A 61016-nucleotide genomic window follows, 5' to 3' on the forward strand; every position below is an offset into this window, starting at 1 on the left:
CATCATTTATGTACTACCTGGGTGCATTCTTGTATATTTTTGCCCCAATGGTTTACTGATTTGTTATATTATTTCTTATAGACGGCGAGCGTGATCGTTTTCACCTAGAAGGGTTAATGGAGAGTCCCTCGGTGGATGATGATGGGGACTGCTTCTCAGCTTTACTGTTAAATGCAACTTCTGTTAACATTGAGGTCTATTACAACAAAGCAGTGAACTATACCTTGATGGTTACTTTTGTATCCTTCAATCATGAATGGTTTACAGCTTTATGACACTTATTTTCTGTTATGTGTGAGCTCCTTAATGTGAATATACCAGATCTCTTTTGTGCAAGTTCTTCTATTGATTCGTCAAATGGAGCATAGCAGCACTCAGTCTGTAAGAATTTACTTCGTATTATTATTTTATGTCGTAGATTTGACAAATGGAAATAATATAAAACTTTTCAATTTATGGCTTAGTGTACCAAACATTATTTGTCATAAGTTTTCATAATTTTGTGAATATATTTGTAGAAAATGAATTTGATTAAGATATGCCTTTACAGGGTGCTGCTAAGGTTTCAATATTAATGATTGGCCAGCAGGCGATAATGGATGCATATCTCTGCCTTTTACACCTTACTGCAGGAATACTAGTTGGTAAGTTGAACAGATAATCTTTTTGTGGGGTCACATAATTGGGGAAGAATATGTGTGTTTAAAACACAGTGCTTGGTTTTCAAATTAATTGTGTTATATATTATCATCTTAAAATAGAGTGGACTTGTGTGATTAATGTTTCCATAATAATAGTCAGAAAGCATGGCTAATGCAGCACTAATGATTTGTGCAGCTTCATCCCATTAATTTGTAAACTGTATACCATTCATCACTCCCCCTCCCCCTGCCAAAAAAAAAAAAAAACGACAAAGAAAGAAGCCAGATTCTTAGCTGAATAATTGATGTTGCTTCTTGACATGCAGAATCCTTGTTTAATGCTTTTGCAACTGCCGCATTTTTCAAGTTTGTTGTCTTTTCAATATTTGAGATGAGATATCTTCTCGCCATCTGGAAGGCTAGTAGACCTTTGAGTAATGGGGAAGGTTGGGAGACAATGAGGCGTGAACTTTCCGTGTTATACAGTCGTTTCTGTAAGTACTCATAAGAATGAAATTTTGTTGGTGTTATACAGTCGTTTCTGTAAGTACTCATAAGAATGAAATTTTGTTGGTGCAATCTGATTTTGCGTGATCTTATCAACTAGGGTATTCCTTGGAGTCATTGATTTCATAATATTTGTTATCAAGTTGTCTACTGTCCCGAGATGAACTACTTTTGTATCTGTTTATCAATCTAGAGTCAATCTATTTATTATCTTTTTTCCCCTTTTATTCTGCGAGAGGAAACTATGTTGTGTGCTTGAATTTATTATGGGGTTTGATTGACTTCATTTGAATAGCTCTTCAAAATGCTTCTAATAACTTCGAATTTCATAGCATTTAATGTATTTCTTTTGGGGCAACACGAACCTCTGAACTTACATGCATCGAGTTTTATGTTGTATGAAGAAGAGTGGCTGAAATTTAACTTCTTAACTTTCTTTTGCAGATGGAATCTTGTTGGGAGGCATTCTTTTGATGTATGAGTTCCATCATTATTTAAGACCAATTCTTCTTCTTATGTACTCTTTCTGGATACCTCAGATAATCACCAATGTTATTCGCGATTCACGCAAGCCATTGCATCCTCACTATATCTTAGGGATAACCATTACTCGGTTAGCAATCCCGTTGTACGTTTTTGGTTGTCCTAACAATTTCATGCGCATAGAATCAGATAGGAGCTGGTGTCTTTATTTGGCTGTATTTATTGGGCTTCAAGCCGCAGTTCTTCTTCTTCAGCATTATCTTGGGTCTCGATGGTTCATTCCTCGTCAGGTTAGGCTCAACTGTCTTCTTGATGCTATGCAAATGCTTATGCATTGAAATAACTTCATCCTATTCCTTTGAATTAGTTGAATGTGTGGTTGTATTTACTTGTATGGCATTGTTTTAAGCATTAATACATACTCTTTCTGTTCCCTTTCATTGATAGATACATTGATCCAAAGATGTATTAAAAAAAAAAAAAAAGTAACAGTGATAAATAAAAGGGAACTGATGGAGTATATAAATAGTTTGTTTATTGACAAAATTAACATAGGACATTTTAGCATCAATGTCTATGTAACTTGCCGTACCTTGCGGGGAAAGACTCGGCGATCCTTTATGCATCTTTGGTAATTTTGCTCCATAATGTTGGTTATCTTGTACAAGCATGATTTTACAGCCTACTAGTTCTCTTTCTTTCTGAATTTGCAAAATTTTCATGAATGATTCTTTTCGAGTCATCCCTATATCTATATGATTTACAGATACTACCTGAGAAATATAGCTACTATAGGAGGTTTGATCAAGATGCAAGACATGCTTCGGACTGTGTGATTTGCATGACATCCATTGATCATACTCAACGGTCTAATGACTGCATGGTAGGCCAATATAAAATGTTACAACCTTTGCATTTTTAAACTTCATAATCTGGATTGAAGTCTAAGGCACCCTCTCTTACATAGGTGACACCTTGTGATCATTTCTTCCACTCTGGTTGTTTGCAAAGATGGATGGATATAAAGATGGAGTGCCCAACTTGCCGGCGCTCTCTACCTCCGGCATAGAGAGACTTTACGGTGTATGTCCATAGGATCAACTGACCCCGGCTCATCTTCGAATTTTTTTTGGCATTATATGGTTAATGGCATCCAAGTTTTACATTGTTTTACTTCAAACATTACAGGGGAGAAATGAAATTACACGGGTCTGGTTACCCTTTTTCTTATGATATTAATGACGGGTTTCAACCTCTAATAGAAACAATTTAGTTTCAGATGCTATGTTTTCTGTACATAAATTTGGGGAAGCAATCAACTCAATTGTAATATTTTTCCCCACATAGGAAGTATATTTTTATTCTTTATATTTTAATTGCGTTCAAGTTAGAATTGCAGTGTCTTAGATTTTAAAAATTGAAATCAATATGCAAAAGTGCAGCATTATTTGGTTGAAAATTCCTCTTGATAGTACTGCTGTTTCTGATTCCTTTGTGAATAAGTTGAGTTGACTGTCCAAAAGATTACCGTCAGTTCTGTTTTTTAAAAATCATAGTCTTTGTTGCGTTTCATTGAGTCATGAAGTAATCAAGGATGTTTATATTTTTTATTTTGGGATTGGCTTGCATTTTCACCAGAAGTTCCCTTGTACCCAATTTTAACCCCCAAAATCATGCTGACTACGACACGGATGTGTTTGGTTTGGCGTTTGGACCATAAAAAATTAACTATAAAATAATAAGAGTTATAAGTAATAAAAAATTATAGTTTAAAATAATACTAAATAAAAGAGTATTTAAAAAAGTAAGGAATCTATTTTTTTGGTTTGACTTCGTGAAATTTATCATTGTAATTCTTATATACGATTTGTCAATGTAATTTTTTTTATAATATAAATTATTGATTCTATTAGAAACGACATATTAAATAAAAAATTAACAAATAAAAAATAATAAAAACATAATTAATAGAATATTATAACCCAAAACAGTACTAGAAATATGAGTATCGAAAATATTGGAAAAAGAACACGATATAAAAAAAATTTAAAAAATACAAAATTAACATTCTCATGTATATAATATACCTAAAATAAAATGATAGAATAATACAAAAATATTTAAATTTATGTTTTTTTAGTAATTTTTATCCAAAAATAATTTTAAGTAGTATAATTAAAATAATATTTATTTTATTATAACCTATTTTAATATAAAAATTCTAAACATAAATCACATTGATACTAACTTTTCATGAAAACAAGTTTAGAAATTAATTTGATTAAAACTTCCGTTTGTAAATCAATTTTACTACTATCATACTAGTAAATTATTAAACTACTATGTAGACTATTTGACCCTAAAAAATTCAGTTTTTAGTAAGTTCAGTTTTTTTTTTTCCAAATTGGATAATGTAGATTTAAATTTTATTTAAGGGTTTATCTCTATTTAATAAATTTTTACATACACAAAGTCAAATTCAAACTCCCATTATTTAAATAGATGAGTGAGCTAATCATTCGACAAATTCAAATATATTTATTTGATAAAATGCATTCAATTTAAGAAGATACACTATGAAAAAAAAAAAATTAGATATAGGATTTTAATTTGACCTTTTGCAAATATGTTTAGAGAAATTAAATTAATTTTCTTTCAAATTTAGTGAGTGTAAAGGGATATGTCTAAAATGAGCTCAACAATTATGTGCTTATTGAATGAGTCAAGCTTATATATAGACCATTAGATTTTATTAGATGAAAATCAAAGGTTAATATAAAAGAAGAGTATTGATGGACTTTAATAAATATAGAATATTTTAGTACATAAATAAATATTTTAAATAACAATACTTTAATACACAATATTTTAAACGACAACAAAATATTTTATTTTTAAATAATTAAATATAAAATATATAAATATAAAATGTATCAGTATTTTTTATTTATTAAAATTAATTATTATATAAATTTTTTTTATAACATTAAAAAATTATATTAAAATAATATTTTAAACTATAACATAAAAATATAAAATAATTAAAATTTAATTTTATATTATTTAAAAAATAATTAAATTATTATACTCAAAATTTATTAACTAACTACTTTTATTAAAGATATTATTATATAATATAATTTTTACTAAAAATATTTTTAAAATATAATTTATTTAAAATATTATATATAATACATAAAAATATTAACATTTTTATTTTTTTAATTTAAAAAAATAGAATAAATAATATAATTTTAAATACATATTTAAATAAAAAAGTTAATATTTTCATGTATTATATATAATTTTTTAAATAAATTTTATTTTTATAAATATTTTGATAAAAAATTATATTATATAATAATTTATTTAACAAAGTAATTAGTTAATAAAACTTAAATATAATAATTTAATTATTTGTTAAGTAATATAAAATAAATTTTAATTATTTTATATTTTTATATTATAGTTTAAAATATTATTTTAATATTATAAAAAAAATTTTGTATAATAATTAATCTTAATGAATAAAAAAATTATATTTTTGTATTAGTTATTTTATATTTTTTAAAACAAAAAATGTCTACATTTATTCTGATATTAATCTTAATATATATATATATATATATGGGTGACAAAATAGATCGAATTCGTCAGACCGACCTACCGAACCTGCTAAATAATGTGGGTCGAGCTAGGATTTAAAACTTATTAAATAAAAAAAAATTTGTCAAATCTACAAAATTTTTATGTGAAATATTTTTATAATATTAAAAAATTATATTAAAATAATATTTTAAATTATTTTACTGTAACAGATTTAATATATTTTTTAATTTTAATATTTTTATATAATTATAATTATTTAATATATAAAAAAATTAATAAATAGTATATATATTAAGGATGGCAAAGTATGACGGCCGTCTCAACCTGTCCGGCTCGCCTAGGTCCACACCATAAACGGGACGGGCTGGCTCGTCTCACAAACTAAAGTGGGTTCAAAATGCTAGCCTGTCCTACTTTATGGCGGATTGATAGGCTAGCCCGTTTGACTTTGTTTTTTTTATTTGAAAAATAAAATAAAATTAACTAAAAAATCATAATTAAAAAATTAAATACAAATAAAAAATAGTCAAATTATAATATAATTTTTTTACTATTTTTTTAATTTTTAACTTTAATAAAATTATTTAAAATAATATTTATCAATAGAACCGTCTTTATTTTATAAAATAAGTCACATAATTTAAATATATATACGAAATTGTAAAATAAAATAAATAAAATCACATAATTGGAACATATATACATAATTTGGCAAATTTTTTTAATTTAATAGCTTTCAAATCCTAAGTCGACCCACCTTTTTTATTCATTAAAATTAATTATTATGCAAACTTTTTTTATAATATTAAAATAATATTTTAAACTACAACATATAAATATAAAATAATTAAAGTTTATTTTATATTACTTGACAAGTAATTAGATTATTATATTTAAAAGTATTAACTAATTACTTTGTTAAATATATTATTATATAATATAATTTTTTATTAAAATATTTGTAAAAGTAAAATTTATTTTAAAAGTTATATATGATACATGAAAATATTAACTTTTTTATTTAGATATGTATTTAAAATTATATTATTTATTCCATTTTTAATAAAAATTGAAAAAAATAAAAAATTAATATTTTTATGTATTATATATAATATTTTAAATAAATTATATTTTTAAAATATTTTTATGAAAAATTATATTATATAATAATATCTTTAATAAAAATAGTTAGTTAATAAATTTTGAATATAATAATCTAATTATTTGTCAAGTAATATAAAATAAAATTTTTAATTATTTTATATTTTTATGTTACAGTTTAAAATATTATTTTACTATAATTTTTTAATATTATAAAAAAATTTTGGAAAATAATTAATTTTAATAAATAAAAAATACTCATATATTTTATATTTATATATTTTATATTTAATTATTTAAGAATAAAAGATTTTATTTCGTTTAAAATATTGTGTATTAAAGTATTGTTATTTAAAGCATTTATTTATATACTAGTATATTCTATATTTATTGGAATACATCAATATTCTTCTTTTATATTAACCTTTAATTTTCGTCTAATAAAATCTAATGGTCTGTATAAATATGGTTCATTCAATAAACACACTATTATTGAGCTCATTTTTAGACATATTCGTATACCAAGTGTCTTTGGTACTTTTTATTTACCTGAATGGCTGAAAATTTGGAAAAAAGAAAGAAACAAATAAAAATCTTTCTAAATCAAAATTCCCCTTGTATTTTACATATGTGTTGTAAATAATTATCGAAATACAAAAAAAGTTGAATCAAATGCATTAATGAAAAATATGATGTAGATTTCCGTATACAGAGTTAATCTAGAGAGAATTACGGTATCATTTATTTCTTTTGAAAATTTTATCAAAAGTTGATTTTTCCTTCGCCGGAAAAGAATGATAGTTTAGTTTAGAGAATAACGGCATGATGAGTTCACAATCCAAAGCACACGTACTCACGTAGCATCCACGATTTAGCAAGGCTTTCCCAACAATTTTAAGAATGTTTAAAATGGTGGGTTCTAAATTCTAATTATAACCCGTGTCCGTCGACAGTAAGCCTACGTTTAGAGAGAAGATTAAAACTAAGAGATAAAAATTGAATTAAATATTTGTCTTATATTTAATATAAAATTTATTAGATTAAATTATTTTTTAATATTATATTTAGTTTAAAATAAATATAAAAATTGAGGAATGAATTTAAAATTTAAAAAGTTAAATAATTTTTTTTGTTAAAAAAAATACTATAAAAATTTCAGTTTTTATCTTAAAAAATTTGAGTAAATATTCAATCGGTCTCTAACTATTTGAACGACGGACATAGCATTTCTTAAAGATATGAAATTGACCCATCGAATTTTAACTACATATAAAGCTACTTATGGCGGATCTTGCAACTGGATGGGAGAAGGTGGAGTGATGACATATCAGTTTTTTACCACGTGGATATTTTCTTCCTCCAAATTGAGACCAATCGACCTCTCCCAATTTTAGAAATAGCGTCGTCAAAGCTGGATTGAATCTTCTCCAATTTAGGGGTCGAGTCTTTGTTGTAGCCATATTTGGGGAATACTATATGCAAGTCATGATTGAGGAAGATGGTGGTTGCTACTCACGAAGCAAAACCATGACTAGTGCCGATGCACAAAGCGAGGGTTCGAGTATGATGTTGAGTTCGACCGGTAGCTTTGAAAAGGTGTGAATAGTAGGAAGAAAAAGTTTACAACACCTATAGGTAATTGCAAAACATATACCATACTATTTGAGTTAAGCACTATGGACAATCTAAACAGACTCTTCTTCGGGTGCGTCTATTTTAAGGTAAACACAGATTGAAGTGGGATATTCTCCAATTTCACATTCTTTCTTTCTTTCTTTTTTCTTTCTTGTCTTAGCAAATTCGTGTGTTATTACAGACCAAAACTCTTCACTGTAAATTCTTTGCTTGGCTGGATGAATATGTGACATCTTTCCATGCTAAAGATGTTACAAATTCTACTAAATTGGTAGACTAAGTCAAGAGATTGGAAGAGAAGTTAGAATCTATGGAGTTGTTGATGGCAAAGGATAGAGCAGGGATGAAATCTAAGAGCACTAAATGCAAAACTATTTCGACATTGTTGGTTGAAATTGCAGTAGCACTGTCATTTTGGGTCTTATTCAGCGGACTGTATAGTTAAAAAATTTGTTCTTAGTTTATAAGAACTAGGTTAGGATATAAAAATAGAGTTGTGTCATGGATAGTTTTTGTTGACAAATATGTGAGTTTATATGTAATATATATGTTTTACAACCTTGAGAATGAAAATTAGTTTGTTGTTTTCTGTTATATTCATTGCATGAATACTAGCAACTTCATTATGATAGGTGATTCACAAAAGCAATAGAAAAGCAATATGGTAATATTTTCAAAGTATTTGTAACCAAATTAGTAGTAAATAAGTGCATTTAAGGTACTTAAAATACATAAAATGAGTCAACCAAAATACATAACTAGAATAATCACAGCAGAAGTAATGTCTAAGCCAATTCAGTACTATTGCACAATACAAATAAACTAAATCAAAATACAACTGAACATTAAGTCTAATAGCATTAGGCCAAAACAAAACATGGGATCCCATGTATTATAAGAAGACCTTTAAAAAAGAGTATTTCATGGTAAAAAAGTTCATTAATCCTTCTTTGGTAGATTTATGCCTAGGGCTGGAATGAACTTAAGCAGTCTTGATGAGGTTCGGTTGCTAGCTGCTGCTATTGTCTCCACTGAAATGGCTTCACCACTAATTTTAGGTTGTATACGAGGAGGTCTTGGGCTTTGAGTAGAATTTGCATTAGGTTGAAGTTGTGCAATGATGGTATTTGCATGTTGTTATGTTATTGGTGGGGCTGGGAGCCTAAATATCCTCTGCTTTGACCTAAACTTTATGCTAGTGTTTACCATTGCAACCTTAGGAACTTCAGATTGAATTACAGTAGGCTGTTAACATAAAGACAACAAGCAGCTCAATACAGATAAACACACAATAGGCGTCAAATACACAGAATGTTCAAAAAAACATAAAACTCCTTTGGGTAATCATTGTTAAGGGTGCAGTCACACATGTCGTTAATCTCCTTGTCACCTTTCTAAATGTGCAATCCAAGCTCCATATTAGAGCAATTACAATTCAACCAATACATTGTCTTGTACTCCAAATACGTTAAGCTCTTAAGCAGTTCTTCCAAGACTTTCTTATTCAGAAGATCTACATCCATGGGAAAAAATTTTGTCACCTTCCCATCTCTGTAACGTAAAATTTTACTTCCATCTCTAATAAATCTGCCACCATAAAAAAATACAGGCACAACAAAAAAAGACATCTGCATCACATTAAAAAAGATATTATATACACTTTAAAACATCGACCAACATAAATTTTGGAACTTCAAGCCCCAAAATTTAAACGCAATAAGGATAAAAAATTGTGATTTTTCTAATCAAATATACTTGACTAAAACAAATTTAAACTTTGCACATGCCCTACTTTGTCTTAATTTGCAGTGAAATAATTACAGAATATTTAATCCTATCTGATGTTCCTTACTCACGCTAAGTAAAACACGAAGAAAAAAGAAGAAGCACAGAAATGCCACTCACCGTGCTCGACTACTCTTGCAATACAGTACTGTCGTCGCAAACTCGTCGTCCCTAAAACCTTATGATTCATACCTTAACTCACAGGTCGTCAACGTCAGGTATAGTTTTTGGAGGGAATGAAGATGAAGGATTTGTCTGGGTTAGGGTAAAGCGTAAATGACAAAGGAGAATGAGGGTTTTATGGAAAGTCAATCCAGCCTTGACGACGCCGTTTCTGAAACTGGAAAGGGTCAATTGGTCTCAATTTGGAGGAAGACAATATCCACGTGGCGAGAAAACTGACATGTCATCACTCTACCTTCTCCCATCCGGTCGCAAGGTCCACTATAAGTAGTTTCGTGTGTAACTAGTTAGGGTCTAGTGGGTCAATTTCACATCTTCAAGGGCGTTTTGTCTGTCGTTCAAATGCTTAGGGATCGGATTGAGCATTTACTTTAAAAATTTCAGTCCCTTATGTCTTTACTTTCTAAGGCTGCTTTGGAGCAGAAACTAAGACCAAGAGACATCCCTGAGACTGCGTTTGGAGCAGAGACTAAGACTGAGGGAAAGAAACTGGGAGATAGATATTGAAAAAAAGAGATTTAATTAAATCTCCATATTATATTTAGTGCAAAGTGTGTATGACTGAATTATATCTTAGTATCCTATTTAATTTAAGATAAATACAAAGGCTAAAACAAACAAAATCACTTAAATAACCCTTTTCACCTATTCACCCTCACCCTTACTGCACCCATTCTTTCCCTGTCCATCGCCGAAGATTGCTCGCTCTTCCTCGCATTCATCCCGCTTCGTCGCGTTCTTTCTCTCACCACCCTTCCTCACGTTCATCCCTTTTCGTCGCATTTTTCCTCTTGCCGCCAGTCGTTCTCGCCATCTCGTCGTCAATCGTTCTCTCCAACTCGTCAGGTTATCGCCGTCAATCATTCTTGTTCGGCGGTGGCAGCAGCTTCTCTCTTTGTCGTTGTCATCTCCTCTTGCTTCCTTTCTTTCTTCTATCGCCATCTATTATGTCATCTGTCTCTAATTTTTTCTTCTCTTTTCTGATTATAAAATTATCTTGTTTATGAGATTATTGAAATTATTGAATTTGGTTTTGGAATCTGGTTATGAGATTATTGTTGTTCTTAGTATTATTGGTGGTGGTGGTGCATCAATGATGGCGGAGGTGTGATGGTGAGTTTAGGGTTCGCAGAAGTGTGACGAAGTGTTAGCAATAGGGAATAATAAAGGATTTGAAATATTGAATCCTCTAAAGTTTGAATTTTACTTTAAAAAATAAAGTGTGATCTCTCACCATTGATTTTATAGATAGAACCAAGAATAAATATAAAAGAAAAACTATTCAAGGGTAAAAAATCACACTTTACTCTCTAAAATGAAATTCAAACTTTAAAGAATTCAAATCCAATAATAAAGAATAAATTTGAATATAAATTTTTTTATGAGAACACTTTAGGAAAGAAACATTAATAAAGTTTCAGTCTTCTTTAAAATTTCAATCTCCTATGTCTTTATTTTCTAAAAGTATTGAAAGGGTTGAAATTTTGTATCTTCATTCCAGCCGAATCCTCCCATCTCAATCCCAATACCCAATACCAATGCTACCTGAAAGTCCTGAAGAGATTAAAATTGTGTTCGGAAATTAAAATACAATTCTCAATCCTAATCCCTATCTCTAGTCTCCAGTCCTAAAAAACAATTACAGCTCTGGTCACGGAATTTTGGTCAGACATACTTTGCATGGCGCATGTCTGAATTCAGATGCACAAACAATCGGACCAAGTCACCCCATAAAATAAATAAATAAAATAAATCTGTAGAGAAATCGAAGTAACGTAGGACCAGGTAATACAAATTTGGACAAAAGTAATTTTCATTAGAGAGCAACACATTGCAACCAAGCATCAAGCAAAACAGCGGTCTTCAATAATTTCAACCAAATGGTCGAACAAAAAACTAGACAAATTATAAGCTCCAGAAATATAACAACCAATTTAAAATGAAGTCTGCGAAACTATGATTTCTAAATACCGGGTCCTTATCTTGGGAGGAACCTCAACCACAATCATTTCTTCCAAGTTATTCAATGCATAGGAAAACCAACATAGTTGCTCCATATCTCCATATAGTTGTTTTCATCATTATCTGTATATTAGCCTCCGCCAGATCCGTATTTCTTTCCGAACATGATCAGCTGTAGCTTATCGTAACCAGCAAGCACTCCAGCACCTGCCACAGCACGTAGTATATTCGCACCGGCACCTTTGAAGAGTGACTTGGTACCCTCTTTAGCAACAATCTGTTTGAATGCATCCAAAGAGCTGTTGTATTTCACAGCTTCTCCTGATGTCATCATCATTCTTCTACGCACAGTATCAATGGGATAAGAGGCCAAACCAGCACCTATTGTGATTCCCCAACCCAAAAGGAAACTAGCGAGGAAACTATCCTGTTAACAAGAAGTACAACTGAAGTAAGTAAATGAAAAAATTACAATCATAATCTAAGTAGAATGCTGAAGAATCCCAATTTGAATTTTAATAAAGTTTGGTAGTCATAATAAAATAACTTCTAAACTATGTTGTTGAGAAAACTATTAGGCCTAAGTATCAACGACAGCAGCAAAATCACAGGGCACTCATGTAAGCAAACATATCTAGCTAAATTATCTATATCACACAAAACGAACAATTGAAAATCTGAGATGAAGTGTAGTGTAAATCTATAAAATACAACAAACCAGATATTAAAGACCAATTTGTACAAACCTGCATACCACCAACCAGAACCACTGGTTTCAGAGAATCGTACATTCCGAAGTAAAGACCACGGTACACTATAATTCCAACACATGAGATGTTGAATCCACGATAGAGACCAGCAACACCGTCAGACTTAATGGTCTTCCTGTAAACATCAACCAATCCATTGAACTGCCTCTCCCCACCCTTCTTAGCAGCCTTAGCATCATTTGCCAGACGTGTTCGGGCATAGTCCAAAGAATAGACAAACAAGAGGGAGGAAGCCCCAGCAGCTCCACCAGATGCCAAATTCCCAGCAAACCACTTCCAGTAGCCATCTTTGTCTTTTTTAAAGTTGAAGAGCCTCTTGAAGTAATCCTTGAAAGCAAAGTTCAATGCCTGAAAGAGGAAAACAAGAAATAAGATCTTCAAAATAAGATAACATTGTATAACAAAGTTACAACTACAAAAATGGAAAAAAATAAACCACAATAAACAATCTAGCTAGGCTATATTTTGTCATTAAGTGGAGATAAAAAACCACCTGTGTAGGAAAGTATCTGATAACGTTAGCAGTATTTCCTCTCCAAAGGGAAATAATTCCTTCATCCTTCATAGTTCGAGCAAAACAATCACCGATTCCCTTGTATGGTTCAGACAACCGACCAGTTTTGAGCATTTCATCCTGATTTTGAATGAGCAATTTAACTCGTTCAATTGGAGCAGCAGCCGTCTTAGATACAGCAGCAGATACTCCTCCCATGAGAAAATCCACTAAGAAACCAGATGCTCCCTTTTCAGCTGGAGCGTGCACAGTGAATGGATATACAGGTGCAAGAGAAGCCAGGCCTGGAGCCTGCATGCCCCCATTGATGTGACTACCAGTGTTGGAATAGTTTCTGGATGCAAGCCTGGACACAAGATAAGATTGTCCAGCTAACTTCTGAACTACTGATGGATGCTGCAGCTGCTTCTGCGGTTGTTCCGCCATGATTACAGTTTAGACGGTGACCTATAATTCATATACAATTAACCATAAGTAACAGCAAAATCGGAGGGGAAAAAAACTAACAACACGAACACAAACACAAGAACAAATCCATCTAGCCTTGAAAACGTGCAATGCTTCATACGCAGCATATGCACATATATATTATAAGTAGTTATACATAAATTCCACATCACTAACAAATTAATATTAGTATTTAGTAATAACACGTGAATAACAAATTTCTCGTTTCATAGAGCTTTACCATGATTAATACGCTAAGCTTATGAATGATGAAAGTATTATATACAAAATTCAAAGTCACTAGATAAGAGAAACTGCAGCACAATGAGAGAATTCCAACGTCTCGATCTGAAACTAGAGATTCAAAATTTACAAAAACTAACATGGCAGAAACGATTTCACTTCGGGATCTCGCTTCACTCGCTAAGCTAGCTACTACAAAATCAAGTCAAACATACAAAAAAACGACGGTTCATACGCGAGTGTGTAAGTTCTAAAAATCGCTAACAGCCGACCAACTAGAAACTAACGAGATTAAATTCATAACAAAATGCAAAAACAAAAAAAAAGTATAGTAAAATTCAGTAGCAGAGTATGCGGTAGATCCATGGTATATAAAAGCAGATCTTGAAAATGAGAATGAAAAGAAAGAGAAATGGATGCATTAATGTAAAGGAGAGAGGTACCCGAAGAGGGCGCCGAGTGAAGGTTGTTAGTGTCGTCCTCAGATCGTGAGGAACGGGGAGGAAAGAAAACACTGAGACTGGCGCCGTATAAATTGGAGGAGCAAGAAGAAGAGTGAGAGCGAGACAGTGTGAGACTAGGGTTACTTTAATGACTATTTTACCCTTACCTTCTCTCTTTAATTACCATTCGTCGTCACATTGACTACCATTTTTTCTTCTCTGATGGCTCATGCCTGAAGCCTGATCCACGCCAAAAGTCAAGTCTAGTAACGGTCAATCCTTATCCAATGGTAGATAAATACCTTGTTTTTTTATGCATTATATATACTAGGATGGATAATTGGATACATAAAATGAGGGGGAAAAAATGGAATATGCTTTTAATTTATAAACTTTACTATTTTAGTTTGATTAGATGAATAAACACTCATATTGTTTTTTTATTGTTTTTAAATAAGCTTTTTAATATACTTTATTATACAATAATTAAGTTTTAATAAATATTATTATAAAATAAAATTTTTAGAAATAAAGTATTTAATTTTAAATTTTTTTATAACTAATTTAAATTTTTTTTCTAGAAAAAATATTTTCAATTTAAGTCTTTAACAAAAAAATATTCAGTTTTGATTTTTTTTTTTTTGAACCTGACTTTAGACTAGAATTTGACCCGACCCAAACAATCAGAACCCAGACTGACCCGCAACCCAATCCACGTAGAGACCCACCCACCTAACATACCCAATTCCTCTCTTCACCGTTCTCAGTCCCTAAAGATCTTTATTGTTATCGGAGCTTTTCCTCAAGAAACCGATCGTTTGTTGCATGGAGTTGAAGCCAAGTTCCTCCATCATCGACCATGGCCTCTACCAGAATCCGAAGATGTTGCTTGTTAGAGCCAGTCGTTGCCGCACTGCGTCGAAGCCGCACCTCCCCCGATATGAGAAGCATGATCCTCGTCATTAAAGATGACCCATTTTCCTCCTTTACCTTCTCTCCCCCCATTTGCCAAATTGCCTATCATTCTATTGACATTGGATTGCAATTGCCTAGGTATTGAAGTTTCTCTTGCTTCAGCATTGATGTGACCCCACTCCTCTCCTTCCACTATACCTTCTGACATGCAATGAATCTCTCGGCAATCTTCTCCACGGTCCTTTCTCCCCATCTCAATTGGTTTCTTGAAGATCCCAACTGTAACCTCGTGCGTTGTTGTTGCTTGGACCTGCTCATCTACTTCAACTTCTTCCCTACTCTTGGTTTTCGCTTCCACCCTCCCAGGTAACACCTCTTCTGTGTGATATCTTTGATGGCTCGTTGAAACTAAAACTGCGTTGATGTGGTTCTGTATACTATATTTTCGCTGAAGTGCTGCGAACCCTGTTTCTAGTCTTGAATAGGTGGATTAACTGTCCATTGTCTTTGTAGTCCATTTTTTGCTACCATCGCTGCCAATTGGTGAGCTAAATTGTTGCCATCTCTTGGATTCTAGGTAGCTCCTACCTCTGAAGCCTCATCCAACAATTGAAAAATGTCTCTGATAATTGCATCTGCTTCTGCTATAGGCACTTTTGCCTTAATTGTTTGAACCAGATGTAAGCAATCTGTTTCAATAATGTATTTTGCTAGTTAGAGATTTTTTATAAGAATAAGTGCTTCTCTGTATGCTTGAGCTTCTGCTGCTAATGCTGACAGTGCCTTGAATATTGTTATTGACCCAATGACTATTTTTTCTTGCCAGTCTCTGACTACCACTGCCGATGTTTCCGTGCCTGTTTCCTTGTGAAAAGCTGCATCTATATTCACCTTCAACCAATTGTTAGGCAGAGGCCTCCAAGTAATTCTCTTCCTCTCACCGTTCCTGTCTACCCATGTTCTAATTTCATTATTACTTCCCTCTATTGCATTGTGAAATTCTGCTGTTAGATACTCTGAAATTATTATTACTTTTTCTGGATTGATTTTTTATTGCTGGAATATGTGTCGATTCCTCTCTTTTCATATGCACCAACAAACACATTCCAAGTTGCACAAAAATTTTTTCTGATCCTTCCTAGTCTCCCTCTTGATATTTTCAATCATATCCATCATCCATCTCCCAAAGGATCTCACATTATAGACTGTAGGCGCAATTTGTAAGCTAGATCTAAACCACACCACTTTGATCCACGGGAACAATAATAAAGTATATTCGATAGTTTCATCCTCTTGATGACATATGCTGCATGAGGGTGTTTTTGTTATTTTTTATTGATATAAACTTACATTTAGTGGCAGAATTCTATGCATTGATTTTCATCATAAAAACATTCTTACCTTTTATGACACTGGTAACCTCTAAAGTGTCTCCCAAATCTCCCTCAAATTCTAACTTGTTGAAGCTGTGCTAAGTTTACTTTCCTCCTTAGCATCTTTCTCCTTCTTCGCAGATTGGTACCCCGTTCTCACTGAGTACTATCCATCGCTTCTATACGGCCAAACAAGATAATCCCTTCTATTGATCAAATTGATGGGTGTTTTGAATATTAATTCAGCTATGTTAATAGGAAATGTCTTCTGAATTTTGTTTGCATCCCAACCCTCCCCATCTCTTATCAACTCGCTCACTCTTCTAATTCGTCCATCTCCACACATTTTCTGTTTTTCTATTCCTGCCACCCAGTTATCTTCCCAAATATCTATCTCCGCTCCACTTCCTACACTCCTTCTACCCTTTCTTCTAAGGAAATTTTTTTTCTTCCAACATGCTTTTCCATATCCATGATGCGTTTCTTCCTCCTACCGCCTCCCATAGGCTGCAATTAGGGAAATAAATGGCCTTCAATATCCGAACCTATGTTGCATCCTCCTCTTTTAGTAGCCTCCATGCTTGCTTAGCCAAGTGTGCTACATTTTGGCATTCAAAATCTTTAAACCTCAATCCTTCATTTTTCTTACTCCTTGTCATTTTTACCCAACTCTTCCAATGAATGCTTCTTTCTTTCCCAGAATCTGGCAATCGCTGCTTCAATTCTTTTGCAGAAAGAATTGGAAATTTTAATGACATCGATGGCATAGACTGGAATCACCTGTATTACTGCTTTTATCAAAATCTCCTTTCTAGCTTGATTTAATAATTTCTCCTTCCCTCCTTACATTTTATCTATAATCTTCTCCTCTATCCACTCCAATACTCTATTCTTTGAACTTCTCCATCTCGCTAGCAATTTGAGATATCTCCCGTGTTCCTCCCATGATGCCATTTCGGTTATCTCTTTTATGTTCACCCTACTCTGGATAGGTACCTGACTTCCAAAAATTAGCCCGAACTTCTCAGTGTTAATTCTTTGTCCCGACGCCTCCGTATATTTGTTAATAATATGAATGAGTTGATAATCTCCTCTTCTTGGGCCCTTGTAAAAATAATACAATCTTTAGCAAATAATAGATGAGTAATGACTGGCGCTATTGGAGCTAACTTAATTCCTGAAATTTGATTATCCCTCATCACCTTTTTCATGAGTATAGTAAAGCTTTCAGTAGCCAAAATAAAGAGATAGGGTGATAGAGGATCTCCATGTCTTAGTTCCCTTTGGGGGTTGATCTTACTTGATAATTTTTTATTTATTTTGAACCTATAACTAGTACTTTTCACACAGTTCATCATCAGTTTCACCCACTCATTACTAAAATCAATCTCTTCCATGACCCTTTCCAAAAAATTCCATTTCAATCTATCATAAGCCTTATTCATGTTCAGTTTAATGACTATGTATTTGCTTCCAAGACTTCCTTTTTTGTTTAATTTGTGAAAAGCTTCTTGTACTATTACCATATTATCTTGTATGAGTCTTCCTTTTACAAAAGCACTTTGAACCAGAGATATAATAACATCTAGCACTTTCCTTAACCTCCCCACCAAGACCTTAGCTATAATGTTGTATACAAAATGACAACAGCTTATGAGTCTAAGGTGATTCAAGCTTTTCGGTTGACTCATTTTAGGAATCAAAACAACAGTTGTCTCGCTTAAATCTTCCAGTATGATACCGTCGTCAAAAAATTGTTTAACTACTCCACACACTTCTTTGCTCAATATATCCCAATGTTGCTGAAAAAATAACCCATTTAATCTATCTGGACTTTGAGCATTTAAGCCACCCATACTAAAAGCCACCTCCTTAATTTTCACGTCATTGATCTTTGCCATTTACTCCTCCTTCATCTCTCTAGTGACTCTCCTAGGTATTTCTCTTACACAATCCTCCAAGTCCTTGGCCCCTATAGAGGTAAACAACTTAGTGAAGTGTCTTTCCACTAACCTCATCTTATTATTCTCTCCTTGTATCCCATGTTCAGTCTCATCTCTCAATTTCTCAATTCTATTCCTATTTCTTCTCTGAATTGTTGTTGCATGAAAGAAAGCTGGATTTTTATCTCCCCATTTTAACCATTTCAACATTGATCTTTGTCCCCAATATTTTCTTCTTACTTTCATAGCTCTGAGATTTGTTTTTTCAGTTCATTCTCTCCCCTCTAATCTCTTTTTGACATATCAGATTTTTGAATGTGTTGTAACTCTATTTTCATTCTTTCAATTTATGTATCTCTCTCTCTTAAACTTCCTTCTACTCCACTTTGTCAACACCCTCTTGCATCTATTTCTCTTTCTTATAAACTGATTTCAATAATTTCTATTCTCGTCATCTAATTGCCAACTCCGCTTGATCACCTCTTTGCACTCCTCATGTTCTGCCCAAAACGCCTCAAACCAGAAATCCTTTTTTATCCAAACCAGTGACTGTGTTTCTAAAATTAAGGCACAATGGTCCAAACTTACAGCCAGAGAAGCTTTCAAAATAGCATTCTAGTTAATTTGCAGCCAATTCTAATTTACTAACACCCTATCCAGTGATAAAGTTATTTTTTGGATTACTAAACTAAGTAAACTTACTACCTTTAAGATCAATATCTATTAATCTATTATCATCGACAAACCTTCTAAAAATTAATAAATTTTTTGTTGTGGATGAATGCCTACCTTTTCATTTTGACTTAAAATATCATTGAAGTCTCCAAATAAGCTTGAGGTTTTTTCTTGTTCATAGTACTTACCGTGAGCTCCTGCCATAATTTTCTTCTCTTTTGAGAAACTGGATTTTCATAGACAAAGATACCCTACCATTGCAATCCATTATTAATATTAATACTAGCTTTAATATAATTATAACACCACTCATAAACATTAACATTAGCATTAGATTTTCATAACAAACTTAGCCTACCGGACATGTCCCCAGATTTTGCACATAACATATTATCAAAATGAAACCTTCTTTTTATCCTATTCATTTTTTCTTGTCTAGCCCTAGTTTATATTAGAAACACTATGAGCAGCTTTACTTTTTTACAGAGATCATACAACTCGGAGATTGTCAGGGCAGCCACTATTCTCCAACAATTCCAGCTAATGATACTCATAGCTAAGGGTGGGGCATGTTAAGGCCCGCCTCCCCAACCATTTGTATTCCCTTAAACTGATCAGAAACATATATAGATAATTCATACTCCCCTGTGTCCAGTGCAGTGCTGCTATTCTTTATCTTCTTAGGCTCCCTATCTTCTTGCTCCTCCTTCCATTCCGCATTTATAAGCATTGACACCTGCTTATTTTCTCATTTCCTCTTCAGATTTAGCTTCAACTCCATCTTCTTTCCTAGTTGTGTTTTTCAATTAGCCGGTTCTTTCCTTCCATTATCTTCATTTTCATCTTCATTACTTACTAATTCTACATAGTAGACGTTCTCACCCGAGTTTACATCATAGTTTTTTATTGCGGATGGCGGCTCATGGCGGTGAGCCAAAAATCCGCCATAAAGTTATAGCGGATGGCGTTGCGAAAAATGGCGGAAATAGCGGATTACCTAAAATACACATATATGTACAAAAAAACATGTAGAAAAATTATAAATATAATAAACTATAAAATCTATCTATATAAGCAACTTTCTAGTTATAAAATATATAATTAATATAGCAAATATAGTAGCAAATTTAGCAAATAAATATAACATCAAGTTCATATCATAACCCAAAAGTCATAAGCAAGTCATAAAATAGAAGACATAAAATATAAAAACTATAAACCATCTACATTCTAGCTCTCATCAAATTCATCCAAATTAACACGATTATTATCGTGTCCCTCTACCCCCTCATCATCCTCTGATTCAGTATCATTGAATTGAATCTCCTCTTCTTGTTCTTCTTCATTTTCAGAATCCTCTTCATCTTCAAATTCTAGTTCTTCTTCCTCTTCCACAATTACTGCTTTTTCTTTTCCTTTTTTTGAAGCCTTAGACCCACTTGGTCCACCCTTTGCACCACACTTGTAGTTGCAGGTTATTTTTTTTATTTTGTTGTCTTCTAGTATATGTTGTAGGCTCATATCCTCCCATTGCTTCAAAAACAAGGTTTCAACTCAAAGTGTTGTCATCTTGATGAACCAAATCAGCATCATCATCCATATTATCATCATCTCGAAAGGTGGCAGTCCCAATTTCTCCCACTAACCACTCATTACACTTATCAATGTCATTAAGTGCAATAGGGTCAACTTCATCTTCAAGGTTGTACCTCTCGATGAGTTGTTGGTTATACTTTATGAAGACCAAACTCTCCATCCTTTAATGATCAAGCCTATTTCTTTTTTTAGTATGAATATGCTCAAATATACTCCAATTGCGCTCACATCCAGAAGCACTACAAGTCAAGCTCAAGATCTTGATAGCAAGGTCTCACATGTTTGGAGCTTCATGCCCATATGTCTGCCACCAAAATGCTATAAAATTAAAATAAATTTGTCTAAGCCTTTAATCAAACTAAATTTATAAAACTTTGTAAAATTTATAACATTCTTACCGGGTGAAAATTTTTTTCTTTGAGATTTTGCAAAGGATGATCCAAAAAGTCCATAGCCAGCCTTATATAGTGCTTGCTCCTCCAATATCTTCTCTTGCACAGCTATACTTGGCACCAATCTAGTGATACACTCAAACCACCCCTTTGTAACTTCTAAATCCAACTCAATACGAGGATTATCATAAAACAACTCCGGATTCAGAAAATGACCAGCTGCATGCAATAGACGATGAAGTTGGCAATTCTATCTGTTGTCAACGATTTTAAAAACTTCAGAATATTTGCTCATATCATTAGAAAATATTTTCATGATGCATTTCTTTGCTTTCTCCATTGCTTCATATATATAACCCATTGGTGGCTTCTTCTCCCCATCAACAAGTCGAAGCACCCGAACAAGAGGCCCCATGATCTTAAGGGTGTACTTGACATGATTCCAAAAGGAGGGCCTAATAACAATCTTTGTTGCCTCCCTTGACAACTTATTCCTTACCCACTCATCCGAAGTGAACATTCTTCTTAGATTTCCTTTCTCCTCATAAAGCCTTTCCAAAGAGAAAAATGAAGTGGCAAATTGGGTGACTGCATGCCTCACCAATTCCTTGTCATTTGTGAATTGTCTCACCATGGATAAAGTGCTAGAGTGGCTATAAATGAAGCTAACCAAAGAAATGGCACTTTTTAGGGTTTTTTGGATTAATGGTAACTTTCCAATGTCTTCAAGCATCAAATCCAAACAATGGGCAGCACACGGGGTCCAAAACAAATTCGGTCTTTTCTCCATCAGCAACTTACCGGCTAGAACATAGTTGCTCCCGTTGTCAGTTACAACTTGAACAACATTTTGCTCCCCAATTTTCTCAACAATACCATCAAGAAACTCAAATATTTTTTCAACTTCAAAAACATTGTCCTAGTAGGAGAGTTTACAAGAAAATTGATAATGCTCCGTTGTCTCTTATCCGTCCACGCATATGACATAATAGAGCAGCCATACTTTTTTCATTGTTCTTTATGACCCTTCAACAAGTCTTTGGTGTATTCTAACTCCTCATTAATGAGTGGAACCCTTAGAGCATGATAAGTGGGAGCAGGTAAATTAGGACTGATGAGCGGATATTTTATACGCTTTTTGGGGGTAATTTCATGTAGATTTTAGTATGTTTTAATTAGTTTTTAATAGAATTTTATTAGTTTTTAAGCAAAAATCATATTTCTGGACTTTACTATGAGTGTGTGTATTTTTCTGTGATTTCAGGTATTTTCTGGCTGAAATTGAGGAAGCTGAGCAGAAATCTGACTTAGGCTGAAAAAGGACTGCTGATGCTGTTGGATCCTGACCTCCCTGCACTCGAAATGGATTTTCTGGAGCTACAAGAGTCCAATTGGCGCGCTCTCAACGGCGTTGGAAAGTAGACATCCAGGGCTTTCCAACAATATATAATAGTCCATACTTTGCGCGAAGATTGACGACGTAACTTGGCGTTGAACGCCAAGTACATGCTGCTGTCTGGAGTTAAACGCCAGAAAAACGTCATGATCCGGAGTTGAACGCCCAAAACACGTCATAACTTGGAGTTCAACTCCAAGAAAAGCCTCTACTCGTGGATAGCTTTAGTCTCAGCCCCAGCACACACCAAGTGGGCCCCAGAAGTGGATTTCTGCACCAACTATCTTAGTTTACTCATATTCTGTAAACCTAGGTTACTAGTTTACTATTTAAACAACTTTTAGTGAATTATTCTGTACCTCATGACATTTTCAGATCTGAATTACATACTTTTTGACGGCATGAGTCTCTAAACTCCATTGTTGGGGGTGAGGAGCTCTGCAGCGTCTCGATGAACTAATACAATTCCGTTATTTTCCATTCAAACACGCTTGTTCTTATCTAAGATGTTCATTCGCGCTTAATTGTGGAGAAGGTGATGATCCGTGACACTCATCACCTTCCCCAAACTATGAACGTGTGCCTGACAACCACCTCCGTTCTACATCAGACTGAATGAGTATCTCTTAGATTCATTACGCAGAATCTTCGTGGTATAAGCCGGATTGATGACGGCATTCATGAGAATCCGGAAGGTCTAAACCTTGTCTGTGGTATTCCGAGTAGGATTCTGGGATTGAATGACTGTGACGAGCTTCAAACTCCTGAAGGCTGGGCGTTAGTGACAGACGCAAAAGAATCAATGGATTCTATTCCAACCCGATTGAGAACCGACAGATGATTAGCCGTGCTGTGACAGAGCATAGGAACGTTTTCACTGAGAGGATGGGAGGTAGCCATTGACAACGGTGACACCCTACATAGAGCTTGCCATGGAAGGGACTTTTCGTGTGTTGAAGGAATTCAAGGAAGAGTTGAAGTTCAAAGGACAAAGCATCTCCAAAACTCCAACATATTTCTCATTACTGCACAACAAGTAACACTGTTATTCTCTTTTATTTTTATAATCAAATCTAGTAATTTCACTTTTAATCCTGTTGGCCTCCTGACTAAGAATAATAAAATAAATATAGCTTGCTTCAAACCAATAGTCTCCGTGGGATCGACCCTTACTCACGTAAGGTATTACTTGGACGACCCAGTGCACTTGCTGGTTAGTTGTGCGGATTACAAATTCGTGTACCAAGGACCAAAGCTTCCAATAGCCCACAACATTTCTTGAAAACTCTTCAACCTCACCGGATTCAATGGAATCCCAGCTTGGTAGAACCATCGGGCTATATATCGATGAACTCTACGAACCGCTTCCTTATTACATGCTTCTTTGATATTCTGTTGCCTCAAATTTTCCTTTTTGTTTCTTGCAATGGCAATTTTGGGTCTTTTCATAAATAAGTCCATTGGACCTCTCATAGAACTTGCCCCCCTCTAGCTGCTGCCATTGGAGTTGGATTTGGAATTTCATCAATTTCTTGAGCATCTTCCTCTGACAATCCAAAACCCAAACTATCTAAGTCAAGCTCCCTAGCATTGACACTATGTTCCTCGGTGCTTGCCGGCGTAGAACTTTGTCTTTCTCGATTTTTTTCTGGTTGTAAAACTCCCATAATTCAGCAATAACATCCTTTGGGATCATTTTACATCCAACAACATTCCCAGGCTTAATCATTAAGTGCTCCTTTGCCCGTGTAATTCCTCCTCTCATAATTTTTCTACAAAAATTACAAATGGTGTCATTGGTATTTTCCTCTTCTACAACACTAACATATTTCCACCCAGGATCAATCCTTGTGGCACGGACAGCAGCTGCAGGACGAGCAGCAGTTCCAGCAGAGGCAGAGACAGGGGTAGGGTCATCAGAATTACGGGTTGGTCTAGAAGTTGACATGGTGAACCTAGCTGAAAGGAAAAAAATTGGAGGAAGAGAGGTTTATGAGGGAAGAGAAGGAGACAATGAACTAGTGAAGTGAGTGAATTGAATGAAAAAAAGGAAGAGTCGTTGCTTCTACGAACCAGAAAAAAGAGGGAACTATGGTGATGAGCGGCGGTGACCACCAGCAGTATCAGTCGGCGACGAGCGGCAACAGGCGGCGGCGACGGGCAGCGACGGACGGCGACAGGCGCTGGCTAAGATCGGCGGTGATGGGAGGCAGAGAGAATAGAGAAAGAGTCGTTTTGGACGTTCAAAGAGGAAGAGTGGTTTTTGAATTGAAGCGGCTGAACTGGTTAACTTGTATCATTTAGGGTTTTGCACATTTACCCAATTACCCTGTAATTTTTTTGAAAAATCCGAAAAAATCCGCCATTTTCGCCATTTTCATGGCGGCCTGCCATGGCGCCACCGCAATTGCGGTGCCTTTTGCCCCGCCGTGATAAGCACGTCGCGGTGGCCTATGTATGGCGGCTAGGCCAAATCCCGCCACGCCATTCTGCCATAGCGCCGCCATGGCCGCTATTTCAAAACACTGGTTTACATGCTGCCCCACAACTTCATCTTCTTTTTCCTATGCTTCATTGGATAGCTTCTTGAGTTCTTCTTCTCCCGTTTTAGTTTTCAACATTTTTTTTATCTTCATTTATCCTTTCTCTATCTACATTCACGTACTTTTTCTTTTTTTTTTTTTTGCTGTCATAAGTCTTTTTAGTTCTTGGCCTATGGTTTCTTTTTCTATTTTTTTTCCTTGGCCCAACTTCCAATTTTCTTTTTTGTAGCTACTCACCTCCCTTTCTTCTGTTGTATATAAATTCAACCCACCTTCTTCAACATTTCAAACTTGTAGTTGATTTGCCAAATATTAGGTCGAACATCCTTTTTTGTCCCGTATCTACTCACCTCCAAAACCTCTTTCCCCTTTTCTCTCTTTTGGACCTGTTTGGTGTAAGTCCATTCATTTTTCCTCTCTCTTATCCCCCTAATGAGACTCTTAAATTTGTAGGCTGCTCCTAGGTCAAGTTGCATATTCTCATTTTTCTGAAAATCAAGGATTTTTTGTACTTCTCCTACCTACTCTCCTACTTCAGCCATCCCTTCCTCTCTCCTTGTTTGGTTTTCCCAAACACTTTTTTTCCTGATTTTTTGTTGCAGAATTTGTTCAGTCCTAATCTTGCTCTCTTCAGTGCTTTGCTCCTCACCACCCTCTTTTCCAAGGTTTGGTTGATCACGCACCTACTCCTCCCCGTCTTCTCTCCATCCCTGTTGTTTCGAACTTCCTCCTCCCATGGTTGAAACTGGTCGAACTCGGCCGACTCCTAATCCTGGTGAGTACTTCTTCTTGGATGGATCCCAGCATGCCATGACTGTTGGATTCTTGCATGTTTTCTTCTTATGTCCTAATATTTCACAATTGAAACAATAACTGCCAGCAGTCTCTCATACTTAAAGAAAACCTACAATGGTAGCATTTCCTCTCTATCTAACCAGAAATCTTTAGGCAAAGCCTTAGTAATATTGATGCCAACCCTGATCCTTAGAAATGATCTCTTGAGAACGCCATCCACTTTTGGGTCTTCAGCCTCAGCCAATACTCCTAACATTCTTCCGATAAGAACTTCTGTCTCTCTATTCATGTGATCATGTGGAATGCCATGAACTTGAATTTAAAATTTCATAAAGTCATGATCAACTTCAAACACTAATTCACCCTCTATCCATAATCTGAGATTAACCAGATTTCTTCTGACATTCCAAGGACCATTCTGAATAATCTGCAACCATCTCTTCCTGTCTTTGAAGCTGAATAACATATTTTTTCGACCAATGTCGGTAACTGCAACACCTTGTGAATTTCTCTACATTCCTAATAAAACATTCCTGCATGTTTTGAAACTCATCTCTTTATCACTTATTATCTTTTCCACCACATTTAAACAATTTTTTTTATACTCTAGTTCTTCTGACTTGTTGAGCTTGATGACCTTATCTTCTATGCTATTCATATGTATGTTGCTATATATTTCAGGTTTCACAGTGACTTTGATGGATCAGATAGTATGAAAATTGTGTGAGAATACTATTTGTGGAGTTTGAACAGGATGAAAATGTTCTTTTTTTAAGAAAGAATCTAAAGTTTTTAGAGGACTCTCGTATTGAGAGAAGAAAATCTCCCTATTGGAGAAGTTTTACTTCAACTCTTAACAATGAAGTGTGTTTTAGTTTTGATTCCTTAATTGGTACAAACATCTTGGACCAATTCCTACTGCCTTTTGGACAAGGTTATTATTATTTATTACTAGATCTTTATTTTCTTTTCTTTTGGATCAAGATGAGTACACACTGCTATGGTGGGCTTCAATATGTGGGCCATTTCCTGAAAATTTGACTGAGGAATTACTTTTGCTAATAATTTTTTTGCTGACTTTTTTGCTAACGTTTCTTACCAAAAAGCCTTTGGATGTGAAAACTTGTTCAGACCAAAAACCGTGAAAATAACTGTGCATTCAGATACTGACAATAACCCCCTGACAAAACCAAAAGGAAAGATTTTTCTGACAAAAAAAGCAGGGAGCATTCAGAATTTCAGACATACATATATTCAGGTAATAAAAATACCTAAACAAAAAAAAAAACTTTCTCAATATATTAAGGCCATGATTATAAAATTTGCAATAGTATCAGTAAAAATGTAACGCAAAAACGAATTTGATTAGTCGGAGTAATAAACTGTACAAAGAAACAAGTAATAATAAATTAATAATATTAAATTAAATTAAATTAAATTAAATTAAATTAATAATAGCGTGGAGTGAACCTCCGTTTACCAAAAACCACAACACATCGAACTCGTCAACAACCTATGCCGCAACAAACATTACAACAAAATTCCCGTAATCTTTCGCTTTCACTTCTAATTTGATTATTTATTTGTACAACGTAAGCTTCGCATTCTCTCCCAAAAACTAAGCTTGTCTAAAGCACCCTTGTTTGTTGTTTGCTTCCAAATTTTGCATTCTTTGGTGACCAATTGAGTAGTTAATCTTTCATTTTCTTCTATCTGATCAACGTTGGGTTGTACCCCTTTTGACTCCTCTTCAAGCAACCCCCTTTCTATTGATTTTTTTGTTCCTTAAGTTAATTACTATGTTGGATACTGGGTTATTCCCTTTGATTCGCTCTAATCAGCTTCAGCTCAGAACTGGGTCGTTGAATTTGAGTTGAAAAGCTTCTCTTTTCGACATCTCGGGAATGAGATTTGACATGGTTCCCAGTGAAAGATTCAAGCTTTGGCTAAGAATTGCACTTGGGTGGTGGATTTTTCTACTGTTTCTTCCCTCTGTGACTGGTCTCAGACCCTTACGGGAAAGAACTCGTTCTTGGGGTGATGAGGTTTGCTTCTATCTTCATTCTTGAATGTCTGGAAAATTTGAGGATGCATATTGTAAATTTGACCCAAAAAAGTTGTCTTTTAGTTTTTAGTGTTGATCATTTACTGTCAAGCTGTGAGGGGTTGCTATAGCTGCTATTCTGCTGTTTGAAAGTAGAAACTAGAAATAAATTCATAGTGTAGTGTTCTTGCAATAATGATGCTGTAAATATGGAACCATGTGGTTTAAGGAAGAGGATAAAGGTATTTGAACATAATGTAAGTAGTGCTAAAGTAGTGCATAATTTATTTAGTGAGAGAATTCAACAAACTTATACATTCCAAACTTTACTTATAATTGGAGCGCATTGCTATAATACATGGCTAGTTTTATGCTCAATTTCCATGGATTATTGTAGAATGCTCTTTTAACAATCAGCAATCATAACTGTCAACGGGCATTTGCAGGGTTATTTCTTTTTGTCCAAACATTTCTTTGCTTCTGAAGTGTTACAGTTTCAAACATTTTTAGAACCTGTGGTAGAAGTAGCTGAAAAACATTATGCCTTCTAATTGAAAACAAACTAGATCATTTGCAAATAAGTTTATAGAAAAATGTACATGGCTCTGTCATGTGGTTTTTACTGATTTGTTAGTAGTAATTAGTAACATCCAAGGACATGATCACAGACCATAGCTTTTTTACTTTATTGATATTTAACTTCCCTAAACACTGGATTATCATTAGAAATGATTTTACTTGATAAATTGTGATTTATGTGATTGAGGCAAAATCTTAATGAAGAAGAACTCAACAAATTTCATTTTCTTATTGCTTCTCCCAGTGGCTTACAAGAAAAGATGAGACTGATAGTGGGCCATTTTCACAATGGAACATAACTGGAACTTATAGAGGTTTGTATTCTTTAAGAAGCTTGAGTCAACTTTTTATTTTTTGTGTTCGTAGTTTGCTGTTGTCTTGAGGTTGCGGTTTGGTCTGCTGTTTTAAAGTTTAATATGTCCATTTATATAGTTGAAGTATTGCTTTTAGGAGACGGTTTGACCTTTTTTAACGAGTTGACACTTTCATGGAGTAGAATGTTTTTTGAAGACAAAACGATCTAAATGCTAATCATAAGCTTCTTATTTTTTGGCTTAAGTTACTTTAAATACATTTTTTACTAACTATTCTGGGGCAGATAATATATGGGAAAGGGGGGCAGCACCTAGGTATAGGCTAAGATGTTTCCATGAATTATCAAAATGAACTTATGGCATTTGGACAGATCATGTAATTTAAAAAGGTTTTGTTCTTCACTTCGAATAGTGTAAGTTATAATGAACTTACTTGGTTCATTTAAAATGGTGTGTTTGTTTGTAAAGTCTGAGACTGTTTTTGTATATTGACCTCGTTAATGCAGGGAGTTGGAAGTTTTCAGATGCCGCAAATGGCTCTTCCAGATTTCCAGACATCAGAAAAACAACTGGTAATTCTGTAATTGAATTAGTTAGTACACCAACGAAGATAACTGGAGTACATTACGTTCAGGTGAGAATTGAAATATACATTTCACAGAAATTTAGCTATCATAACTCATATAGCTTCTTAATTGTTCTATCATGTGGCATATGCCGAACAGCTAATTAACAAACATTCATGCTTTTTCCACAGGGGGTTATTATATTCCATGATGTGTTTGACAATGAATATAATGTTGGTGGTGCTCAGATCAGAGTGGAAGGTGTATATATATGGCCTTTTAGACAGCTTCGAATGGTAGCCAACAGGTGATTTTCATAATATAAATGTCTACTCAAGTTTACATATTAAGCGTGCAAGTTGGAAAATGTTATCATGCTTGTTTATATTTAGAATTTCACAGTGGAAAAGAGGGAGAATTGAATCAGGATGGAGATTATATTTTATCCAATCCATACCATCTGGTAACCATCATTTTTTTATGTATCCTTGATGTTTACGTTTTGTATATTTTTTCTAGAATACTCCCCCCCCCCCCCCCCCCCAAAAAAAAAATACCATATGATAATCTTGATTTGGTGATCAATCTATATTCGTATTGTTTAAACAATCTTTATTACTTGGGATAATTGATATTTCTTTGTCCAAGAATTAACGTTCTTATACACACCCACCAACACACAGGAGTTCTTCTAATGTGATTTTTATCAATTGAAATGTAACCTTGTAGCTTTAAATATTTTCTCTTATTAACTAGTAGATCACTATGGAGAATTCTTACACTCCAAGTTCCTTGTACTTTACTTCTCTTCATCTTAACAAATTCGCTCTTTTATTTATTTATTTTTAAACAAGTGAGCATCCAAAGTAATTCTGCTACATGTATTATACACAGCTTGGAGTTTTCTCATCTCAGGTACTGCAAGATTCTTCCCGAGATAAGATGTGGAGAAAGAAACATTGTAATTTATCTCCCATACTAGTACACTTTGAAGGAATTTCCCATAATTTTGTGGTATTAATGTATTATTGACTTGCTATTTTTGTCCTCTGCTGCAGCTCCAATGCATGACATGGAGAAACATTGTAATATTGAAATTGCTGCACAGCTTTCACGCTTACCATCAACCAAAAATGGTACTCTCCCCGGCATTTCAATACTTATTAACTTCCTCACCTCAATAAAAATATTTAACATTAATATCTTCCTTTTGGTGCTCTTCCATTCTAATATTTCCTCATTTTGTTTTTATCCATTGAGATTTGAGATCATTCTTTTTATTGATAATGATTATATTTTTGTATATTTTTTACCGGATGATTTACCATGTGCTTATATTACTTCCTATAGAAGGAGAACATGATCGATTTCACCTCGAAGGTTTGATGGAGAGTCCCTCCACGGATGATGATGGGGACTGTTTCTCACCTTTACTGTTAAATACAACTTCTGTCAACATTGAAGTGTACTATAACAAAGCAGTGAACTATACCTTGATGGTTACTTTTGTATCCTTCAATCATGGATATTCTTACAGCATTATTATTTGTTGTTGTTCATAACCCTGTTAGTTCCTTAACGTACATATATCAGGTTTCTTTCTTGCAAGTTCTTCTACTGATTCGTCAAATGGAGCATAGCAGCACTCAATCTGTAAGAATTTACTTTTATTTGAGATTTCATATGCCATGGATTTATAAAATGGAATTCATCTGTAAATCTTCAATTTGGATGTATGTATCAGATACTATTTATTTCGTGATTTCATAGTAATATGTGAATATGATTTTGATATTTCTGCAGGGGGCTGCTAAGGTTTCAATATTGTTGATTGGCCAGCAGGCGATAATGGATGCTTATCTTTGCCTTTTACATCTGACTGCAGGAATACTAGTTGGTAAAATTGAGATTTAACAACTTGAAACTGATGAATGAGAATGACCCACAAAATGCAGTGTTATGTTTTTATTGATTTTTATATGCTATTACCATTGTTGCAATAGAGCAGACTTGAGTCATTGATTATCTTATTTTGTAGTATTTATCAGATTCTCATTTTAATAATTATAGCTGCTGCCTGAAATGCAGAATCCTTGTTTAATGCTTTTGCCACTGCTGCATTTTTCAAGTTCGTCGTCTTTTCAATATTTGAGATGAGATATCTCCTCACCATCTGGAAGGCAAATAGGCCTTTGAGTAGCGGAGAAGGTTGGGAGGCAATGAGGCGCGAACTTTCCGTCTTATATAGCCGTTTCTGTAAGTATTCGTTTAGAATGAAATGTTTGAGAAATGCTAGGGGGCATCGGACTTCATTGTTTTTGGTCATAACTTAGCCATTAACTCAATTCCTTTAGTTTAGTAATCCAACAACATACTTTATTCCATACTTTTAAGTATTGATGACTAACTGATGGCCAAAAACAATAAATTCTGATAGCCCTCTAGCATTGCTCGTGAAGAAATAGTGCCTGCATGATAAAGAATTCATTGTATGACGTGGCCGGAATTTAATGGTTTCACTTTCTTTGCAGATGGAATCCTGTTGGGAGGCATTCTCCTCATGTACGAGTTCCATCACCATTTGAGACCTATTCTTCTTCTTATATACTCCTTTTGGATACCTCAGATAATCACCAACGTTATCCGTGACTCGCGCAAGCCACTGCATCCTCATTATATCCTTGGGATATCTGTTACTCGCCTAGCAATCCCGCTATATGTTTTTGGTTGCCCAAACAACTTCATGCGCATACAGCCGGACAAGAGCTGGTGTGTTTCGTTGGCTGCATTTATTGGCCTTCAAGCTTCAGTTCTTCTTCTGCAGCATTATCTCGGCTCACGGTGGTTCATCCCTCGCCAGGTTAGACCAACTGACTTCTTGTTGCTTTATGACCACTTACACATTCAGATGATTTCATCAAAATCTTCTGATCATGAGCACGACTCTGCGGCGAAGATGGCAATATCCAAATTCTCACTATTGTGATCTGTGGAACACTTGCATGAATCTTTTCTCTATCTTTGTTTCTTTCATGATTCGCAGATACTGCCTGAGAAGTACAGCTATTATAGGAGGTTTAATCAAGATGCAAGACACGCTATGGATTGTGTTATTTGCATGACATCCATTGATCTTAATCAACGGTCTAATGATTGCATGGTATGTCAGTATAAACTTAAACCTTTGTTAAACTCGAATTAAGACCTACAATCTAGATTTAAGCCTAATGTGCAGACTATTACACAGGTGACACCTTGTGATCATTTCTTTCACTCTGGTTGTCTGCAAAGATGGATGGATATAAAGATGGAGTGCCCAACTTGCCGGCGCTCGCTACCGCCTGCATAAAGTGATTTTTCGTCGCTTATTTCAATAGGACCAACAACTGACCCTGTTCAACTTGATAGATACTTCTGGAGTTCTGGTAACATGCTTAGGCCGTAGTTACATCCAACTTCTTTACATTATTTTGCTTTCAATATTAGGTGGCAGAAGTGAAGGTTTATTAAGTTTTATTTTTGTTACACCAACACACCATGTAAGCTAACTACGATTGCCTCACATGGGTTTTATGTTAACCCTTTCTTTTTCTTATAGAAATTTTGTAACTTGATTTTTCCACCATATTCCAGATGCTGTGGGTATGGTTTATGTAAAGAAAAATGTTAAGCTACCAACATTTTGTTAGATCCAATGCAAAATAAATCCAGAAAAGGTATTAATCTTCTAACGTTTTTCTTTAAGGTGCAAAAGAAAAGACAAAATTGTAATTTTACCTTTTAACACGAAATGTAATCTTTATTCTTTTTGTCATTTGTGATTCCCATTCTAACTTCCTAAAATAGATTGCACCGTTGCACATTAGTGAAAATATTTGTTAGTTTCTCTCTATCTTTTTCATGTGGCACCAACACTTTCGTACTATATTAAGATACATTGATCCAAAAAATATATGAAAAATTGATAAGTGATAAATAACAAAGAGCAGAGAAATTACCTTAAACGGAACACAAGTGAACACGAGAATAGAATGGCAACTTTGAACAGTCTTCAATTATTTCAACCAAAATGGTCATCATAACCACTCAAGCTACAAGCTCCAAACATGTACCCTCAAACAATTAAAAGAAAAACTATGGTTTCTAAATATCCGAGTCTATAAACTCTGAGAAAGCTCAAATAGTTATTATTTATTTTCAGCATGAATGAGATTCAACATACTGTCCCATATAGTTTCTTTCATCATTATCTGTATATCTTAGCCTCCACCACCAGAACCATATTTCTTTCCAAACAAAAGGAGCTGTAGCTTGTCATAACCGGCAAGCACACCGGCACCTGCAACAGCACGCAATATGTTCGCACCGGCACCTTTGAAGAGCGACTTAGCACCCTCTTTGGCGATGATCTGCTTGAATGCATCCACGGAGCCGCTGTATTTCACGGCTTCTCCGGATGTCATCATCATTCTTCTACGAACAGTATCAATGGGGTAAGAGGCCAAGCCAGCACCTATTGTGATTCCCCAACCCAAAAAGAAACTTGCAAAGAAACTATCCTGTTAACAAGTGCAAATTATAGTAAGTAAAAAGCATTGTATGAGTAGTCTAGGATACTGTGTCGATTCATTTTTTTTTATTGTAGCTACTCACATGAAATTGTCTCCATATAAAGATGATAGGTGAAAATCGTTAAATGACACGTTTGACTAGATTGTTATTTAACAATTCTCAACCGTAATCTTCACATGAAGACGATTTCATGAGATTAGTTACCTTTTTCTACAAGTTACAACATACTAGATTTGAAATTCAGATGTTGCACGAACCTGCAAGCCATCGACCAGAACCACTGGTTTCAAAGAATCATACATTCCGAAATAGAGACCACGATACACAACAATCCCAACACAAGAGATGGTGAATCCGCGATAAAGGCCAGTGATACCATCGGATTTAATGGTTTTGGTGTAAACATCAATCAAGCCATTGAACTGCCTTTGACCACCCTGCTTAGCAGCAACCTTGGCATCATTGGCCAAACGAGTTCTGGCAAAGTCCAAAGAATAAACAAACAAGAGGGAAGAAGCTCCGGCAGCCCCACCAGATGCCAAGTTCCCAGCAAACCATTTCCAGTAGCCATCTCTTTCTTTCTTGAAGTTGAAGAGCTTCTTAAAATAATCCTTGAAAGCAAAGTTCAGCGCCTGCCGAGAAATGAAAACATAATACAGAATTTTTTCAAACAAGAGTAAAATTTGTTTCATCTCATTTACCCATAAAATTCACTTCTGTAATTCAAAACATAAATGTGAATTCTTTTATTTATGCTAATAATGATAATAACAAACTGCCAACCAGCTATATCTCAAATAGCATAATCTCTTCGTACTCGCCTAGAGGTCGCGGGCGCATGTGACATATCACATACAAATTTTACATTTTAAAATAAAGAGGAGAGAATAAAGAACCTGAGTAGGGAAGTATCTGATAACATTAGCAGTGTTTCCTCTCCAAAGTGAAAGCACCCCTTCATCCTTAATAGTTCTAGCAAAACAATCACCAATTCCCTTGTACGGATGAGACAACCGACCAGTCTTGAGCATCTCATCCTGGTTCTGAATTAGCAGCTTAACTCTCTCGATCGGCGCGGCCGCAGTCTTAGACACAGCAGCAGACACTCCTCCCATCAGAAAATCCACTATGAAAGAAGTAGTAGCTCCTCCTTTCTCCGCCGGAGAGTAAGCTGTGACCGGAGATACCCCCGGTGTCACGGCCGCAAAGCCATTGAGGTAAATGCCACTGCTGGAAGAGTTTCTTGAGTGAAATCCAGTGGCAAGCTTGGACACAAGAAAAGATCCTCCACCTAGCTTCTGTGATATTGATGGATGCTGCATCATATAAGGTCCACCCTCCATGATTTCTGTTTACACTGTGACCTATCAACAATTCAAATCACAAATCATATAACAAATTCAAATAATGATAACGACTCTGTTCAAATAATAATAGTGTTTAAACTATACTCTTTTCTAGTCTTGTAATGTTTATGCCATATATCATATACATAAATTCAGATTAAGTTGATGTAGCATGATAAATTTTTAGTACAAATCAAAGGTAGGATCCTATTATGTAAATCAATTAATCAAAGCATCACCAGCTAGCTAGTTATCTATGTAACGAACTAAGTAGTAACTAATTAACGCGGGAAAATGGTGAAAAGAAAAGAAGCAACGAAAAATATTATTAGAAAATATATAGTAAGGTTGAGCAACAGAATCTGGTACTTGATTTACAATACAAGGAAAATGGAGGAAGTGTTGTTAGACGAAAACGGTTCCGAACTTGGAAGGGACTCGAACTTGCTGAGACTCAACTCACTTAAGTGTCTGTAAACGTGGGACTTGGGAGAACCAACACAGCACCGGAACGAGCCACGTAAGGCTGTTATGTAATGACAATTTTGCCCCTTTCTTTATTCCTTTTCTCCGACATGTCCCCACCTAACAGAGAAAAGTTCAGGCCGTTCACGAAACTTCGGATACCAAAGCCAAAGTGCACTTTAATTTAATCTTCAGCTGACACCTATAAACATTAGGCTTTAAAAAAAAATAGAAAAGTTTAATTAATTTGTGGTTGCTTATTTTGTGCATGTAGAGCAGGGAAAAGAAATAACAATTAATTTATGTCAATTAATCTAACACTGGTCAGTCTACAAATCTACATCCTTGAGAAAAAGCTTTTAGAATTATAGTTTTTTTTTATTATTATCAAAATTTTACTAGATAGACAATAATTTTATGAATAATATGAATAATGAATTTTGAAATTGACCAAATAAAATAAAAATATATTATTTTTTTAAATTATTTATCTAAATTTTAATATTAGAATAATTATCCATACACTTAGTGAATTAAACATCTGATATATTCATTGTTCACATTGTTTAATATTTTCGTTATTATAAAGAGAGACTGATAACCCAAAATAACGAAACCCAAAAAAGATAAAACTACTCTGTAGGCATATTGGGTTCATCGTCCATTTGCACCCATCTTTATTTCTCTTTTCGTTTTATTTTTTATCAACCTAGTATATATAAAATATGAATTTAAGATCTGTAGCAATCGACCAAAAAATAAGATCTGTAACATTCTGCTTTGTGACTATTTGATCAAGAGAAATATCTAACGAGAAAAAAGAAAAGTTGTTGTTTGAACATAATGCTGTGTTTTTTTACATCGATGTTATTTACTCAATCCAAAATTAAGGAGAAGGTGTTTTGATTTATGAATCAATTCTTTTGGTATTGTCATTAAAATTGAGCACAAATCAAACTAGTACAGAAATACAACAAAAGAATGTAAATGTTTCAAGTTTCAACAACTAAAACAAAGCAAAATAACAAACGTGAATAACAATTAAAATCTATGATCCTTTCTTTTATTAATGTATTTCTTATATTTTCTCTAGATGATGCACCACCAATTTTCATGCTGCTTCTTTTTGGATTGGTCTTCCAACATCCCGTGTCACTCTATTTTCATGATATACATTATTATCTACCATCTCTTAACATTTTCTCCTAACACCATGTCTTCCAGTAAACGTAGTAAGTATGCTAATATCAAAATCAGCTTATTGATATCTTCCTTATGCATTTGGTTTCATAAACTTTTCTTCAACTAATCTGTCTCAATTGTGCATTCACTTTGTACAACTTCTACCTTTGATATTTGTCTTTTCTTTCCACTCTTTTTGGCTTGCAATTCCACACTCAAATTTTGTATGATGAGCTTCAAGTTCATGGTTTTATTTTTCAAAAAAAGAGTTTGTTCCCAACACACCACCTCCTTCCCTTTTAGTCAATCTACTATGTTCTTGTTATCCACTGTTACCACAATATCTTCCTCCTTAATGCTTGCCTCCTCAAGCATCCATTGAATGACAATTTGTATTCCACTCAATAATGTCTCACCGTTTGAACCTTTTCTAATCACTTCACCCTTGTAGCACCACGCTTCTCCTCCCGTTCTTACCAAGTACTCTCCCACCATATACATATTTAAGTCAGTTAGTCAGCCCTGTATAAGGTATATAGTCACCACCACGTCTATTTACTAACTTCTACACCATAAATTACTATTGTTTGTGAGTGAGATAGTTATAGAGTTAGATATAATTTACTGTTTAATTTTAGAGGAATTAATTAACTCTCTCAAGTTTATTAAGAGTGTATGTTATATAAACTAGCAAGGCCCAAGTTTCTTGAATGATATGATTCAATTTTAGTAATACATTACTCTTTCTCTGTTTTCTCTCTATTCTCTTTTATGCTTCTTGGTAAAATCCTAATATGGTATTAAGAGTTTGAATTCTCATAAAAATTTTTTCTTCTTCCCGTAATCATCTATTCTTCTCTTTGTTCTTCAACATCTGTATTTGTTTTTCTTCATCATTTTTCATCAATGGTGTTAGTTCTTGCTGACAATTCTAACAAAACTTCACTGGTTCCTCTAACTAATAAATTGGCGGAAAATAATTTTTCTACTTGATCTTAACAAGTTCTTCTCACGATTAAGCTTTTTGAGTTGCAAGATCATCTCGACGGATCTAAAGTCCCTTCAAGATTCAGTACTGATGCCGAAAGAGTCGCAAACACTGAATGGAAGAAGAAGGATCTTGCCCTTCTCACTTGGCTTCTTGCCTCAATTTCCGATTTGTTCAAGAACAGAATTGTTTAATGCACCTGGTTTCATGAGGCATGGATCATCATTCAGTCCTACTTCACTACCAGTCCAGGGACGGATCTAGAGGGACCCAAAATTTTTAGAAATTATATTTACATATAAGATATGTATTTAAAAAAATAAAAAAATATTATATAATTTAGTATTTTTATATGTATTATTTTTTATTATGTGATAGATTTATGTCTTAATTATTTAATTCACTAATATTTTTCACTTAACTAATTTAATATCACACCCTCAAGACTTTGTAACTTTTAAATTAGCTTTTATATAATAATCTCTATATTTATTTAAAAAAATTATTTGTTTATTTTATATTAACATATTTAAAATTTATATTATTATATTAAGTGCTTGTTTGGGTGCTATTATCTTGATAAAAAAAAAAGATCTTTTTTCAATGAAAAATGATCTTTTTTTTATTTTTTAGTCTATTTGACAAATTTCTAGTAGTAAAAGTAAAAACACTAAAAAAATAAAAAAAAACATCTTTTTTGAGAAGCTTTAATTTACATCTTTTTTTAAAAGATCTTTTTTCTTTAAAAAAAGATGTTTTTCATATAATAAATAAACAAAAAAGTACTTTTATATTGTTATACCCAACATAATTGATAGATAAAAAGATCTTTTTACATGAAACATAAAATTACTTTTACTTTTTCATAAGATTTTTTAAAAAAGAGATAACTCAAAAAAGATCTTTTTTTTAGAAGTTCACCCAAACAAGCCCTAATAATAACTTACGTAGTTATATTTTGGTAATCACATTATGTACTTTAGATATTCTTTTCTTATAAAAAATACTTATTTTTTTCTAAATTTTTGTTGTTGAAAGAAAAAATTTTATAAAAATATCTTATATCTTGTATTCTATAAATGTATTGTGTCTTTTAAATAATTAATAATTTATCATTTATTTTCAAATTTTTAAAAATTTTTGAAAGAATTAATTTTAATTAATAAATTATGTGATCATTTTTAACTAAACACGCTATAAATTATTAGTACTTTATAATTTTATAATGTACTATTGATATTGTTATAATTTTTTATGTAACTATCATATTAAAAATAAAATTGTGAAAAAAATTATTATTATTATATATATATATATATTGATAAATTTTTTGAAAAACTAACTCTAATAACTATATGTAAATTATTTTTATGAAATTAAAAAAATTTATCTAAAATTTGGCCCCTCCATACTAAACTTTCTGGATCCGTCTCTGACTACCACATCCAAGACCAGAATTCAAAGTCTCAAGTCACAGCTGCGATCTGTAACAAAAACTGGTTCAGTGAAAGAATATTTTTAGAAAATTCAAAAGCTTGTTGATGCACTCTTCTCAATTGGATATCAACTTCCTGATGATGACCATATCCAAATTATTCTTGATGGTCTTTTAGAAGAATTCTCAGGTTATATCTCATCCGCCATGTCCAGGTTATCTTTCTTTACTATAATTGAAGCAGAATCGTTTCTGCTAGCATATGAAGATATGCTAGATTGCTTTAAGCAACTAGAAACTGGTATACCCATGGCGAATTTAACTCAGTCATCCATGTTCTTTGCCAACAATGGTAGAGGCACGTTTGCTCGTCGTGCCAGAGGTGGTAGATTTGGAAGAGGAAAAAACATGTTACTTCCGGTTTGACCAAAGTTTTCAGAATATCTCTTCTCAAAATGCCACCCAAATCTCCTATGGTAATTCTGTCCCACCACCACCATCTTCCAATTTTCACCTGTGTATTACACTGCACCATCATCATCTTTAAAGTACCCTGATTCGGGTGCAAGCCACCACGTGACTAATGATCGCAACAATCTTATGACTGTCAACAATAATGTTTAAGGTCTTGATCTCTTTGTGGGTAATGGTCAAGGTATTTCTGTCCCTACTATAGGTTTCTCTTTGTTATATGATAGTTCTCATAATATGTATTACAAATTGCATAATCTTTTTCATGCACCAACTATCACACAAAATCTTTTAAGCGTTTCAAAATTTGAAGCGAATAATCATGTGTATTTTGAGTTCTGGCCTAACTATTGTGCTGTGCATGATCAGGATTCCCGGAAGCTTCTTCTCCAAGGTACTGCTGAGGGAGGAATTTATAAGCTTCAAGATTTAGTTGTTCCAAGATTATGTTGTTAAGAAATTATTTTGATTTCCTAATTTATTTGTGGACAATACATATATTAATTATAATCACAAATGATGCTATTTCAAATTAAATGACTTATATAATGATGATCTCATTTATTATTATAAATGCTAATTGAATAAGTTATTGTTACTTTTGATTTGGAATTAAATGAGAATAAAACCGGATATTATCTTTTGTTCCTTAGATAATTATCTTTTTGGATTTTAGATATATTATCTTTTAGGTTTTAGATACTATTTTATTTGGGCTTAAGGGTTTAATGGGTGTCATGCTTAAATATAAATAGACCTTCAAGGTTTCGGTCCCCAATATACCAAAGCCGCCTTTGTTGCTATTTCCCCATCAAAAGAGTTGCAGTTCAGCTGCCTAGGAATACAGTTTGGTTGAGGAAGATCGAAAGAACCACAAGATTCAAACTCTTCCAATCGTATGATTCATGTTTATGAATTCAGGTACGCTTCCGCATTTAGTATTTCCCTTCTTAATGATTTAACATGGATGATCTTTTGGGTTTCTGAAAAAAATTCCAACATATGTTTGAATAATTCTCTTGTGTCCTCTTTTGCTGATTCAAATTCTGGCTCTTGTTATAATAATTCTTGTTTGTTAACAAATTCAGTTGCTGTGTCAAGAAATAAATGTGAGCCCTCTCAAAATGTGCATAAATGTGTGTCTAAGTCTGTTAACTCCCCAAATTCTGAAGTTCAGAATGCCATTGATGTCAAGTTTGTATATTCTCTGACTTTTGATAATAAAAACGTTGTTGATGTGTCCACTATATCATCTCCATCTATTACTCATCCTAACGCTCATCATAATAATGACTCTTCCAATGCTATATCCTCTCTAGATACTACTAATACTCATGCTCATTGTTCGATTGATCCTTCTAATGCTATTCCTTCAGCATATACTACTAATACTAATGCCCATCATAATAATGATTCCTGTACTGCTATTTCTTTTCTTGTTGCTTTCAAGTCTATTTTGTATACACCCAATAATTTTGAAATATGGCATAAAAGACTTGGACACTGTGGCATCAAAACTGTACTTGATGTTCTTAAGGAATGTGATATCAAATCTGATTATAACTCTAATACTCATTTAGTATGTGAATTTTGTTCTATTACTAAGATGCACAAACAACCATTTCAAACCTCTGAACACAGTTACACTTCTCTCTTGAAATTGGTCTATGGTAATATTTGGGGACCCTCACCAATAGCTTCTAAAAATGGTTTCAAATATCATGTGTGCTTCATTTATGCTTTTTCAAAATTCACTTGTATTTTTCTATTGACTCATAAGTCTCAAGTTTTAACTGCTTTTCAGAATTTTAAAACTTGAATGGAAGTCCAAACAGGTTTTAAATTAAAATCTCTTCAAATTGATCATGACTTAGAATTTTTATCACAAACTTTTACATGTTTTCTTCAAAATGAAGGTATTGCTCACAAGTTGGCTTGTCCATATACACGTGAGCAGCAAGGTAGTGTTGAACGCAAACAGACATATCACAGAGATGGGATTGTCTATGCTTGTAATAGCTGGCTTACCTTTTCAATTCTGGGAAGATGCCTTCACCACTGCGACTCTCCTTATTAATAGACTACCGACTCTTGTGTTGCAAGTTAAGTCACCTTTTGAAGTTATTTTCCATAAAAAACCAGATTATCAATCATTAAAGATCTTCGGGTGTGGATGCTATCCTTATTTAAGGCCATACAACAAGAGGAAGATGGATTACAGATCAGAATTGTGTATATTTCTTGGTTATGACAACTAACACAAGGAATATAAATGTCTATCGAAATCTGGAAAATTGTACCTTGCTCGATATGTGATCTTTGAAGAAAAATTCTTTCCTTACAATGAGTATTTTAGAGAAGCACTGGCATCCTCTCCAAATTCACAACCATCAAGTACTGCTCCATCTGAATCCCTGATTTCAATTCCCTCATCATTCATACCCATCCCATCACATCCTCAACCTATACATATTGACAACACTATAAATAATATCTCTGTACCTTCTTATACCTCAGACTAGCCACCTTCTAACTCAATTCCAATTAGTGAAAATGAAGTCCATATCCATTTTAACAATGCACCTACTATTGCTTCTCATTCCACAAATACTCATCCAATGATAACTCGGTCAAAAAATGGCATTAACAAGCCAAAAACCTATATCTCTACAACTACAACTGATCCATATTGCTTGAAAACATTACCAAAAAATGCCAAGCATGCTATGCAGTTTGAACATTGGAAGAAAGTTATGCAAACTGAATACAATGCTCTTACGAGATACAAGACATGGTCTCTACAACTTCCTCCACCTAATTCCATAGTGGTGCCTTGTAAATGGGTTTTTGCAATAAAGAAAAACTCATTTGAGAATATATTACACTACAGGGCACGCCTAGTAGAGAAAGGCTTTCATCAACATGAAGGAATAGATTTTGAAGAGGTCTACAACCCAGTTATACGACCTCAGACGGTAAGAATTGTACTTTTCCTTGCGCTTACTAATGGCTGGCAGATGCGTCAATTCGACTTTGACAACGCATTTCTAGATGGAATGCTTGCTGAAAATGTTTATATGCATCAGGCTGACCAATTTGCATCATCAGATTTATCTCTGGTATGTAAATTTCATAAAGCTATTTATGGCCTTAAACAGGCTCCAAGGGCATTATTCAATACTCTTGCTAACACTTTAAAACACTTTGGCTTTGAAAACACAAAATTTGATCACTGTTTATTTGTTAGAAGAACTAATACATCTGTTTTATATTTACTAGCTTATGTGGATGATATCATTCTAACTGGCAGCTCCAATTCTGATATAGATACTTTAATACTAGAGTTAAATAAAATTTTTCCTTTAAAAGATTTAGGTAAGCTGAGCTACTTTGTTGGATTGGAAGTGAATTATTTGGACAGTGGAAGAGTTTTATTAAGCCAATCCAAGTATGCTAGTGAATTGTTGAAGAAGTCAAGGATGTCTGGTTCGAAATCAATGCCCACTCCCATGGTTTCATCTCTTAAGCTAACACAAAATGATTATGATGTCTATGAAGATCCCAAGCATTATCGATCTATTATAGGTGCCTTGCAGTATTTGACAATCACTCGTCCAGAATTATCCTATTCCGTCAATAGGGTATCTCAATTCATGCATTTTCCAACTATTAATCACTGGAAAGCTGTCAAGCGTATCTTACGCTATGTTCAAGGAACGGTAAGTGATGATTTAGTTTTTCATAAGTGTACTGACTATCATTTGATTTCCTTTGCTGATGCAGAATGGGGAGCCGATTTGGATGATCGGAGATCCATCAGTGGGTACTGTGTATTCATGGGAAGCAATTTAATATATTGGAAGAGTGGCAAGCAGTCTAAGGTATCCAGGTCTTCTATAGAGGCAGAGTATCAAGCACTTGCCACTGCTCAGGAAGAACTCATCTCATTGCAGCAGTTGTTGCAAGAACTTTGTATCCCGCAGCCTATCCCTCCCACTATTTATTCGGATAACCAGAGTGCGTGTTTGTTGGCAGCAAATCCTGTTCTTCACAGCCGATGCAAGCATTTAGAGCTTGATTTGCATTTCCTACGTGATAGAGTTAACAGTAAAGAGTTGTATGTTGTCAATATACCTGCCGCTGATCAAGTGGCTGATACATTTACTAAGCCCCTTTCTGTTAGCATGTTTAATAAGTTCAAATTCAAACTTAGAGTGATTCAAAATCCACTACTAAGTTTGAGGGGGAGGGGTGTTAGTGAGTGAGATAGTTATAGAGTTAGATATAATTTACTGTTCAATTTTAGAAGAATTAATTAACTCTCTCAAGTTTACTAAGGATGTGTTATATAAACTAGCGAAGCCCAAATTCCTTGAGTAATATGATTCATTTTTAGTAATACATTATTTCTTCTCTGTTTTCTCTTTATTCTCTTTTATCCTTTTTGGTAAAACCCTAATAACTCTATTGCATCCTATATTCTTTTTTTTCTTATCCTTGTACAATTAATTAGCCTGAACTTTCACTTGTTCCCACACTCTTTCCCATGTGATAAACTTGTTTTTAAAAATTCTAACATTCCTTCATCTCTAAATAGATCATACTATGGCAAAGAAAAGGATTATCCATTGTTTCCTTAGCATATTACAAGCGTGTTGTTTCCCCAAGTTTCAAACCAAATTCTAACATCCCTTGATCTAATCCAACACACATTATCATATATAACATAAGACTGACCACCATAATTTAAATGTAAAATTACAATCTAATAATAGATGGTTTACTTTCCGGCGCCTCATTGCCCAATACACAAGCTCCATCTCTTTGATTAATAATATTCTCTTTATTAGCTTATCTTTCTAATTTGATACTTTAAACTACTTTAGAAACTTCCTTTCGAATGTCAGTCCTTCTAATCATTTATCCCTTTAAAATCTCGTATTTTTTCTATCACTAACACACATCTACCATCCCTCTTTACATATTTTGTTATATATGTTGTTATTATTGGCAATTTTAGCCCATTTCCTTCCACGGCCTGCTGTTCCAAGATTAGCAATTTCCTTCTGTGATCCGTGGCACTCTTACAAGGATGCTCTTAATCCCGATATATCTGAGAAGGATTCACTCTAGAATACAATAAACAATTTATTATATCAACAACCAATATTTTTTCTTTTCCAGTTGACATGATCGAACTAGTCTTTCATTTAAATTTTGTTTATAGAGAGTTTAATTAACAAAAAAAATATAGTACTTCATTATAATAGTAGTTACGCGACGTGGTGATAGGACAAAGGCAAGTCGTTGTAGTTGGGACCAAATGAAATGACAAAATCAATCTACTACCCCAGACGTTGCAACATGCTATTGGAGCAAGAGTTTTAATATGTCCTTCCACAATAAAAGGCCACCCTTAGATGATGTTATTATACACAATCTAAGGGTAAGAAAGATCCCAAAGAAAGTAAACTGTTGGTTCAGGAGTAGGGAGGGTCCCTAGTGCACCCAAGTAGCCTAGCTCCAAGTAATGCCAAAACTTTATGAATGCATTATATCGTATCATATGGTTACAAACTATCTTATTTTTCAAACATTTCTGTACACGACAAATACTATCTATCTGCAATGCTTGAGTATACACGGGAGGACCTTTAGTGTATATAAAGGGTAAAATTCAAATTGTTCTCCAAATATATTTTGAGTGGTTATTTATTTGTTTTTGTTTACGATTATGTTAAGTGTATATCAAAATTAGTTACTAATATAAAATATATATTAAAATATAAATATATATTAAAAATAAATTAAATTATACATGTATTTATACACATATATTAATGGCTAATTTTAGTGTACGAATAGCATTTTTGTTTTGCTTATTACTAAAAAGCAACAACAACAATAATAACAATACTTTATCCCATTAAATAACAAAAATATTTAAGAGATGATGATAAAAATTAACTTAAAATAATTTAAATTTTTTTATTTTGTATTAGTTAATTATTGTTAAAATAATTAAGTAATATTAGACGTAATAATTATAAATTATTAATACTAGATGCATAAAATTATAAATATTATTAAGTTAAATAAGATAATTTTAAATTATTATTTCCCAAATATTATTATTAAATAAAATTAATTATATGGATCAAATTAACTTATTAAATTCTATAAAGTATTATGTCTATAGTGACATATTTTACACATATATAAATCTTGTTTTATCATGTTTCTTGCATATAATAAGACATTTTGCACATATATATTTTTTTTACCACTGTGTATACGGTCTTTTTAAATCTTCTTTTATCTTTAACCAACTGCCTATCTTTCATGTAACTTATTTTTCTAATTGAATATTGTGTCAGTCTTCTCATTACATGTTCAAACTACTTAGAACAAAATTTTATCATTTTTTAAACAATACACACTAATCCTTTCACTTTTATTAATAAAAAAAATTAACAAAACAAAAATTAACTTCAAACTACATTGCTTAATAAAACAAAATAAATAATTCATAGAATAGCATTCATTTGCTTTCCTTCACTTCTTTCCCTGTCCCCCCCTTCCCAACTCTCCCAATTCACCTTTTCCTTTCCAAGGTCCTACCACTCTTCCAGCATCTCACAACTCCAAATTCCCCCATTATTCCATCCAAAGATTTCATCCAACGGTTACTATTCAACCTAAAATTATAGACTTAGAAAAATTAAAACATTAACTAAGATGATAACTCATGTTGAGATATTTTTATGTGAAATTAAATAATTTTAACAATTAAGTTTTATATAAAGTATTATTAATTTCACATAAAAATAATTAAACATGAGTGAGTCTTAACTCTTAACCATATATATATAGAATTTATGAGGATCGTAATAGTAACAAAGGACATGATCAGTTGGTTGATTGAATTTGGATGGACAGAGCGTCCTTGCTATTCAGTTTCAAGTAGTACCATAAATCATTACACAACACAACACAAAAATACAAAAAACAAAGGCCGAGAAAAAATGAACTAGTTTTTGTGGTCCTCACTCATCATTACTAAAGTCATCCATTTAAGTACTTCATTCACCACCTAGCTTCAAGCTCACTCATCACAATCACAACCCTTTGTTGATGGACCGGGGTGGTGGTGAAGACGCGCCGCTAGAGGCGAAGAGGGAGCCTAAGCCAGATGAAGATCATAATAATAATAATAATAATAAGAAGAAGAAGAAAGAAGTGCCGGTGACATGTGTTAGCGGGAAGAAAGGTTCCGGTGGCGGCATGCGGTGTTGTCAAGCTGAGAAGTGCAAGGCGGATCTTGAGGAGGCAAGGCAGTACCATAGGAGGCACAGGGTGTGTGAGTACCATGCCAAGGCTCAGGTGGTTCTTGTTTCCGGCATTAGACAACGCTTCTGTCAGCAATGTAGCAGGTTCATCTCTTCTCTTTTCTTTATGTGCTCTCACAGTTATATAAGGTTTCTGTTAGAGATATAATAAATCTTGTTTTCTTTATTGGCTTATGTTTTTTAAACGAGTGATTTTATGACATAATATCAAGATTCTATATCTATACAAATTGTCTTTTTCTATCCGTTTAAATTTTTAGAATTAGTGATTTCACCACAATTTTTTTATATATATATGTATGGTGCAGTAGTGTTTATTAATTATTACTCGAAAAATAATAGAGTCAACACTCCTAGTAAGTAAAGAAAGAAGTGACAAAGTACTGAGTCAAATATAAAATAAATATAATAAAAAATCTAAGAATCGTTTGCCTTTTTTGTTGGTGTGTTTTTGTGGTTGATGTATCAAAAGTAACAATTGTGGTGCAGGTTCCATGAGATAGGTGAATTTGATGACACAAAAAGAAGTTGCCGGAGGCGTTTGGCCGGACACAACCAACGGCGAAGAAAGAACTGTGATTCTCAAGCAGAAGGGTCGAGGCGCAAAGGGATATGTCCTCAGTTGAAGAAGGACACTGCCTGTGGAGATGATAGGAGCAGAATTCAGATTACAATCCAAGAGAGTGGAGCTTATAAACATTTCCAGATAAGATGAAAAATGAAACTTCTTTCGTTTAAGCTTAATTGCTCCCTCTCTTCTGTCATCTTGGGAAACTTATTAAACTGTTCCTATGTCACATTAGTGGTGAAGATATGCAATTTGATAATAAAAACACTCTTCTTTCTTCTGGATATATTGGTTAGATACTTAGATATAAGATATTTGAGTATGATGAACTGAAACTAAACCAAAGGCTTCAAATCCGGCTATTTATAGACTAAGATTAACTACTAAAATCAATTATCACTATAAAATATTCGAAATATTAAAATACACATTAAATATAAATTAAACTACAAATATATTTATAAAAAAATATATTATTTTAATGTAAAAATAACATTTTTGTTTAAAATCAATCTTCAATTGTTTTACTTTTTTTATTTTAATTTTTGGGTACATTCATGAATTATTGTATCTAAATTCAAATTCAATTTATATTTAGATTTTGATTTAAATATTTAACTAAAAGTAAAAAAAATTATGGATCAAAGAGAATACTTATGCTTCTACCAAAATAAAACTTTTTTAGAACAATCTTAAATGTTTGACCATTGTCTAAACATAAAAAAATAGAGACACTAAAATAAAAATATATTAATAGAAAAGTATAAAGATTAAAAAAAAAAAAGAAGTTACTATATTTTTATATTTTCGTTTTTTTTTTTTGTTCATACAAACACAGACACACACATTTTATCATTTTGTGTTCATAGGCCCATTTGAATTAGTATTAAGTAGTGGGAAACTCAATGGCTCCAAGGGTCAAGTTGGGTTTAGGAATCGAGATTGTCAAGTTGCAATGGGATAAGAATTCACCAAAAGCACAATAAGCCAAGTTGCCTTTACATGATTAAAGAACCAACGGAAAAAATGCCACCTTAGCATAGAATATAATGTCCTGTTCTTCCCATTCCTTGATTCCTTTTGGCACCCAAAAGAAAATGTCACGCACTCTAATAGAAATGGACAAGATGAATTTAAGACAATGACTAAGTCAACATTCATGTGTTAATGTATGGTCAATCCGCTTGTTGTTAATGAATGTAGCCATGAATGGACTTTCTAGCTAGTGCATACTCATACGTCATTTATACAATTTGAGTGCGACTTTTTGTTATTATTATTATTATTATTATTATTATTATTATTATTATTATTATTATCAACTTTCAAGAACACCTTTTTAATACTGAAAAAAAAAAAGATAAAATAAAATTTGTGTAATTTATTCGGATAAAAAGCACTTTTCTTTTTTCTTATGAACACACTTCAATCTCTCCATGCATTCATAAAATGAAACACCTTGAACTCTTCATTGAACTCGTTATTTAATTAATCTGAGACTATATATTATATTATTATCCTTGTACTTATAGCTTTGTGTTTATGAAACTTGTAAAATTAAAGGGAGTTGTTTGGTAAATATAAGTCAAAGGATCTAATAATATGCAGAAACAGGGGTTTTTGTTTTGTTCTTGCATAATGCACTATAGCAACTAGCTAGCAAGGTCTAAAGACTATTTTGTTATTAGAAAAAAACAAAAAAAAATATATATTAATTAAATTTTATGGGATTTGTTTCAACTATCTCATCAAGATGAAGACAGCTTTTAAACTTAAATACTTACTTAACGAGAAATGAAATGAAATAAAAAGTGAAAATATTCTTTAATTAAATGAAAAGTTGATAAACTCCACTAGCAAAACAAACACAAACTTAGAAGTTAGGATGTGATTACCAGAAATATCCTTATATGGGAAAGGAAATCAAATTGGCGTTCTGAAGACTACTATGAATATTAACCATTATTATGAAATTGAAAAATAGTGATGTTTTCCACTTGCCCAAAATGCATGGCAGGCATCTTACCATATCTTGCTCCATTATTCTATGATATAGCATCATCATTTGCCAAATTTCCATATAAGCTTCCTCTCTTTGGTTTGATCATTGGTGAAATATGTGTATTAACTAATTTTAGAAGTGAATTGGCATGTGCATGTTTACTTGAATAACTAACTCTCTATTATAAGTTCATTAACATGCCACCTTTATTATATTCAGTGATCACTATGTAGCAATTTTCTCTAAATGGGATAATAAACTCAAAATGGTTTAATTAATTTGGACTTTTTTTATTGGCCAAGTTAACAACAAAGTGCCAATTTTAAAGTGTAGAATAGTCTAAATATACTATAGTTGTAAAATTCAATCTGCACTGGTTAGTTTAACTGAAAAACTAATAAATTAGATTTTAAATTAGTCCAATTTAATATTCTGACAGTTTAAATAAAGGAATCGATCAAAATTAATATGATTTGTTATCCAAACTGAATGGATTAATTCAATCAATTTGTACGCTGATAATATCAGGATGACATGAATATCTAAATTTATGCCAATATTTAAAAATTTGCTTAAACTAGAATTTGAATAAGGATTCGTGCAAGTTGATTGTCAGTTCAATTTTAATAACTATGAAAGAGACTTTTAATTTTGCTTCATAAAAGTTTAAACTTTATTTGACTCAAGTTAGTGGTAATTTGATGACGAATATATTTAAGAAAGAACTTTTAATACTATTTTATCTATTTGTTTTTTAAAAATATTTATGCATAATATCATCAATAACTTGATTGCATCATTAACACACAATCTTACCCTAGACCTGTCTAGTTGATACACATATCTAACCCTTTTGTGGCTTCTTTTAAAATCTTGAAGGAAATTGTGACAGCAAATCCTTCATTTTTTTTCAACTGTGTGGGATTTTGCATGTATGTGTTGTATCTATGCACTAAGATGCAAGCAAAGTGTGGGCCATTTATATTATTAGGAATCCATCTTTCGAAACTGAAACGTGTTAATTAATAATAATAATAATTTCATAGATTCAATGATTTTCTGCCTTTGAAGTGATGCCATGCTTCTCTATATGGTTAGCAAAAACAAATTTAGATGTATGTATGTATGTCCTTGTTTTATTGACAATGACATTAATTGATACATGAACTTAACCTTCAGATATTCGTTCAGTAAAATGCCGCCCTTGCAACTGGATAATTTATTAAACTTTTATCATGCAAATTTAAATTAACCAAATCGATTTTTTTAACTTGAAACAAAGATCACAAATGTTAAGTGAGGCTTTTTTTTATTTAAATAAAAATTTCTTTATTTATTAGTGGATAAAGTATACTTTTTATCTTTGAAATTTGACAAAAATTCAAAAATGTCCCTTAATTTTATTTTGTTTTAATTTTGTCTTAAAAATTTTCGATTTGCATCAAATATACTCCTAACGGCTAATTTTTCAAAAAATTTAAAACTAATTCAACAATAATTTCATAAGAACAAACCTCAACACAAGCAAATAAAGCATAATTTTCATGCATTATTGTTAGATTAGTCTTAAATTTTTTGAAAATTTAACCATCGAAAGTATATTTGATACAAATAAAAAGCTTTTGGAACAAAATTGAAATAAAATAAAACTTAAAAATATTTTTAAAATTTTTGTCAAACTTAAAGGACAAAAAATATACTTTACTCTTTATCTTATCAATTTAAATCAGGATACAAAAATTTACTAATTTATACATTTAGTCTCATTTATTATATTTTTAAAGTTTTTAGCCACCAAAAATGTTTTCCGCTCTATTTTTACATGTATAGACATTGAAGATGCATCACAATTTTTTTTTCCAATTTTGCGACCACCAAAAATGAAAATAGAAGAAAAGTTTTTATTTTCACAGCTATCATAACCAAAAATGGGAGAAAATATTTTTATTCATTTTGAATCGAAAATGGCTTAAACTTCGAATTTTTCCTTCTATATTCGCAGAATGATTAATCGGTGTTGGTCGAAAAATATTTTGATCGGAGTAAATTAGATCGAAATATTGAAAAGTGCACGTGTAGGTATAAGTTGAGAGTTACTTGACACAAGCTCGATTTTGAACACATCATTAAATTGAGTGGGCATAGTCGAATGGATATTCAAAGGAGAAACTGAATGGACGTTCGGAATAAATGAATCGAATGGTTACATAAGTAGAGAAATTAAGGGCTTTCACCACGTGAGGAATTAATGGGTAATGTTTCATTGATAAAAAAGTGGAAACGGTTACCAGGGAGTGCGTGCGCAAGACAGCATTGTGTAATTAATGATCGATTAGTTTTAGAAAATAAGGGTTGGAACTTTAACTCAGAAAACACTCAATCACACTCACATCCCCTGCGAATTCCTGAGTTTGCGATTGAGTTTTTTTCTGTAGGGTTCCTTCCATGTTTTATCTTTTCAGTTTATCTTTCTGTAAACTTTACTTTTCAAGTAAATTTATCTTTCAAGCATTCTTTAATTTCAATGTCCAATTTATATTTCATCATCTTTAAGTTTCATGTAAAAACCCTTTGACTCAGTTGAAGGCATTTTATTGCTTTTCTTAAATTTCAATGCAATCTTTTCGATTTTCAGTCAATTTACTTCTTTCGAAAACTTTATTTTTAATTTATCTTGTTTCTTTACAAATTATAATTCATTTTCTATTTCGATATTCGTCTAATTCGAGACGCTTTGATGCACTTTTAGAAAACTGGTACCTGCACAGAGGAGTAGGTTTCGCTCCCAGATCATTAGATATCGAACCACTATCGATTTGCTAAAAATCGACAAAATAAATTGGCATGCTTAGTGGGACGGTTTTAAAATTGAAGTGTGTCAAAAAGTTTTTATATCATTCGGTGTATGCGATTAAAAGGTGGAAAAATCATTCACATGGCTGATGAAGTGTCAAATATAAATGGTGGTTCCTCCACCAATGATAGAATACCAGTAATTGTGCAACAAGCGGATGTGACTTCACGTTTGGAAGGTGCAATTGGAAGTGAAAGTATAGCAGTTACAACTGTTCAAACTGAAAATGTTGGATGTAATATTCGTCCACGTGGTACTTTGTCACTATTCCAGCCTCCATTAACTGCTGATTGGCCTCCTTATGGCCTTCCTCCCGGATATACCCCACTGGTGGGTAGTTTTGTTCCTCCTGTCTGATTTGGGAGTGTAAATGGAGGGAATAATTCTCAAAACCCACAACAACATTTCAATTATTCTCGTGATTATAATGTGGGCTCTACTTCGAATGCTGCTAATTCGATCAGGCACGGACCCAAGCATAATGACGGGGCACTTGCCCCCACTCTGATTTCCACTACAAATAAACTAAGTCCAATTATTAAAAGTCCCAAACCCATTTTATCTTTCTATTATTTTGACTATTAGCTAACCTAATCAAATTTAGTGTTCTTCTATTCTCAGATCCTAGCCGTCATTCATTTATTCCCTTAAACCCCCTTCTTAGTTTCATATTTTTAACCTTCTTTTTCTATTCTTTATCTAGTGGTCATCTTCCCTTCATCAAAAGGTAAATTTTAAATTCTCTATTTTATTTTATATAGCTCTCTATGACTCTATGTATCTTTCAATTTCATTGTTTCTCTTTTTAATATTTTCAATTACAAATTTTAATTCAAATAATTATAATTTAGGTATTAATCTATTTTTTATTCTCTTCATGAAATTATATATTTTATTTTATTCTCAATTTAGTGATCTTTATTATTTATTTATTTATCTTTCGTTCAATTCTATTATATGTAATTATGTTGCATATAAATTTTTAAAGTGAATTGATCAATTTACTAATTTAGAATATATATTTTTTATTTTTAGAAATAGTAATGGAAAAATATTTCAAAAGAAAGCTACCACTAGAATCTGAAGTCACTCTATTAGTCTATTCTAATAAAAAGAAGTTCTTAGAATTTAATGTGAAAAGTTTGGTAGCTGATCCTGGACAACGACCCAAAATTTCAAATTATGATCCAAATAACAGGGATGAAGTTAGACGAGCTTATTTGCAAAAAGGTCCTTGTCAACCATGAGAACATGATTTTTCACAAACATATTTTAGAACTTCTCTCTGTAGATTTAATGCTGATTGATTTGACGAATTTGGCAATTAATCGGAATATAATATTTCAAAAGATGCTATCTTTTGTCTCTGTTGCTATCTTATAAAACCTGATGGTGCGAGTGGTGATGCTTTTGTAAAAGAGGGCTTTTTAAATTGGAAAAAGAAGGAGCGATTACAAACACATGTTGAAAATCATGATAGTGCTCATAATCAAGCTCGAAGAAAATGCAAAGCACTCATGAAGCAAAAGCAACATATTAAAGTTGTTTTTCAAAAGCATTCAGACCAAGCTAAAAAAGATTACCGAACTCACTTAACAGCAACAATTGAGTGTATTAGGTTCTTATTGTGACAAGGATTGGCTTTTCGTGGTGATGATGAATCGTACAATTCAAACAATCAAGGTAATTTTTTAGAGCTTCTTGACTTTCTTGCTCAACATAATACAGAGATTGATCGCATTTTCAAAAATGCTCGTGAAAACCTTAAACTAGTAGCACCTAAAAGTCAAAAAGATATTGTTAGAGCTGCTGCAAGTGAAACTACTAAAGTTATTATTGATGATCTTGGAGATGATTTATTTGCTGTTTTAGTTGATAAAGCTCGAGACATTTCTGTTAAAGAGCAAATGGCTGTTTGTTTACAGTATGTGAAAAGAAGGGATTGTAATGGAGCGATTTCTTGGCCTTGTCCATGTTTCTAGCACAAATGTGTTATCGTTAAAAGTAGCTTTGGAATCTTTATTAGCAAAGCATAGTTTAAACTTAGCAAGAATACGTGGACAAGGTTACGATGGAGCTAGTAATATGCAGGGAGAATTTAATGGCTTAAAAAGTTTGATCTTGAAAGAAAATGCTTGTGCTTTTTATGTTCATTGTTTTGCTCACCAACTTCAATTAGTACTTGTGGTTGTTTCAAAGAACATGTCAAAATTGCACTACTTTTTAGTTTGCTTGCTAGTTTGTGCAATATTGTTGGAGCTTCTTGTAAACGTAAAGACATACTTCGTGAAAGTCAAATGTAAAAGACAATTGTTGCATTACAAAATGGAGATATTTTTAGTGGGCGTGGCTTAAATAAAAAAACAACATTAAAAAGGGCAAGTGATACTCGATGGGGCTCACATTATGGTACAATACTTAGCTTGATTTCTATTTTTTCTTCTGTGGTAGAAGTTCTTGAAGTGATTGAGGAAGATGGAAATAATTCTGAACAAAGAGCTGAAGCATGTCAATTATTGAAACATATTCAATCTTTTGAATTTGTATTCAATTTACATTTGATGAAAAGTATATTAGGAGTTACTAATGAGTTGTCTCAAGCTCTACAAAGAAGTGATCAAGACATTATAAATGCTATGGCATTGGTTAAAGTGTCCAAGCAACGATTGCAAAGTATAAGAGAAGATGGTTGGTCCTCTTTACTCAATGAAGTTTCACTATTTTGTGATAGTCACAATATTCTTTTTTCAAATATGAATGACATATTTGTAACACAAGAAAGATTAAGGCGCAAAATCCAAAAGGTCTCAAACTTGCATCATTTTCAAGTTGAATTATTTTATCAAGTGGTTGATAGACAACTTCAAGAGCTCAACAATCGTTTTACAGAGGTAAATACCGAGTTACATTTTTGTATAGTTTGTTTGAATCCAAGTGACTCGTTTTTTATATTTGATAAGGAGAAGTTGCTTCGTTTAGCTGAATTTTATCCACATGAATTCTTTTCTACTCAACTTTTGGCACTTGATAGTTAACTTGAGAATTTTACATTGGATATGCGTCTTGATGATCAATTCTCAAATATAAATGGAATCAGTGGACTATCTCAAAAGTTAGTTGAGACAAAAAAGCATATTATTTATCCATTGAAGTTTCTTCTGTTGAAATTAGCTTTGATTCTACCTGTGGCAACGACATCAGTTGAGAAAATATTTTCTGCTATGAATATTATAAAGAGTCGACTTCGTAATGGAATGGGAGATGAGTGGTTGAATGATTGTTTGGTTACATATATAGAAAAAGAGACATTCAATCAAGTTGATAATGAAACAATTATTCAACATTTTCAAAATATGAAAACAAGAAGAAAAGTACCTTCAAGATTTGAAGCAAAGAAAGTTAGCGGCTAATATAATTTTTTTATTTGAATAATTAATGTGCATTTTTATATTTTTAAATTTAAATTAATATATCTTTTGATAGTAATGTGTATTATTTTTGCCCCCCAAACATAAATTTTCTGGGTCCGTCACTGAATTCGATGGCAGTATATCGACAACAAGTAGAGAAAAGTCATCATGACTTAGTCAATTTATTGATTCAACAAATGACCACAATTCTAAATCCTATGATGGCTTATCACGAATCAAAATTCCAACATCTTTCCAGACAAGTCGAACATATTGCTCGAATCGTAGATTATGAAGAAGATGAAAGGCATAATGCCAGGAGAAATAATGAAGGATTCGAAAATATAGTTCAAAATGAATATAATGTTTTTGATCGAGAAAATCCTTATGTAATTCCCTGAGGTCAAAATGTTGATGAATTTCTTGCCAGATTACGTGCTAATCATGGCAGTGAACGTTATCAAGTCACTAGAATTGTGGAAGAAGTACTTAATCGAGTTGGTCTGAATGTTAGTTTTATGAATTGACCTCACTTTATGTATGCTTTCCCTCAAGTTGTTCAAATGGCTGAAGTGCCAAGAGGGGTGAAAAATCCAAAGATAATCACAAAGTTTGCTGGAGAAGTTGGGGAATCAACCACTGAACATGTTGCTCGATATTTGGTTAAGATTGGAAATTTAACTAGTGATGAAAATTTGACAATGAAGTTTTTTCCTTCTTCGTTAACGAAGAATGCATTTACTTGGTTTTCAAATCTTAGACCAAATTCGATAATGACATGGAATCAGTTGGAAACTGCTTTTCACGCTCAGTTCTATCGAGGGAAAATGAATATGGCAGTTACTGATCTAGTGGCTTTGAAACGTGAAGATGGTGAAACCATTAACGATTATATGATACGTTTCAAGAACGCTAGAAGTAGATGCTATGTTTCATTACCTGAGAGCGAAGTGGTGAAAATAGCAACTATGGGGCTAGGATTTTATATGCGCCGAAAATTGCTTAATGTGCATATCCCTGATTTAGCTCATTTGGCTGAAAAGGTCCGTCAAACCGAACTCATGAAAAAGGAGAAGGAAAAATATAGAAGTAAGCAAAGATCAAAGAATAAACCTTTTACTCGAAAGGAGAAAGTTGCTTATGTGACTATGGAGTCCTCAAAAGAGGAACTCGATTTCGAAACAGAGGTCGATTTGGCTGAACGTAAAAAGGGCCCTCCATATGTTTGCTCCTTACTTTAAAAGCTTCCTAGTAATGAAAAGTCGAATGAATCAAAATTGAAAAGTGGAAAAAAGTATAGTTTTGATATTTCAAAATATGATAAGATTTTTTATGTGTTGCTTAAGGATAAACAATTAATTCTGCCTGAGGGTAGAATTTTACTTTTGGTGAAAGATTTAAAAGGAAAACCTTATTGCAAGTTTCACCAAGCAACCAATCATTCAACTAATAGTTGTGTTCATTTCAGGGACTTAATTCAAGAAGCTATAATGGAGGGACGGTTGAAGTTTGATGATGGTAAGAAGGAAATGAAGGTTGATGTTGATCCCTTCGATGCTAATGCTAGTTTCGTTGAACCATGTTTCGGAGTGATGCTGTTTTTGATTAAAGACAGGGATGTATCTCCGTGTCCACGATGTAATGCTGTTTTTGATGCTGAAGCTGCAACAATCTTTGAAAAGAAAGAATGAAGAAGGAGCTAGCTCATAGAGAAGAGCAGGCTCGTCAGAGGCAGCCAGTTAGGCATATGGAGGGTCAGAGTTCTAAGACCCCTCAACAAAATGTTGTTACACCTTTGAGCCGATCTCAGGCTATAGGTGTTTAATGGATTCGGAACTGCCAAGAGTTCCAGAAGTGGGATGCTCTTTATCGCTGCAACCCACAGTAGGGACATCGGGGACCTCCTCGAAACCAATATCCTTACTATCGTGGTCGAGCAAGAGGGTATCCAATAGGTAGAGGAGGAAGAAGAAACTTCAATCAGAATAAGAAGCCTCAGGCAGAAGTAAGCAAGGGGGCAACGCTTTCCGTGCATTCCCGAATTGTCTTTCCTTCTGACGGAGAGACATGTCCAAAGGAAATTTCATCTCCTGCAAAGATAGAAAAAGACAAAGCAGTAGCTCAGCCTTTAGAGGTTGACAAAGGCGAGGAGGTTGATGTCGATGAAGAATACTTCGAAGAAGGGGATGATGATATGATTGGAACGATTTCGATTATTCCAACTGAGTACCTGGGGGAATATGAAGGTGACCCAGAGGAAGATTATGATATGGAGGATGAGAAAGCTTTTTCCTTCATCCGAATTGAAGATGAGCCGGGGTATTTTCTTCGGCCTACTGAAAAACAAATGTCTCATCTCCGTCCGCTCTATATAACTACTACTTTGAGTGGGATCAAAGTAAATAAAGTCCTAATTAATGGTGGGGCAGCAATAGTCTATTGCCAGAAAGGATGCTGATGAAGGTTGGAAAGCATCCTGATGATTTGGTTCCCACAAACATTGCTGTAACGGACTTTAGTGGGGCTTCGACTCCAGCAAAAGGTCTGGTCACTCTAAGTGTTAAGGTTGGATCATCCGAACAAAACACTGTGTTCGTGGTGATTTCATCAAAAGAAAGTTATAATGCTTTACTGGGGCAAGATTGGATCCATGGTGTGGGAGTTGTATCTTCTACTGTGCATCAAAGTGTTCTTCTTTGGATGAAGGATGGCAAGCCTGAAATCATTAAGGCATATTCGAACCTTTATGTTGAACAGCTGCATGCTGATTTTAGGATGTATAATCCTAAGTTAAAGTCTTTGAATGTTGACAGGATACTGAACTCTTATAATTGTGAAAGTTGTTACTTGTCCTCAGAAGGTTTGGCAGTAAAGTTGCGCTACCCAGGGTTGAATTTCACTCCAACTGGCTGGGATTGTCTCCCTTGAAGATTTCCTATGGACCAGGTTGAGGAAGTTTCCGATTACCTGGTAACTTTGCATAATTATTTAAGTAATTTTCTTCATGTAGAAAATAAAGATGATTCTTCCGATGAGGTAAAATCACGTAGGGTTAGAAGTTCTTTTAATAATAACTGTATCAACTCAATATCTTCAGTCGAGTTTAGTCATTGTTTACATGTTCCTTCTTTATGTAATGGAAGTGATGCTATAAGCCAAACTGCTGATCTAATAGCAGAGGCACATTGTGTTGAAAATCGAAATAATATCAATGATAATCAAGTTCATTCTATTTCTAATGAAGTTGATTTTACTTTTGACTGCATCTATGATTTAGAACCTTTGGGTTTTAAAAAATACTCTGTAAAAGATGAGGAGCATTTTAAGGGATTTGAATATCAAGATCCCTTAGAAGAAATTAATTTGGGAACTTTTGATGATATTCGAATTACTTATATTTGTAAGGATCTCGTTGATCCTTTTCGAACTGAACTTTTCCATCTTTTACATGAGTTTAAAGATTGTTTTGCTTGGGATTATCATGAGATGCCTGGTCTCGATCGTTCACTTGTGGAACATCGATTAGTATTAAAACCAAATGCAAGACCTGTGAAGCAAACTCCAAGACTTTTTGCTCCAGAAATCAATGAAAAAATTAAAGAAGAAATAGAAAGTTTGATTAAAACGAAATTTATTCGAACTGCACGTTATGTTGAATGGGTCTCAAATATCGTTCCTGTGATAAAGAAAAATGGGAATTGAGAGTATGCATTGATTTTTGATATTTGAATAATGCTACTCCGAAGCATGAATACTTTATGCCGATTGCAGATATGTTGATCGATTCTGCAGCGGAAAACGAAATTCTAAGTTTTATGGATGGTTATTCGGGTTATAACCAAATCTTCATTGCGGAAGATGACATGTCCAAAACTGTTTTTCGTTGTCTTGGAGTGTTAGGCACTTATGAACGGGTGGTTATGCCTTTTGGTTTAATAAATGCTGGTGCAACTTACCAGCAACTAATAAATACTATATTTCATAAGTATATTGAAAAATTTATGAAAGTATATATCAATGATGTCATGGTTAAATCGGTCTCAGTGAATCAACACATTAATCACTTTAGAAAGGCATTTATAACCATGAGAAAGAAGGGATTAAAGATGAACATTTTGAAATGTGCATTTGGTGTGTTTGTTGGGAATTTCCTAGGTTTTGTGGTTCATAAGAAAGGAATTGCAATCGATAAAAGCAAGGCTGATGCAATATTAGCATTCTCTGCGCCTAAATTGAAGGAAGAAGTGCAATCTTTCCTAGGAAAAGTGAATTATCTTAGAAGGTTCATTTCGAATCATTCTGATCGAACTCGAGTGTTTGCACCTTTAGTTAAATTAAAGAGTGATTCACAGTTCGAATGGAGAAATGAGCATCAACAAGTGTTTGATTCGATAAAGGCTTGTTTATCGAAGGCTCCGATTATGACGAATGCTCACCCATATGAGCCTTTAAAATTATACATTGCAGCATCTATGAATACATTTGGGTGTATGTTAGCCCAAGATGATAAGGATGTGCATGAGCGGGCAATTTATTACCTTGGTCGGGTGCTAACCGATATCGAAACAAGGTATTCCCTGATAGAAAAATTATGTTTGTCTTTATATTATGCCTATATGAAACTAAAATATTATATGGTGGCTAAATTAGTGAAAGTTATAGCACAAACTGATCTCATCAAATACATGTTGAGTTTCCCAATGTTACGAGGACGTTTAGGAAAATGGATGCTAGCCTTGACAGAGTTTAATTTACAGTATGTCCCGACCAAAGCTGTGAAAGGTCAGGTCATTACAGATTTTCTTGTAGATAATTTGAAAGATCTGAATGACCAGGGGGCAAATGTAATTGATATTGAAGTCGATTATTGGAAGTTATATTTTGATGGATCGAAGCATAAAGATGGTGCAGGAGTTGAAA

The 61016-nt window shown here is 33.3% G+C and overlaps 6 protein-coding genes and 1 pseudogene across 8 annotated transcripts in view; 5 read left to right on the forward strand and 2 right to left on the reverse strand.

Moving 5' to 3' along the window:
• LOC130944783 (transmembrane E3 ubiquitin-protein ligase FLY2-like) overlaps nt 1-3090 on the forward strand; it is a 7164-nt gene extending 4074 nt beyond the window's left edge. For both annotated transcript variants that reach the window (XM_057873313.1, XM_057873314.1), the window contains 7 exons: nt 82-239; nt 322-381; nt 551-644; nt 968-1135; nt 1593-1921; nt 2398-2514; nt 2599-3090. In XM_057873313.1, coding sequence (XP_057729296.1) covers nt 82-239; nt 322-381; nt 551-644; nt 968-1135; nt 1593-1921; nt 2398-2514; nt 2599-2700 — 1028 coding nt within the window. In that variant the 3' untranslated portion in view covers nt 2701-3090. The remainder of the gene's footprint in view (nt 1-81; nt 240-321; nt 382-550; nt 645-967; nt 1136-1592; nt 1922-2397; nt 2515-2598) is intronic.
• An 8649-nt stretch (nt 3091-11739) lies between these two features.
• Nucleotides 11740-14562, reverse strand: LOC130944361 (ADP,ATP carrier protein 3, mitochondrial-like). Its single transcript, XM_057872652.1, has 4 exons — nt 14324-14562; nt 13170-13637; nt 12653-13024; nt 11740-12333 (listed from the first exon to the last, which is right to left on the reverse strand). Exons 2-4 carry the CDS (start codon nt 13614-13616, stop codon nt 12037-12039), a joined length of 1116 nt encoding a protein of 371 aa, XP_057728635.1. The 5' UTR covers nt 13617-13637; nt 14324-14562; the 3' UTR covers nt 11740-12036.
• A 12890-nt stretch (nt 14563-27452) lies between these two features.
• LOC130944561 (transmembrane E3 ubiquitin-protein ligase FLY2-like) lies at nt 27453-33219 on the forward strand. The gene is made up of 14 exons (XM_057872926.1): nt 27453-27996; nt 28819-28888; nt 29395-29522; nt 29646-29761; nt 29857-29917; nt 30349-30415; nt 30513-30590; nt 30805-30962; nt 31048-31107; nt 31258-31351; nt 31543-31710; nt 31986-32314; nt 32498-32614; nt 32702-33219. The coding sequence occupies exons 1-14, from the start codon at nt 27856-27858 to the stop codon at nt 32801-32803; spliced, it is 1689 nt and encodes a 562-aa protein (XP_057728909.1). The 5' UTR covers nt 27453-27855; the 3' UTR covers nt 32804-33219.
• Nucleotides 33220-33469: 250 nt separating this feature from the next.
• On the reverse strand, nt 33470-35829 carry LOC130944562 (ADP,ATP carrier protein 1, mitochondrial-like). Of its 2 annotated transcripts, none has more exons than XM_057872927.1 (4): nt 35756-35799; nt 34923-35390; nt 34284-34658; nt 33470-34013 (listed from the first exon to the last, which is right to left on the reverse strand). In XM_057872927.1, exons 2-4 carry the CDS (start codon nt 35367-35369, stop codon nt 33714-33716), a joined length of 1122 nt encoding a protein of 373 aa, XP_057728910.1. In that variant the 5' UTR covers nt 35370-35390; nt 35756-35799; the 3' UTR covers nt 33470-33713. The 2 variants fall into 2 exon arrangements, with proteins under 2 accessions (XP_057728910.1, XP_057728911.1); XM_057872928.1 differs by having other exon boundaries at nt 33471-34013; nt 35742-35829.
• Nucleotides 35830-46933: 11104 nt separating this feature from the next.
• Nucleotides 46934-48073, forward strand: LOC130946965 (squamosa promoter-binding protein 1-like). Its single transcript, XM_057875874.1, has 2 exons — nt 46934-47346; nt 47752-48073. Exons 1-2 carry the CDS (start codon nt 47048-47050, stop codon nt 47975-47977), a joined length of 525 nt encoding a protein of 174 aa, XP_057731857.1. The 5' UTR covers nt 46934-47047; the 3' UTR covers nt 47978-48073.
• Nucleotides 48074-53729: 5656 nt separating this feature from the next.
• On the forward strand, nt 53730-55041 carry LOC130945863 (uncharacterized; annotated as a pseudogene).
• Nucleotides 55042-56659: 1618 nt separating this feature from the next.
• LOC130945864 (uncharacterized) lies at nt 56660-57787 on the forward strand. Its single transcript, XM_057874559.1, has 2 exons — nt 56660-57319; nt 57443-57787. The coding sequence occupies exons 1-2, from the start codon at nt 56660-56662 to the stop codon at nt 57785-57787; spliced, it is 1005 nt and encodes a 334-aa protein (XP_057730542.1).
• Nucleotides 57788-61016: the final 3229 nt, after the last annotated feature.

This window comes from Arachis stenosperma, chromosome 8 (genome assembly GCF_014773155.1).
Source record: "Arachis stenosperma cultivar V10309 chromosome 8, arast.V10309.gnm1.PFL2, whole genome shotgun sequence".
In the NCBI taxonomy this organism is placed as follows: Eukaryota; Viridiplantae; Streptophyta; class Magnoliopsida; order Fabales; family Fabaceae; genus Arachis; species Arachis stenosperma.

Bases quoted from the DNA above. Each gene is read 5' to 3' on its own strand.
- LOC130944361 (XM_057872652.1), bottom strand. From the start codon at position 13,616: ATGGCGGAACAACCGCAGAAGCAGCTGCAGCATCCATCAGTAGTTCAG. The intron at 13,025-13,169 runs GTGGTTTTTTAT...TTCCTCTTTCAG, and splicing joins TCAGATACTTTCCTACACAG to GCATTGAACTTTGCTTTCAA. The intron at 12,334-12,652 runs GTTTGTACAAAT...TCTTGTTAACAG, and splicing joins TTCTGGTTGGTGGTATGCAG to GATAGTTTCCTCGCTAGTTT.
- LOC130944561 (XM_057872926.1), top strand. From the start codon at position 27,856: ATGAGATTTGACATGGTTCCCAGTGAAAGATTCAAGCTTTGGCTAAGA. The intron at 30,416-30,512 runs GTAATTTATCTC...CCTCTGCTGCAG, and splicing joins GATGTGGAGAAAGAAACATT to CTCCAATGCATGACATGGAG. The intron at 31,352-31,542 runs GTAAAATTGAGA...CCTGAAATGCAG, and splicing joins GACTGCAGGAATACTAGTTG to AATCCTTGTTTAATGCTTTT.
- LOC130944562 (XM_057872927.1), bottom strand. From the start codon at position 35,369: ATGGAGGGTGGACCTTATATGATGCAGCATCCATCAATATCACAGAAG. The intron at 34,659-34,922 runs GTTCTTTATTCT...ATTTCTCGGCAG, and splicing joins TCAGATACTTCCCTACTCAG to GCGCTGAACTTTGCTTTCAA. The intron at 34,014-34,283 runs GTTCGTGCAACA...ACTTGTTAACAG, and splicing joins TTCTGGTCGATGGCTTGCAG to GATAGTTTCTTTGCAAGTTT.
- LOC130946965 (XM_057875874.1), top strand. From the start codon at position 47,048: ATGGACCGGGGTGGTGGTGAAGACGCGCCGCTAGAGGCGAAGAGGGAG. The intron at 47,347-47,751 runs GTTCATCTCTTC...ATTGTGGTGCAG, and splicing joins TTCTGTCAGCAATGTAGCAG to GTTCCATGAGATAGGTGAAT.
- LOC130945864 (XM_057874559.1), top strand. From the start codon at position 56,660: ATGGCTGAAGTGCCAAGAGGGGTGAAAAATCCAAAGATAATCACAAAG. The intron at 57,320-57,442 runs GTTTGCTCCTTA...GTGTTGCTTAAG, and splicing joins GTAAAAAGGGCCCTCCATAT to GATAAACAATTAATTCTGCC.